The 71,280-nt window shown below is 41.1% G+C and overlaps 2 protein-coding genes and 1 long non-coding RNA gene across 3 annotated transcripts; 1 reads left to right on the top strand and 2 right to left on the bottom strand.

Moving 5' to 3' along the window:
- Positions 1-36,730: 36,730 nt before the first annotated feature.
- Positions 36,731-44,682, bottom strand: dhrs13b.2 (dehydrogenase/reductase (SDR family) member 13b.2). The gene is made up of 8 exons (XM_022215134.2): positions 44,163-44,682; positions 42,778-42,954; positions 42,430-42,705; positions 40,666-40,995; positions 37,970-38,317; positions 37,778-37,870; positions 37,654-37,673; positions 36,731-37,534 (listed from the first exon to the last, which is right to left on the bottom strand). The coding sequence occupies exons 1-8, from the start codon at positions 44,206-44,208 to the stop codon at positions 37,520-37,522; spliced, it is 1,305 nt and encodes a 434-aa protein (XP_022070826.2). The 5' UTR covers positions 44,209-44,682; the 3' UTR covers positions 36,731-37,519.
- LOC110965934 (uncharacterized) lies at positions 44,679-45,721 on the top strand. The gene is made up of 2 exons (XR_002596709.2): positions 44,679-44,885; positions 45,337-45,721. It is a non-coding gene; the product is annotated as an uncharacterized LOC110965934 (long non-coding RNA).
- Positions 45,722-46,453: 732 nt separating this feature from the next.
- Positions 46,454-69,774, bottom strand: LOC110965938 (NACHT, LRR and PYD domains-containing protein 12-like). The gene is made up of 15 exons (XM_051957952.1): positions 69,641-69,774; positions 68,835-69,043; positions 66,884-68,714; positions 61,220-61,393; positions 60,853-61,026; positions 60,060-60,233; positions 59,282-59,455; positions 58,612-58,652; positions 57,484-57,563; positions 55,092-55,147; positions 50,974-51,188; positions 50,433-50,692; positions 50,000-50,116; positions 49,741-49,882; positions 46,454-48,702 (listed from the first exon to the last, which is right to left on the bottom strand). The coding sequence occupies exons 1-15, from the start codon at positions 69,757-69,759 to the stop codon at positions 48,407-48,409; spliced, it is 4,062 nt and encodes a 1,353-aa protein (XP_051813912.1). The 5' UTR covers positions 69,760-69,774; the 3' UTR covers positions 46,454-48,406.
- Positions 69,775-71,280: the final 1,506 nt, after the last annotated feature.

Below are 71,280 nucleotides of genomic sequence, written 5' to 3'. Positions count from 1 at the left end.
GACCGTGGGAGGAAGCCGGAGCGCCCGGAGAAAACCCACGCATGCACAGGAAGAACATGCAAACTCCATGCAGAAAGATCCCAGGCCCACCACCGGGGATCTTCTTGCTGCAAGGCGAAAGTGCTAACCACTAGGCCACTGTGCAGCCCTTCAGTCCATCCATCCATCCTCTATACACCGCTTTATCCTCATTAGGGTCGCGGGGGGTGCTGGAGCCTATCCCAGCTGACTCGGGCGAAGGCAGGGGACACCCAGAACAGGTCGCCAGTCTGTCACAGGGCTACATACACAGACGAACAATCACACTCGCATTCACACCTACGGACAATTTAGAGTACTCAATGAACCTCAGCATATTTTTGGACCGTGGGAGGAAGCCGGAGCGCCCGGAGAAAACCCACGCATGCACAGGAAGAACATGCAAACTCCATGCAGAAAGATCCCAGGCCCACCACCGGGGATCTTCTTGCTGCAAGGCGAAAGTGCTAACCACTAGGCCACTGTGCAGCCCTTCAGTGAAATATGAAATATGTTATTCATAGAAATTAACCTTCCAGTCTCACTTCTGGAAATAGCAAGTGACTGCTTTCAATGACAAAGGTCTGATGAAGTCACGACACACAGTCTGTCCAGCAATAAAACACACAACACAGTCTCATTTCCAACCCTTCGGTGTCACATTTTGACACACTTAGTACCCCATTTATATAAATATTCAGCCTGCAGGGTTCTCCTGATGACTGTCACCCAGGAGACTGGAGAATGTGTCCTATCTGGGATCCATTTCCTTTAGAATTACTTTTGGACTTAGTTCTGTTTTCAGTCAGTATTTGAATAAGTTGAAGCAACATAGCTACGTGGTTTAGTTTAAAATGGACCCACTCTACATTTTAAAATGTAAACAAATCTTATCTGCAACAAGTTTCTCCTCTATTTTCTTATTTGCCATGGTGATGAATCCGGCAACAATTAATATAATATTTCTTGTCAAAAACTGAACAACAGTTGTAACTCACTGCATCTATTTCTGATGTTAAAGAAGTTCTGGGTGGCCCGGTGGCTCCACTGATTGAGTGGATCCTAGTCCGACCCGTGGCTATTTACTGCATGTCTTTCCCCCACTTTTCTCACCGTGTTTCCTGTCGTTCTCTCCACTGTCCTATATAATAAAGCCTAAAAACAAAACCAAAAAAGTAGTTCTACAGAAGTTGGATTACCCTGCATGTGAAAAAACATGTCGGACTAGCAGCTACGTTAAAATGTGATGTAGTGTCTATGATGACGTGGGTGTGAAACCACAAACTCATGAACTCCAAATGCACTTCATCAATTCCAAATAAATGAATGTTACCGCTAGCCTGTCGGTGTGTAATCATGTGCAGTCACATTAGCCACACATCTTAATGAGGCGCTGACGTCATTGTTGTTTTGTAGTTTGTAATGCAGCCCTTTAGTAGAAATAATGCCAATGTAGCTTTTAAGTGTCTTCTGATTTAGTTTGAAAATGTTGTGTTTCTCATTAAAAATTCAACACTGACGAGCTGTAGAACATCAGTCATGTTGATGGTGTCTCTTTTAGTCTAATAAGGTTTATTCTGCAATGATTTAGAAAAGTAGTGACACGGTTGGTTGTTGAGGTGAGCTAATAAATATTTCACTTCACACCCATCAACCATATCTGTTTATTTTTTTTTAAATGAACATGGCACATTTAGAAATAAAGAAAGACCCTTGACATGTTTGTATCCACAATTACATTTTTTCTCTGGCACATGTCAATAAAAATAAGCCACTGTCACCATAGTAACTGTCTGCTGTTACTTTTTCTTTCAAATGGCGGTAAAAGCCAGTTCTGTAACAGTAAGGTGTTATTATTATCATGACTACAGTCTAAATCATTATAGCAGACTGAATTGAAGCAAGTGGGTTTGTCTTCTGCTCCAATAAATCTTTTTTCTGTTTGTTTAGTTCAGTCCTATTGTAGTTTTGTGCCTGATGACACCATGAGACAGACGGAGGACCAACACCCTGCCCCTGTAACTAGAACCCAGCACAGCAAACATTCCACACCAGATAGACTACTGTGTGTGTGTGTGTGTGTGTGTGTGTGTGTGTGTGTGTGTGTGTGTGTGTGTGTGTGTGTGTGTGTGTGTGTGTGTGTGTGGGAGAGTTAAGACACAAGGAGGGGGCTTTTTACTGGAAGACTGTCTCCCCACGTTTCCTCCACCTCTCTCTCTTTGTCAAACAAACACATACTCTCCAACACCTTTTATCAGGTTTTTAGTCTGCTGGGGGCAGTACAGCACCCAGGTCAGAGGGATCAGCTGTATCGGTCATCTGAGGTTCTTAAAAATGGACGTGTGCTGTATCTCTTCAAGTGTTGTCACTAAGGGTCAAATCATGCTCTTGAAAGGGTATTCAAAGTAAAAAGTCACTTTCCTAATCAAGCTGCTTCTGTAATCAGTCTTTTTGTGCAAATGTCAGTGATCTTCCAAACATCTGATCACAGTTGTGAGTGCAGTAGACCATAAATCTCCGTTAGATTTGGTTTACTGACAGAACGAATGACTTGCAAATAAATGATCTTGAACTGGAAGATAACGGAGAAGGATCACTTTAGGAGTTTGAGATTCTTCCAGAAAACTGTGTTTCAGATGCTTCATTTCCTGCGCTCTGGTGGATTTTTATGCATCGGTTTGTGCCTTTTCTGCATCAATTTTTATTGGAAATGACATTATTTATATACAGGAAAACACAAAATTGAGACACTGGGTGACAACGGACTATAATGCAGCAAGACTCCCTGGCATCCTGGTTTGCTTTCGTCATTTGGGGAAGCAGCCTAAAAAGTAACCTGTGTAAGTAGCACCTTTTCAGATCTAAAGATGTCCATCATCCATTATTTATACACTGCTTAATCCTCATTAGTGTCTCTGGGGGATGGCGTCTGTCCCAGCTGATTTAGAATGAAGGCAGGGGACGCCTGGACAGGTCACCAGTCTATCACAGGGCTTTTGGACTGTGGGAGGAAGCCGGAGAACCCAGAGAAAACCCATGCATGCACAGGGAGAACCATCAAACTCCATACAGAAAGATCCCAGGCCCAGACCTGGACGTGAACCGGGGACCTTCTAGCTGCAAGGCGACGGTGCTACCCACTGACTCACTATGCAGCTCAAACTAAGATGTATTCATTTAAATTTAGTTTTATTTAACACTTAGCTTTAATTTTAGCTAATTAATAAAGTCCTGAAGGCTCATATTTCAGGGGCAAGATTTGAGCTCATATCTAAAACTTTCTGCATGTTCATTTTGAGGAGAAATTTTGGGAATCATCTCAACCTGAAACTAACAGCAGAGAGAATAAGAGCTTGTCAAAGCCTGATTATTCTTAGAAAGCTAAAACCTCAGGAACCCAAGATTAACTTGACACTCAAGCAATGCCAGGTGAAATCACAAGAAATCCCATCTTTCACATAAAGGAAGATCTTTATTAAACAACTCTTCTAAATGTAAACTGCAAAGACACATAATGATTTACCACTTAAGACTTTTTAAAGGGCTGCACAGTGGCGTAGTGGTTTTCACTTTCACCTTGCACCCGGGTTTGGGATCTTTCTGCATGGAGTTTGCATGTTCTCCCTGTGAATGTGTGGGTTTTCTCTGGGTTCTCCAGCTTCCTCACACAGTCCAATAACATGCTGAGGTTAATCAGTGATTCTAAACTGTCTGTAGCTGTGAATGTGAGCGTGATTGTTTGTCTGTATATGTAGTCCTGTGATAGACTGTTACCTGTCCAGGTGTTTCCTGCCTTCACCCCGAGTCAGCTGGGATAGACTCCAGGCCACCCGTGACCCTAATGAGGTTTCAGTGTATAGATAATGAATGGATGGATTTTTTAAGAAAAAATGCTGTTATGTGAGGCCTTCTCCTTCTTCTTCCTTCTGGTTCCTCCTAATCAACTTGTACACATTTCACCACTGCAGCTGCTGACTTCCAACAACACTGTGGTCCAGATATTGCTCATGCTGTGTGGACCTTATGATTATTATTATGATAATTATCAAGCTATTTCGGTGCCTCTAAGCACAGTGCAAGATGTGAGTGGTGGCAGCAGCACTTCTGGTATGTTTAATGCTTCATCTGATCTGCCAGATTTGAGATGCTGCGCTGCGCTGTCCCAGTTAATGGAAGCTATGGCATGCACATAGCAGCTGGGGCTTGTGTGGAGCGTTATGTCCATGTCAACACTGAATGTTCTGACTAACATTTGAAAAGATAAACAGTCTTAAAGCTACAGCGATCAATATTCATCTTTAAACAACTTGTGTGTGTGTAACATGAAAGAAATCGCTTGTAATGACAAACTCACAGAGATTTAGTGCCAACTCTGCAGGTCCCACTGACTCCACAGAAAATTTATTATTGTTGCAACATTTTAATGTTCTGTCTGAGTCTCACTATAGAAGCCATGTAACATTTATATGAGTAATTTGTCAGTGCTGCATTTGCAGACTGTTGGCCCCATAAAAATCCAGAAACTTCATGATTCATCATGTGACATCATTATGTGATCCATAAAACTATTAAAAAAAATCAAGTTTTATCGTAGTGAGAAGAAACCACTTCTCATTTGGCTCGGGGCACCTTGAAACCCCCGCAGCACCGCTTTGGGGTCCAGGACCCCACTCTGAAAACCACTACCTTCCAGTAACAGTGAGTCAGCAGGTAATGTGGTGTGATCCACATGAATCAGACTGTATGAAGTAAAAACTGCCTCCCCTGATTCAACGTGATCTTCTTCACTTTTTGATAATGGCCAAACATGTTTGACTGAATGCGCCTCCCTCAGAGCAGAGCAGAGGCTGAAAACTTCCAGTGTGATTACCGTAGAGAGGCACACTTTGATTTTCTTCTCATCTGGACCTCACCCAGTAAAAGTCTTTGGTGATATTGCAGAGACATTTGCAAGCGCACCTCCTCCTCGGTGCAGGGACACTACCTCAACTGATTAAGTGTGGATTAGGTCATATAGCAGACTGGAAGACATTTGGGGCTTGTGATAGATAGCACACTAATGGACTAACATATATTAGGGTTGTCAAGGGCCAAACATCTGCAAAAAGTAAAATGTAAAACCATGGAAAAGCCATTGTTACTTGCACACTGATGCATTTGTGCTTTTCGAAAATGACTTCAGCAAAAATCTGAATCCAGACGGGTACTGAAGTAGTAAATCACCAGATCCTTGGTGTGAGGCCTTTAAAGCGATAAAACTTACAACCAGTCTTACAGCTGCAATAATCAATACATTTTTATTAATTTTATACCATACATTTAGTTCATTTATTTATTTGACCTTTATTTTACCAGGTAAAAATGTCTGAGAACCGGTTCTCATTTACAAACATGAAGTGACCAAGAGGCACCAGCAGGAAGAAATACCCATGGAAACCACAGAGACAAATAGAGACACACTACTGTTTAAAGGTTTGGGGTCACTTAGAAGCACGAGATAGCAGCATCACTACAGCGTCAATGTAACCATGACAACAAGTGAACACTACGTCAACTGTCTGCTGACGATCACATGACTGAGATTCTACTACAAATCCACTGCTGTGCACTTATCAGAACTTATGTTTCGGAAGCAATACAAGGAACAACTGATTAAATTGTGGGGGTGTTTCTGAGTCCTATAAATTCCGCTTCATATTTAGGTGACATGATTTGGTATCCGGCTGCACAGTAGTGGTTAGCACTTTCTGCCTTGCAGCTAGAAGATCCCCGGTTCAAATCCCAGCTTGGGCCTGGGATCTTTCTGCATGGAGTTTGCATGTTCTCCCTGTGCATGTGTGGGTTTTCTCCGGGTACTCTGGCTTCCTCCCACAGTCCAAAAATATGCTGAGGTTAATTGATTACTCTAAATTGTCCGTAGGTGTGAATGTGAGTGTGATTGTTTGTCTGTATATGTAGCCCTGTGACAGACTGGTGACCTGTCCAGGGTGTCCCCTGCCTTCGCCTAAGTCAGCTGGGATAGACTCCAGCACCCTCGCAACCCTAGTGAGGATGAAGCGGTGTGTAGTGAATGGATGGATTCGGTATCCAAACATAACGTACACATGCATAGCACATGCCTGTACTCAGCGCAAGGTAAGAATTTATTTCATCAGTCAGAAATGATACAAAGACTGAGCAGCCTTGGCGGGCTCTCTGAGTTCCTTTCTTGTTGTATCTGCATTCTCCAAGATTGAACCAATTAGTTTTCAGACACAACAAAGTACCTACCATGGATGAGATAATATTTTTATTCTGCAAAAAACGATCCTGAAAGAAGTTCTACAGAAGCGGTTCTTGCAGTCAGAACAACACAAAGGTTCAGTCTGACCTAAAGCGACCCTCAAGTTTCAGCTGTGCAAAACAGACAAATGAGCTCACTTTAAAGCTTGGTAAACTAGCAGAGTAGACAGTTTTAAGTAAGTGAATGAGCACTTCTTGATCACATGGTCATTTGATTTAGTCATAAGTACATTTGGTGAATGCTTTGAATTTCAGATGTAATTCTGTGAATCTCTCTCACACGGTTGTTATGACAGATATCTCGTTGGCCCGTCTCTGCCTGTAGTCGAACGTTGCAAGAGGGAAACAAATCTGAGAGAACACAGATGGATTCAGTCCAAACACAGATCTCTGGTAGAGATAACAGTTTTCAGGTGCACGTCATGTTGCACAATAAGCCAAAACAGGGACAGACAAACACTCATCCAATGGATGACACATTCAGATGTGAAGACGGCTCCCACACTGCTCTCCTCGTGGTATTTACTGTCAGCATGATGACTGCGTGACAATACCATCTCTGCATCACCATTACACTCCGTAACACACACACTCTGTCTGCTGGATACGATGACTGCATGATACAGTTCATAAAATAGTATTCTCAGGAAACTGGTATCATCCATTTATCTATAATCTGATATTAATCACAACCTCCCCTTGGAAGTTACACAGTGTTACTCTTATGATTGCACTAGTGTTAAAGTGCATTCTGTTTATATTGAGACTTACAACAGGCTGCTTTGGGTGTCAGAAATAGAACTTTAATTTACATCCTGTCAGAAAACATGGAAATACAGGATGCAAATCTGTATTCAAATGTGGTTCTAACAAGAACTTGTTTCAAACATATCAACATGCCTACTTTCTCCTTGTGGCTTCTGCTTCCAGAAAGGTCACCAGCGGTTTTCATTTCGACACATTTCTTGGCTCATTTTACAGCTGGCAACAATTCACTGCTGTATTTAAATTACAAATGCTTGATATATGGTCATTAGGGAATCAGTTGTTTATAATTAAGTTGTTAATTATAGGTATGTTTGTACGAACACGGTCAAACTGTGCAGCTAAACATTGCCAAACTTAACCACGTTCTTCCACAGCCCCCTTTAATTTCTCCTCTGCTTTCATTCACATCCCCCTATATCTCCCTTAAATACACACACACACACACACACACACACACACACACACACACACACACACACACACACACACACACACACACACACACACACACACACACACACACACACACGTTTGTACTTCTATCTTAGTGAGGACATCCATAGGTGTAATGCATTTCCTAGAGCCTTACCCTAACCTTAACCATCACAACTGATTGCCTAACCCTAATCCTTACCCTAACCCTAACCAAACCTCAATTCATACCTGTTCTCTAAAAACAAGTCTTCACCCTCAAACATGGCTGTTTCAAAGTGAGGACCGGCCAAAATGTCCTCACTTTGTAAAAATGTCCTCACTTTGACAGTTAAATGCAGAAAATGGTACTCACCATGTAGCAAGTACAAGAACACACACACACACACACACACACACACACACACACACACACACACACACACACACACACACACACTCAAACAGTTACAATACCCTCTCTGCAGAACCGTTAGGCTCCCTCACATCATACACTCTGACTGCTGGTTACAGACTGTAAACATTAACAAGAGGCCTCTGAGTTCACCCACAGAGAACAGAGTACGTCACCCCCGCTTTAAACAGAACACAAATATGTCCACGCTCCCTCAAACTGCCATAAACACACACACGCACACACTTACAGTTGCAAACATTGCATGCAGAAAGCAGAGCTGTGTCAAAGCAAACTGCCAAACTTCTCTTTGTCTAAACATGAAACTGAGTCCGGCTGCATGCGGGTCAGCTTCAACAATACGGCTACTGATAATCACTGCACGTTACAGAAGCTGTTTCATTCTCAGCTCTGGCTCCTTCCTTCTGTTGAATAGACTTTCATGGTGTTCTGGAGGGATAGTGTGATATATTTTAGGCACTTGGTTGCTGTTTTATGTTATATTTCCGTGCCACTAAGTTTCAGAAGGTAGTATTCTGCCTGTTGCTTTTCCACAGGTAATTCCAAAGGACAATTTTCATCCAAAACCTATTTAAAATATAATGTTTATAAATGCACAACAGTAACTGTATTATCTCCATCACTTACAGTCAAGCAGCCACCTCCAGTCACAGGACAGTCACCTCAGCTCCAGTCTCACTCCACCTCTTTACTCATTTTTGGATTAGCCTGGAATTAGAATGAGTCAGGGACTGCCAGGACTGAGACACCTGGAGCTATCACACCGAGGTTTAAAGCTTATCTTTAGGAAACCTTTAGGTGACATCAGTGATGGCTCATCCATTTTTATACAGTCTGGAACTAAAACATTTAAAGGTTAAATATCTTCAAGAACCAGAACGGGAGGTCCAGCTGCTTTTTATTGAATCTATGATTAAGCTGGTCGTGTGGCAGAAAATGACTATGCTGCTGTTTGTATGTGTGAGATGAGATCAGAGACAGATCCTCTACCAGAGCGTACTGTAAGGTTAGACTTTAGAGTTTTTCATTGTGGTAAGAGAGATGTTGGCTGTTACAGCTTCTCTCATTTGGTTCAAACTAAAGCTAAACATTGTCTCTGGTTACCTGTTTAGATTAGAAATGTTTTAAAGACTTCACTACAGAGCGTAGAGCTGAAGAGAGACAAGCATCAGCCGAAAGGATTATTCCAACCAAACACAATAAATGTTTTTATTATTCACTAATAACTGATGTAACTGGGGCTGGAGTCTTAGGGTGAAGGCAGGGTTCACCTTGGACAGATCACCAGTCTATCACAGGACTACACATAGATAGAAACAATCACACTCACATTCACTCATGTGGACAGTTTAGAGAATCACCAATCAACTTCAAGCCAGAGCCCTCAGTGAGAACCCATACAGGCACAGGGAGAACATGCAAACTCCACACAGAAGGCCTCTGAACTCCAAGGATCTTCTAGATGGGAGGCGACAGCACTAACCACCCCATCTACAGCTTTCAGACAGTCTTCCATTGAGACATCAAGTCAGTAAACATTCTTACTGTGACCAGGTCTGATGACCCTCGACTGCAGCTCATAGACTTTGGATGTGTCCACTTGGTAAAGCAGACCACACTGCTGCAGCTCCTGTTCTTCATCCAGCTGTTGGTCAGAGAGATGACATTGCTTTAAATCTCAATCTGCTCCCTAATCTCTTTTCGTTTATTGTAAGAAGCCCTGTGTATGAATTAAGAGAGTTTGACACGTGGTCGGTCCTCCACAGTCTGACAGCTGAACACATTGCTGAACGTAAACCATTCACCAGCGCTGCTCCAAAGTGAGACCGGTTGAAGTTGATACAGGAAGAGAGTTTTGGTGTGAACTCCAAGCAGTTTTTTCCTTCCAACAGATCACTGCAGCTTCAGTCTGATCTATCTTCTCTCAGACTGACAGGACTCAGCGAAGGTGTGTTTGTATCTGAACCCTGAAGATTTGGTCGACCCGGAACAGAAGTAGCAGCACCTCTGATTCATGATGCTGCTCCATCCTTCACCGAAATACATGAACCTGGTCTTTCATAACTTTAAACGAGCTCCAGTATTTTGTTTTGATTAATTATTGAGAAATAAAAGTAATTCAAATAACTTCAGCTATATAGCTAGTGAGGTTAGCTTAGTACACAAACCTTAGTTCAGTCCAAAGGCAACACAGGAACATGACACAATTCAGTACATGAATAGGACAATAGTGAGCACAACAAACATTATGATCCCACAGACACGTGTTGGTCCAGAAATGAAAGGGAAATAAAGGTGTTTCAAATCCTGGCTAATGTTGCTTGCTATCTTTGGACCAGCTTGGGAAATATCTGATAAGAGCTGGGAGTTTCACAGTAAGCTGAACTGTATTTTCATGCTTACAATATGAAACGTGTCAATGTCAGCATGTTAGACGTCACTAAAGAGACACTGATGTCTGTAATCATTTGGCTGAGGTCCAACACAAACACAGATTCCTTTACAAAGCAACACAAAAGCAGTCAGTCTCCACAAGATGAATAATCTGGCCCTTGACCTGGCCTTTTGTAGTGTTTGTGTGTTGAACTGAAAGCAGCACTGAGCTCAGCAGGTTGTTGTTTCTTGTGGAGTTTATGGATCTGTAGCTGTTTACAGCCTAAACTCCATTTAAACCTGTAGTTATGCAATTTAGATCTCTGCAACAGTGGGACTGACTGTTTTATCATGAATACGCTGTACACATGTATATTTTATCATCACTGATGAGACTTATGTACGTGATGGGAATCTAAAATAATGTCATTAGTTTCATACATATTTTATACGTTTTGAAACTTTTCTGCAGCACACTAGAAGCTACATGAAAATCACTGCCCTATTGAACTATTATCTCAAACAGTACAAATGTAAACATAAATTAATTTCTGTTGATCTCAGCTTCCACAGATAATCCTCAGAAAGATCCTTCATATCTGTGGTACCAGGACGGCCCTTGATATGCTCTGAAGAGGATGAAAGACAGAGATTAGACTGTGATGCTGATGCCGTACTTCAGCTACTTTACTGTAAAACATCATGCAGGACTTTACAACAATAAACTCTTTTTTCCTGTAAACCATTACTTTTGTATTTTCAAACTGTTCTGCAGCTAGAGTTCTTCTAACCTGAATTGCTGCGTTGAGTGGATCCACTGCTAACACTTCATTAATGCAAAATTTTAACACATTAGCTTATTCTCCAGCATGCACTGTGGCAGTATCAGTCCTCTTATTAACCTCGATTAAAGGTTTCTTTGATTAAGAGAGTTCGGGGATATCATTTGTTCATTCTACTGTATTAAAAAACTTGTTGAACATGTATTTCATGTCAGTCCAGATCAACATTTGTGATAAATTGTACATTTTTGGTCTATTTATGGCCATTTCCCTCAGTGGGAGCACCTTCCCAGCAAAAGCTGCTCAGCCAGATCATTCCTCTCTACACTGTGTTTAACTCACACTGTAAATTCCCGATAACTTGGCTGTGATCTCCACCTGGACGCCAGCAGTGAGACAGTAACTCTCGTGTTGTACCGGGCGGTTTGCTGTGTGAGGCTCAGACTGACAGACATGCTACCTGCTGGCTTTGATCACATGCTGCTGACACACAGCGCTACTCCTGCCTCCCCATGTGTTAACAGACATCACATTTCACCCCAAAACAGGCTGAAAAACACCATCCACTCCCACTCCCCTCACCTTGACCCCCTCATGACATCAGAGTTTCCATGGGAACCTGTCACGTCTAAACAGGGCCGCGCAGACAGCAGCCAAGTCATGATGTCATTGACACTTCAAAGCACAACTTTAATGAAGGGCATGTGGAGCTTGGAGAGGGAGAGCGAAAGAGCAAGAAATACATTGTTTTTGAGGGTAATTAGTACAAATTTGCTATAACTGTGTCATGTTTATACTGAATCTTATGAAGTTACACAACTGAATCTTAGGAAGGTCCCTGGTTCCAAGAATGGAAAGGACTATCTGTCTCTGCACCACAATATCTGAACAATACTGCTCCTTTACTTGCATGTTTTCCAAAAGCGTCATACCAAGTATAATAACTGTCTGTCTGCTACATGTAGCATTAGCACCTGTTTTTCAGTATCATATCTATGTTTAGCCATCAAGCACATATTTAAGATGGATTGAGGTTTCAAAACAAATGAGATGGAAATTTGAACAAGTCAGCCGGAGATGCTTGACATGCATAACCTTCTCCACTCCAAATAATGGAAGATCACATCACCATCTGGGCCTCTTGGATCCCACCTCTGGAAGAACATCCTGCAAGATAGAGGAAAAGTGAGCTGTCCAGGAAGTGAAATGTGGGCACAGTTGGTCTTGCAGGAATGTGAGCTTTTAGGCATTATTATCTAGGGTAATGCAGAGAGACAGGAAAGTGGGGAGAAGAGTTGGGGGAGGACCTGCAGCAAAGGGCCATGGGCTGGACTCAAACCCATGACCACTGCATTGGGGACTATTGGCCTGATTATGGATCATCTGCTCAAACAGTTGAACTACAAGGATGCCCTGGATCCAGATTTTGTTTGTAGTCATTCTCCTGCCACCGGACACATCCCACATCCCGCAGCCTCTGGACATGAGTTTCTTTCCAACCTTGAAGACAGATTTCTCTTACAGGAGGTCCTCTGGCAGTAAGCCATAAATTATTAGGGTCTGGCATCTCTTAAAAGAAGATCAAAGATTGAAGAGTGGTGGTGGCTTGGTTTGGGAGATGTGGCATCTTCCTTGTGGATCCAGTCGTCTGACTGGTAAGGTGTCCATGCCATCTGGGCCTGAAGATCCCCTCACATGTGAAAACCTGCTTGGTAATAAAACAGATTCTGATTCCATGAGGCGTGAGCTCCAGCATTTCCGTTACATGTCCTTCAACCCATTTGCCTCCTCCTGTGCCTTCCACGGTGCCGACCACTGGACCACAACAGCACAATGTCTCCAACAAGTCTTCCTGATTACAAGCAGGACCAGCATTCTCCATCATCTCAAGATCACCAAGAGGACGGGAAAGCAATTATTTTACATTTGGGTACGTTAAACCATCAGCTATGTTTCTTGTTGTTAAGGACAGAGTATTATACCGGATGTGTTGTTTGGGGTAGACTTGGCTGACTCAGGAACAAGCTAATATTGGAGCATATGGCTATGCATTGGATCAAGTAACAGCATAAACTAAATTTGCATTGAAATATCAAACAAAGAAATAAATCTGCTGCTAATTTTTGGCAAGTACTAGTGAGAGGTTTAAGCCTTGACAGTGACCAGTCAATGGACTTCATAGAAATAAAAGCTCCATTATTAAGTAACCAGGTCGTAGGTAGATGTGAAAAGGGGAACGTTGTACTGGGAGAGTCTCAGAAAGAAAGGAGGAGGGTTGATCTAGAACAGATGAAGGGCGATGGAAGAATAATGATAGAAACACGAGATCTGAACCAATCCAGGCAGTGCACTGGGGAGGACAAGGTGTGCATGATATACATTTTGGGGATCAAGAGGGTGGGATTTGTGTGTATCAGGAATATCAAACAACGCACGGGGTCGTTTTCAGTGTCAGCGTTTAGTTTATTTTGACAGCTTTTTCCATCGTATTCATCAAAAGGACAAAGAAGCCACTGGTCTCTGCTGACGTCTGTTCCCCCGTTAATCAGCTTTCTGTCTCAACACAAGAGCTTTATTACTTTATTGTTTTAACAAGAAATGTGGATGATATTACTGGAAGTGAAATACGAAGCCTTTCCATGACCAGCAGAGTGTGTGTGGATTGGGCTGTACATGTAACTTCAGCCAGCATTAAAATGTTTTAAGTTACAAATGTCTCCACGGTTTCTTCTTATCAGAGCCATCCCTGAGTCAGGCTGTTAGTGGTGTCCACAGGTCACAGAGAAGAAGTCATGCAGGTGTGAACAGTGAAAGTGTGAAGAGGAAGGATGGAGGGAAGAGCCACATTTTGCAAACTCAGGCCAAACTCCTTATATCACCGGCCTCATAATTACAGCCCTCCAACACACTCAGATACACATTTTCCTGGACTTCTGAGAATGTTTTTTCCAATATCTTCTCAACTTATTCCTTGTTTTGAAACCTCTGTACTTAGACTTTTCCTGGGAGACACACCAGGGATGACTTTTAGGATCAGGCATGTGCAGATTAGCAGCTCAAATAAAAAACAGGACTGAAAGACAGTAAAGCATTCCATTGTTTAACATATATGCATTCGTGTTAACTGATATTGCCCATATCACTGGTTTGTATGTCTCTGGGGTGTAACTGTGGGCTGTTATGGGGTTAGAACATTCACAGCCTGACTCTGAGATCAGTCTCAATCTGCTGCACCTGATTGAGCTCGGCTGTGTGTTGTTGCCAATCAGCTGGGCAGGGATATAAGGAGGGATCTCCCAGCTGCTCAGTTGGTTGTAGGGAGGCAACCTGGAAGGTTTTACACCGTCAGTCAGCCATCTTCCCAGAAACCTAAGTGTCTTTGTGTCATTAATGCCCAGAACCCAGCGCTTCTTTCTTTTTGTTTTGGAGAATGTTTTTTTTCTTTTGAGGGATTTCAGTTTTTGTTATTTTTTCTACCACTTTTGGTAGATTTAGTGGGGGATAGTGGTATTTAACCACACCCTATCCCCTTTCAGAAAACCTTTGAGACCACAGACCCCATTTTCTGTTTGTTTGTGCAGTTTTTGCTCGTTTCACCCGTGAATAACCTTAGTTTATTTAATTTGTCTGAGACCTGGCGGGGGTGAAACGTAACGGGGCATATTGTCCTAAACCATTCAGTGCTGGACATCTGTTCAGGATGACAATGCTGTCCAGTCCGCCATATGATCCAGTAATTATCTCAGTCTATTTATGTCGATGCACTTGCACTCCAGGAACAGAAATTCACAAGTGTTCCTGCTGCGTTTTGGCAGCGCTCCAGTTTTTATCTGTCCACCACAGCATCCTGAAAGGTCAGTCCTGAGGGCTGAGCTGACCCTGTGATTCTTATTCATCTTTACTGATCAGAACCTGAAAACTCTTTGCTGTTCGGGTCAATTGGCCGGCCATCACGTGGAGCTCACACTGAATACTAAGATCCTGCTCTCTACCATCCTAATATTTACATTTGCTGTTGTAGTATCTGATCAGATGTGCTGTTAGACATATGATTCTTATGACTTGAGACAAGTGATGTTGGTGTTGCTAGGCATGTGCTATATGTCAAAATGGAGTGTATCTTCTTGTTGAAAGAACTTAGTGTTGTATTAGTAGTTCCTGTGTCTAGGGAATTATCCTATGGATTTTGCCACAGGGTTTATCAATGAGGTTCTTGTTTTTTGGTCTTCTGATACAAATCACATGTTGTGACAATGGTTCCACTTGTTTAAAACATATAAAAGTGACCTCCGTATACTGTTCGGAGAGATCCATTTGGCCGGATCCTCCCAGACAGTTTCTCTGTCTGATCGATGCTGTTCTTCCTTATAATAAACTTATTATTAAGCAAGTCAGTGTCACGGACATTTCTCCTTCACCTGCACATCACGGACATCAGAGAGAAACCACGACACTGTCACTATAAATACATTAAAAAGATACACCAGCCAGGATCCATCTTTGTAAAACCTTTCAGCGCATTTGAAAAGTCTACATGCTGCTGTTGTGTTTCAGCTGCTAGCCATGGATCTATCTCCATCTTCTGTTGATTCTGCTGACAGCGGTAGCACCGCTGTGCCTGTACTAACGCTGTTCTGAACATTGCTAGTCTAGTAGTTTACTTACTGAATGCCAAATCACTACACAGCAATTTAGAACAGCATGACCTGATTCCAGCAGAATTAATGGACGATTTTCATTTGTTCTGCTCAGTGATTTTAATCTAGTCCTGAGCAACATGAGTAACTTTCCCCACCTCCAAACTGATCATTTCTGCTCAACTAACCATCTGCATTTCAGTGAAGCTCCTTCTCCTGCAATTTAAATTCCATCCACTGTGATTCAGATGGAGTGGTTTGAGTTTATTTACTCAGGAAGATCTTCTTTCCTCCTCCAGCATTTTACCAGTTAATTATTAAGTTCATCAGACTGACAGGTAGATTTAAAAAAAAAAAAGGCTATCTGGTGAACACAATGCAGAAAAAAGCATTAACATCATCAGGAGGCATACAGCATGTAAGTGAATCAATCACACATTTTTCTTTCTTTCAACACCCTCCACATCCCATAACTTCATCCAGTTTCATATCTCATGCAGAATGGTGAGGTAAAGTAAAAGGAACCACAGAGAATAGTTTGTCGCCCAGCAGCAAGACACTACAAATACGGTGTTCACATTATTAAGTGTGCAGCATCTTGCTAGCATAGTTTTCTGGTCCTGTAAAAAGACCCAGATTTGGCAACTCCACTGGACCAATCGATGAGCCTCATTCAGATAAATGAAGATATGGATTTTGTAACCCAGGACTTGAGTCTTTTTAATCACATCCTCAGGCCAGCATTATGCTTTACTAAATCCATGGATATGCTAGGGCCCAAGTGACAGAAATTTCATCAATTACCCCTCTGCTTACATTTTTGTGAAGCTTGAAATTTGTGCGGGCGTCCAGATACCTCAGCTGTTTGAGAGGGCGATCCATAAACAGCAGTCATGGGCTTGAATCCAGCCCATGGCCATTTACTGCAGGTCATTCCCTCACTCTTCTACCCATGTTTCCTGTCTCTCTCTCTCTCCACTGTCCTATACATAATAAAAGTTAAAAGAAAAACTCAGAGCCAGTAGTGCAGATGCATAGAGCACAGAGGCACCAATCTGTGGACTAGAGGGTTGCATCATGAGAACACCTATATGAGCATGTCTACACCTTCAAGGACACATAATCAAAGCTTTACTTTGGGTAACCCACAGACCTCACTGTCAAATCATCCCTGGAACTACTTTCTACCAAAGAAATAGTTTCTACAGAAGCTGTTTGTTCTGTGGCTGATTGAAAAATCAAGATGTGCTGATGATTTTTTAATTTTTATTTTATTTTTTTGCTGTAATTTTTAGAGCCGTGTGTAGTCATTTTAGCTTCATTGTGTTGGCTACACTTTATCTCGTTCCCATTTCCTGGGAATTTCTTTCCCCAGCAAAAGGAGGAGACGCCAAATATCTGGTGATGTTTTGTTTAAAGCAGAGACTCTGGAAGCATCAGTGGACAAAGTTGCCCACTGCAGCTGTACAGTACTCAGAACTGAAGCAGTTTAAACGGAGAACAAACATCGTCTCTGTTTCTGTGACATTTAACAGGTGTTTCCCCACAGCTATTGTGGAAAATTTTAAGTCATTATCCTCAGTATTTTGGTTCTACAACAAAAATGAATCAAGCTTCCCCGAGCTTTATTTACTGGCATCTGAAACATGAATGTCAAACTTCCAAAAGAAGCTCTTAAGCTCATACTGGCTGGATGACAAACTCCCCAGAGAGAGAAGAATCGGAGTCAGAGAGCAGGCGGAGGGAGACGCCAGTGTCTGGATGGGGTGTCCTCTGTGGGATGGCGTCAGGATTAGATAGGTGTGGAAGTGGACGGGCCCCTAATGTCAACAGCAGAGAGGATACTGGCGGCTGCAGTGAGGATGTGACCTCAAGAACTGGATGGGACTTTGGGAATTTAAGTACATGTGGATAAACAAACATTACAACACACGCACACAAACACACAAACCACACACTTTGATGGAGGTTTTAATAAGACTAATGCTTCTTTGGACTGTTGTTTTTTTTTTATTTCATTGGAGGTTTAATATCAGAAAGAAAATGTTGAATTGGGTTTCGGTGCTGACAAAGCCAAGAAAAAATGAAAACATGTTGCGCATTTTTTCCCAGGAGCCAAACCGTCCAAGCAGCGAACACGCTCTGATAACCGATGACTGACTGTTGAGCAGGACTGTATATGTATGGGTAAGAGCAGGATGATGTCATGCACCCACACTGAGCCAAAATACATCCCAGTCATATCCATCAATTGTTCTTTCTCTGCAATCTGCACACACACGCTCGGCTGTATCAAAACTTCACAGAGTTACAACATCGGCCCTTCAGTTGCCAGCGAGGCCCTGATTCAGCATCACGTCACCCTTTCCTCATCCAGGCCCCGGAGCCCCACGTACTCAGTCTACCAGACACGCTCACGCACTGCAGGCACAGCCAATTAGCAGGACTATTAGAGGACATCCATCAAGCCGGGGCCATGTTTTCCTCAAAGCTTGAGTTTGGAAAGACAAGATCATTTGTTCCAGCCAGCAGCACAACAACATGTAATCTGTGAGCGCTTCTGGAAACCAGGAGCAGGTTTATTACAGCTGCTGAGTTCAAGCAGACATCAGGGGTGCAGCTCCACTGATGCTACATGTGACATGGGAAAATGATAAAAGCATGTAATGGAAACGGGTGAAAACAAAAACAGAAGTGAGTGAAATGTTGATTTTTAGCTCGTGAAGATTTCATGTCAGTCTTTACATTTAACTAATTAAATGGTCTCTTAGCCATAAAGTTGGTTTTATTTCACCATGACGCAGTTTCTGGAAGAGGGTCAAGCCACAAGCCTGAAATGGAAGTATATGAATATTGTATCATGTTCAGAGCGTCTTGGCTCATGTGGCCTCCTTTACTCTGTCGATTCACCTGTACAACATCAGGAAGATCAGACCCTTCCTGTCTGAACATGCAGCTCAGCTCCTGGTACAGGTTCTTGTAATATTATGCATCAGCTACTGCAACTCCTTCGTCTTAGGCCTCCCCGCATGCAGTCAAACCTCTGCAGATGATCCAGAGCACAGCAGCCCGTCTGTTTTTCAACCAGTCAAAAACAGCACATCATCCCTGCTGTTCACATCACTTTACTGGCTTCCAGTTGCTGCCTGCATATATTTCCAAACTCTGACACTTGCGTTCAAAACTATAATGAAAACAGCTTCTACCTACTTGAACTCTCTCATTCAGCTCTACACTCGTTCCTGCTCGCTACGCTCAGCCAACAACAGGCTCCTGATACAACCACCACAACAGGGCCGGTTCATAGCTGGACTCTTCTCCTCTGTGGTTTCCCGGTTGTGGAACGAGTTCCCAAACTCTGTTCAATCTGCAGAGTCTCTCTCAGTCTTTAAGAAAAGACTAAGCCCATCTCTTTACTGAAACCTTCGCACTTGACAGATTATAACTCTTGAACTTGTATTATGGCTCTTGTCCAGGTTGTTTTCTCCTGACTAGATCCTTGCTCGTGGTGTTCTCCTTTCAATCATACATCGCTTTGGATTAAAGATAAATGAAACTGTAGAATGGTAGAGCATTCATGCCTTCCAAAAGCTGAGTAAGATTGATGTTGTCGCTACTTTAGGCATTTGAATTTTAGATGAAAACACAATAAGACAAGAGTAAAGACTGACTTTGCTATATATGCAAATTATATATATATATATGTGTGTGTGTGTGTGTGTGTGTGTGTGTTTGCAAATTAACTCTTCCATTTCTGTGTCAGCTGCAAGTTTACCCTCCTACACCAAGATTTAGGTCCATTTCTGTGAATCCAGTGATGAAGTGATGCGTCCTGGGACCTGTACAATGAAGGAAGTTCAGCACATCCAGGATATATTTTTCTCATCTGGCTCCACTAAACCTAACAACCAAGAAATAGAAACAAGAGGAACAGACTACAACCCTTATTTAATAGGAACATTCAAAAACATAATACAGGCTAAGAAACAACAGTGCAGCTGCGGGAAACTAAGGGAAACAGTTTAGTTCAATAAAAAAAATGGATGTTACTGCCATCATCTGTTTTGCAAAATTTTCCAAAACATTTTTTTTTCCTGTACACAGTAGAACACCAAGATGTTTTATGATTTACACATCCAGAGCTCACTTTTGAGAAGTTTTTAAGATGGAAATAATGAATTCTCCCAGTTTTGTTTTCAGTATTCATCTGTTTTAGTGCAGTTTCTATAACATTTCTCAGAAATACATTAGCTAATATCAGTCTCATTCTTATCTGCTGCTGCTGCCCTTCAGCTTTCTCTCAGTCTGGACATTTTACTCCCATGTTCACATAAACTCCTCAGGCTTTGCTCAAGGTGGAAAACACAGAGTCTCTAAGAAACACTGTCCACTACCTTCTTATTATCCTGACAGATACGACATAAAAATGATGAGGGGACACTTCCTTCACCATGGGCACATGAACCTGCGGCTCTTAGCTTTAGCCACACTTCCTGCAGCATGTCTCTTTTGACATGCTATCCTTGCATCATGTGATGTTTTTTCATACACTTCTACAATCACACATGAACACATGGGCGGCATGGCTCAGTGGGTAGAGTGGCTGTCCTGTAACTGGAAGGTTGCTGGTTCGATCCTCGGCCCGTCGAGCTCATGTTGAGGTGTCCCTGAGCAAGACACTGAACCCCTAATTGATCCTGGTGGGTCGTGGTTAGCGCCCACAGCTTCCGCCATCAGTGTGTGAATGTGACGTATCATGTAAAGTGCTTTGGATGAAAGTGCTATATAAATACAACCATTTTACATGTGGTACCACTGCACTGCAGCATGATGTGTAACAAAATATCACAGAGCTACCTCCAGCTCTGTCAACTCACCCAAATGTGGTTTCAGAGTTGAACATTTAAGTCTGTGGGTGTTTTCATGAGCCAGTAAATCCAGCTGGATGCCACAGCCTCCCAGACAAGATAATAAGCGATGTTGCATCACAGCACTTTGTATGAGCAGAAATGTAATCCAGTGAGTCACGGTGGAACATGTAAACACTGTAGGCTGGAGAACATCTGGATCAAGCCCGGTCTGACCTCTGAAGGCTGCTGCTCTCTGATTTATACCTGCTCTTAATGAGGCCAAGGCAGTTATATAAGTGAAAACATATAAAAACGTTAAACAGATCAAGATTTACGTGATGTAATCTGTACATTATTCCACAGGGCCATTTGCTCTGTCTGCTGTTATTAGGACAAACGGAATACAATTAACTGTGAAGAGTCAACAAAATACTTCTTCGCATGGAAAGCTATGAGAGGATTTTACTACTCAGAAAAGTCACATGTAAGTATTAGATTGAGGAAACCTCTGGATCCAAAAGGTGTGGGACATATAACAAATGGAGCAGATTATCTACACACGAAGACTCCAAAAATCTATATTCACTGAGCGATGGAGTCCTGCCTTGCTCCTATTGATTCAGTGACACTTATCTCTTAAGGATACCCTCTATCTATTTCATGCCTACATATCATATACAGTCATCGTATGAAGACTATGTTGGTTTACTTATTATATTAACTATATAGAGTGGACAGTCTGGAGTGGAACGTGCTTATCTTGCTATCAAGCTTATCTTTTGTTCCTCCTCTGTACCATTTCGTCTTGCTTAATTTGATGTTGCTGTTCTGTCTGGCAACTGAAAAAAGAAGACAAAAGCAAAAACTTGTACTATGTATACTGTATGAAATGTGAATAAAGATTAAGTTTAAAAAAATAGTTATCTATCATATTCATGCCTATCTGGTGCAATGAATAAATTTGTGTTTTAAGTTTATGTGCAAAGATGTACATACATTTGATTGATCTGTGCAGCACTAAATAGTTGCCTAAAAGTAAACAATAGCAGTGACAGATCAAAAAGCACATTGTTGTTTTTGTATATTATAAGTGGGGTAGCACAAAGATGCTTATCTTAACCCCGGCTGTTACTACTTCAGGCTTCTGTCATCCATCTATCCATCTGGACAGAAGCCAAAGTAACATCCATCATCTGGATGGATGGATGTCTATCCCAGCTGAAATAGGGTGAAGACAGGAGACACACTGGACAGGTAACAGTCTATCACAGGACAACACATAGAGACACACAATCACCCTCACATTCACACCTACGGACAATTTAGAATCACCAATTAACCTCAGCATGTTATTGGACGGTGGGAGGAAGCTGGAGAAAAACCCACATATGCAAACTTCACACAGAAAGGTCCGAGGCCCAGGCCAGGACGAGAACCGAGCATCTTCTAGCTGCAAGGTGACAATGCTAACCACCTATCCACTGTGCAGCCCACAACCACAAACAGAGCCATGATAAATATTATTCCTGTGTAACATGTCATGAGGCCATAAATGGCCCAATACAGTTATTTTGGTCGCTAAAATCACTTGGTTTCTTAAGGGTTAAGATGATTTGACCGCCAACAGCATGATTTTCTCACTATGTAATTCTACTCCAGAAGGATTTACAGTTAATTGTGTTCATAACACCAATAGACCAGTTGCATTGTTTTGAACTTTTTTATAAGAGAAGTAAAACCTAATTTGCACCAGTTAACCTTCACTGCTGCCATGTGACATCAAAGCAGCTGATATTTCACAACATGAAGTTTAGAAGCATGTTAAGGTTTATTTGCTGTAATGTCTCACAGTGGTGTGTATGAAACTGCGGTTTTAATTCCAGAGGTGGCCTGGAATCGTAGTTACAGCATCTTTATTGAGCCCTCAGGAACAAGAACTGGGCCGAGCAGCACAGTGGCCAAACCAAGGTTCCTCATTCATCACAGGATGTGTTCTGGCCCAACAAGAACTTTTCCACGACGTTATAATTGTAAAAGGAGCAGTTGTTTAAAAGTGGTGAATAAGGAATTATAAAGCAACCCAGGAAGATTACCACATCTGTCAACAATTCTAAAAACACCTCAGTGCTCCCACTACCATCCTCCATCCTTCATTACAGTTGGCTCTAATGGTCGATCTAAGAACATCTTCACCCATAATGTTAATCCACTGCTTTCCATCTTGCATTAGTCCAGAGTGCAACTAAACCTCCACTGAGAGACGAGACAATCTTTGTCCGGTTATGGGTGCTACTGTCAGGAGCGCTATCACATATGTTGTCAGGACAGAAATTCACTGAGCTTTCTGCTGGAGAGCATTTTTTTCATGCACCTGCATACGAACACACACTGCAATGCAACATCATAAACACTACTGCTTATTAGGGTGTATTAAACTCAGTGCAGCACTCCATCAAGGCTGTTCATTCCTCCATATTCAGACAAAAATGCAGCTTCTTCTTTTTTTTATTAATGCAGTCTTTGTTTATTAATTAGAAATCACAGCAACTTAGAATGTGTTCATTTAATATAGGTGTACCTACAAACAAAATGACGTTGTGCCGAACACAGGTGTGAGTTATGCATGTGTACGTTATGTACGGATACCAAATCAACACTGAATGACCTAAATATGTAGCAGGAATTAATGAGACTCAGAAACACCCCCACAATTTAATTAACTGTTCATTGAATCATTTCTGATGGATAAGTCCTGATAAGTCCTCAGTGGTGGATTTGTAGTAGGATCACAATCATGCGATTATCAGCAGGCAGCTCATGTAGTGTTCACTTGTTGTCATGGTTACAGTGACACTATCTCGCAATGATCCAGAAATCTTTAACAAATCCGTGGATCCAGACTATAAGCTGCATCACTGCCAAAATCTGATCACTTGGTCCTTGTGTCTTTTCTGACCTTTCCTGAAATTTTCATCCAAATCTGTTAGTCTGTTTTTGAGTAATGTTGCTAACAGACAGATGGACAGACAAACATACGCTGATCGCCACATAACTCCGCCACGTTCCTAGACAGACTAATTAACAGTTTTTTTTTCACTCTGAATTTTGTTAATAAAGTCACATAACACCACTAGATGTGGCTGCAAGCAAGAACGTCACAAACTGAACAAGAGATGCTCTGTTCAGCTACAGCAGAAAGACAAGTTAACACATCAGCTTCACCTGACGGACATCGAACATGGAGAGGAGAGAACACACACTCACACACTGTCACATCAGTGTTACTGTCATTCTGTTTTTCTCTCTTTTTTTTGTCACTGGAAGGATAGATTTCATTCATCCTTTCATCAGGGCTTTAAAGAATGAAATCAGAGGTAGATACTGGTCCTCTGGCAACCTGTATAGTGAGCATATACACTTTCCTGGCTGAATGTAGCAAACACATCAAACAGGCCCCGTCAATGGGATATACCATGAATTCCTTTTTTCTTTTTTAGAAAAGTTGAAAATTCAAGAGATTTATGGGCAAATGTTGAAATGTGAGGACAGTGGCTGAGAAATTAAAAAAAAACGCGAACATCTCATTTCAGAAGAAATTCAGTGATCCACATCCATCCATCCATTGACTATACACCATTAATCCTCACAAGGGTCATGGGGGGCTAGAGTCTATCCTAGCTGATTGAGGGTGAAGGCAGGAGACACCTGGACGGGTCACCAGTCTATCACAGGACTACACATAGAGACAAACAATCACACTTACAGACAATTTAGAATCATCAATTAACCCCAACATGTTTTTAGACTGTGGGAGGAAGTTGGAGAACCTGGAGAAAACCCCACACATTAACAGGGCGAAGTGCAAACGCAGAGGCTGAAGCCAGGACGTGAACCAGGGAGCTTCTCGCTGCAAGGCGACAGTGCTAACCACCACAATACTGTGCAGCCCTGTGGTTCAGATCCACACCAGAATCTAGTGGGTTCCTTGCCCATGCTTCACATCTCCATCAGGTTTGGTAAAATTCAGCTTTGTGTATTTTGTGTAATTCTGTGAGAGACCAGCAAGCAAAGAGACAGACAGCCTTGGCTTTCACATTGGCAGGAAAATTATGTTACAATAGTTTGATTTAAACAAAAATACAACTTTCGTGTCTCCTATTATTCCAACAAATCCATATTATATGCCAGCTCTGCAATCCAGATAGGCCACAATCCAAATTATATGTGGTTATCTTGAGTTTAAATGCTCAAAAATATGTTAATGTGATCACTATCATCCCTGAAACTCATGCCAATGGATGCTCCGATTGCCAGATAGCCTATATGAAAAGGAGCAAATCATCAAATCTTTACATTAAACAGCCAAATCCAGTTTGACGAGCACAATCCAGAGTTGTTACAGATGTAATTAGTGTGCGTAAACAGTAACAATGTCAGCAAATTGCGCGGCTACTGAGAAAATCCTGCAGAAAGTGAATGGAAGAGAAACCACAAAAAGCAGCCGACATGAAGACAACGAACAACATAAACAGGAAGGAACAGAAGAGAGACAAACATGAGTGGAAGAGGAGGAACAAATATGTCAGCATCACTGATTTACTGCCTCATGACAATCCGTTGTCATGTGTAAAGAAACAAAACAAGAGTTGCAAAGAAAGAATGCTGCAGCTTTCCCGTTAAAATACACACAGACATGAACACAGTCAGTGTGTCTCTGGTCCATCATCCAGCAGCACGAATGAGCTCATTCAAGATGAGTTTTATCAGAGCCCTGGAGAGCTAATAAATCTGAAGTGTTTTGTCTTTACACTGAACCTATGTGTGTGTGTGGTGTGTGTGTCTACATGTGTGAGACAAATAATGTAACGGCAGTATTTCCCTGAATGTCCTTCTTGCTGTTTAACAGTCTGGGAATCCGTCCTGATGACCTTTCCCGTGTTACCCTGTTCGGGAGCTGCTCGGACGATGACACACACACACACACACACACACACACACACACACACACACACACACACACACACACACACACACACACACACACACACACACACACACACACACACATCTGGCCTCCTCATCACAAATTAAAACTCAGCCTAATCCCACTTTCAGCAGGGCTCACAGTGCGGTTAGTATCTGTTGTCTCCTCCTGCTCTGATCCTCCTCCTTCCCTCCAGTTATTTCAATCATCTCTCAGCACAGGTCCATGCTGAATACCACCTCCTCATAAAATCAGCTATGGATTCCACTTAAGTAGCAGTTGGACGTCTGCTTTTAAATTATAGTGGGGAGTTGCTGTTTGGAAAAGAGAAGACCATCTTTCAAGCTTGTCTCAGAATCTTTTTTCAGCCTTCCTGCTGACGAGGCTTCTTTGATAGTTTAATCAGGGAGACGTTGGGTTTAGGGAGGTTTCCATGTAAGTCACGGAAAATGTATACTGTAGATATCTTTGTGTGAGAGCTCAGCTATCCACATACAGAGAGGCGGCATAACCTTGGATAAGTGATGAAGGAGAAGGTTTCTGTGACCATAATTAGAAGAGGCCTGAGATGTAGTGGAAGTCTGTCAGCTGGACAGGAGACAGCTCCAAATAACTTGGAAAAAATGTTAAAAACTCCAGGGTCTGTTATTCTTTATTGCAGAAATATGCTTTAAGTAGCAAAATAAGAGCAAGTTAACTTTTCAGCATCAGTCCATGTGGTTGAATTATGGGATGAAGGACAGAGGCAGTTTTAAGGACGATACTGTGGTAAGAGTGGGTGTGCGTTGGAGTTATCTATTATACAGCTTTGAATATCCAATGGACAGTGTGGTTAGTAAAAATGACTTTTTGAACAACACAATTCATATTTTGACAAGTAAAAATGCAATTTTGGATACCTACATTTATAGTTTTGATGAGTAACAGTGCAATTACAATTATTCACGGTTGTATTACAGGCATCTAGACAGGTAGATGGATCTTAAAATAACAGCAGTCCACTACTACACACGGTTATATTTAGGACGTCCTTAACAGCATTTATCAGAGTAAAAATGATATTCTTACTAGTCAGAATTCTACCTAAACATGTTAACAACCTGACTTGAACTGGAAGTACCTTAAACCTGCATTCTTCCTATCAGCCAGCAGTGGGCGACTCCTCTGGCTGCAAAAAGGAATCAGGTTGTCTAAAAGTCTACGACCAAATGACCCTGCATTTCACTTGATTTGTTACCTCAGTAAACATTGTCTTGATTAATTTAAGGTGTCAAACACTAGTTTCAGGTCTCCTTCAATACAACATGATGTTCATTTTGGAAAATCACGGTCCCATTTAGAAAAAAAAGACAATAAAGCAGGCACATTTTAAGGTGGGACTACCATGTGAAAACAGATAGATAGATAGATACTTTTTTATGAATCCCAACGACTTAATTTGTGTACATAGTATCCCCAAGTATTCAGTCAGATCCACTACTACTGTCATTTCTGGCTACAAAAAAAGTCCACACCATTACAGCCAAACTACCAACTTAAGGCTTTGGAAGAATCCTCCTCAAACGGTGCTACGTCCATCTTTTATTTCCAGCTTAAAAGGGCTAACAATTGGATGTAAGTCAATACGATGTTGCAAGTAAATGAAAGTACTTGTGCGTTCTCTCAAATAAGGTGAAACACATTCTTCTAGTTGAGAATATGTTCACAAACACTTTGTGCATACATGCCTATCAGGTTTTTATTATTACAGTTGATCAAGTTACAAAAACAAAAAGAGAGACCACAGTCTGTGCAGACATTTTAAGGTGGACAAACATGGATGGCGAAACCACCGCAGAGGTGACATTCAGTTGAGCCACACAAGAAAATTATGTCCATGTTCTGCCTGAGCACATCTTTACACAGTTTTAGCTGATGAATGGGAAATTGTTGAAGCAAACGACTCAAGAGAATGTAGGAAGATGAAGGAGAATTCAGTATGCCCTCATAATGTAATTGAAACTTCAGCAGAACTTCTACAGCCTCACTTTGAACTTGAAGTACTTCTCTTTTTTCGAGGAACACATATACACAAACACACAAAATTACACTTGACATCTGAAAGATCTAGTGTCTCCTCAGGGTGTCAGAGCTGCACTGAGAGCCAGCTGGCACAACAGGAGGCTCAGAGTTCAGCTTTCAGGTGATGAAGGCCAGCGTGAGTGCAGCCCTGTTACTGTGATGACCACACACCACAACAAACACAACACTTTACTAAGCAGAGTGCCGTAACCATGGATCCTCTTTACCATCTGACTTTCTGCTTTTTCCCTCGTTGGATGCCAGCTCCTTCGACCCATCCATGAAACCCAACCCTTCCCTCACACTGTGCAAGTGTTTGTGAGTGTGTGAGTGTGCGACGCTACACACTCACCCTCACAGCTGGACCAAACCACTACACAGGTATGGCAAAGGCATTTAAAACTCATACAGAAGAGGCATCAGATGGCGTAAACAAGCACACACATCGTCACGCTCTAGTCTCTGAGGGTCACTATCATTTACAGTTTTTCCCCTTTGGTTTCCATGAAATCACACAGGGGGAAACACAAGGTAAAAATACACAGTGTTAGTAATCTCCAAGAAATTCTCTGTCAATCACGTCCCAATTTATTGCCCAGGAAAGTGTTCTATTGTCTCGACGTTGTCACCACATAAAGCTGATTGTTGTGTTCTTCTGATAAGTGCTACACAATCTTTTTTGGCTACAGTTTCTCAAAAACACAACCAGGAATCCCCCAGAGAACTGAGCCGGCTATTTTCTTCGAACATTTTCATGACGCTGACTGCATAGCTATGCAATGACACATTCTGGTTTTACGATCAGACTTAAATGTTGGTTTGCAGCATGCCATATGAATTATGTTTCACTCTCGCTCTCTTGTGCAAACTCTGATGTTTCAACTTGAAAACCCAGAGCGTCCGTAGCTGCTGGCTGATGGGAGCGTGCTGTCAGCCAGGCCAGACTCTGTGAGCATGAGCTCATGGCCTCCAAGCTGCTGCATGTAGAGTCTTTTTATATTATTTTATTATGTGCTCAGACTTCATGCAACCTGACCTGAGAAACTGGCAGGGCAGAGAGCTGAGTTTGAACATAAACTGTATGAGTCAAGGTCTGTCAGCGAGAACACTGATGGCAATTAGCTGCTTTGCTTTTCCAAACACCCTTTGTGTTAGAAATCATCTGGTGTTGTTCCAGATCTGTCACAACAGCTCAGGAGAGCAGAGCCAGGCGGTCGCACCACCGTTAGACCTGTTTATTATTCAACCGTCATAGGAGAGCTGCGCTTTCAGCCCTGATCTCAACTCCAGAGGCAGAAGAAAGAACAGGGAAGAAGAAACCTCAGTATTTGTGGGGAGAAGGAAAGAGGCCACAGACAGACTAAAGCTCAAACACAAAAACCAACACACACGTGCTCTGAAAACACACTCGGACGGTGAATTTTCCACTTGCTTTACATGGATCTTCATTATGCATGCAGTAGTTAAGTATGTGGGAAGTGGTTTGGTCACAGGGTCTAGTCACACACACGCACACACACACGCACACACACACACTGAGGACCCCCCTCGCTCTCGACATGAATTTTCCACTGAGGTTAAGTTACCAGTTGATCTGTGGACATGCAGATCAGAGGGTCAGACATAGCCGGCCACAAGTAAGTGTTCTTCATATGAACTATGGTGCACCGGTGAGTGAACTAACATGCGATGAGAAGGAGGCAAGCACTCATACAGAAGCAGGAGAAGATCTCTACTGCTTATGCCTATTTTATAATTCTAACTTGTCCTCAAATTCAGAGATGAAATTAAAGCCATTAAAGTCTGAGTAAAGTAGTAATATCACCCCACAGAAAACTGCTGTTAACCAGTCAACCAATGTTGAATGTGGAAAATATTTTTAAAAAAAATCATTGTTCAGAAATAGGTTTCAAAATTGTTATCCAATAAGCAGTAGAGTCTTCACTGAAACCATTTCCAGGCACAGGAAAGGTTGCAGAGACTCTTAAATGTTAGATAAGACCTGATAAATGGATGCATCATTTAGCACCTTTATCAGTCTTCTCCAGCCACAGATGTTTTAGTCACCTAGTCAGAAACCCAGCTGGAATCAAAGAAAACTGACCTAACTAAGAATCATGGAATACTTTCAGTAATTTGTGGCTGGTGGACTTTGTATGGCAGCTCTGCAACCAGTGGTGTGTGTGAAGGGGAAATTAGACTCACACTGTCTAGTATTATGTAGAACCTAGCTAAGGTTAAAAGGGCTGTACACGTGAGGAACATTCATGATTTACAAATGTGTCTGGAAGGTTTGGTAATTCTAACATCGCAGTAAACAAAAACATCCTCCACATTTAGATGGTGTCTGGTTCTCCTGCACATTCATAGCATGTGTTAAACACCAGTTTTACAAACACACCAGTGAATGTGACCAGTTTAGGTCTACAGAGTTGTTAAAGCTGTAAATCCCAGGGCACGTGTGTGTTACAGCAGTACGTGCAATTTCTTATTACATGAATCATATAGCTGCTGTCATTACAACATCTTCAAAAATAAAGGAACAGTCACAGAAATCTTTGTCAGCCAACACCAAAAACACAATCCAGCACAAGAAAATGCGATACGCAACAGTAAAATACACAAAAGAAACAACAACAATAACAGTAATCAATTAAAATGCAATAAGATACAGAGATAAAGATAAAACCCAACAAAAGTTAAAATGACCACAAGCAAAGTGCATTATAAAGGTGTTAAAAACCGTTCATTATTAAGAAAGTCAATGGCCAATGGGTCCCATGATTTTTTGAATCTGTCTGTTCTACATCTAGATGGAAGCACCCTGAATTCTGAAGCAAGAGGGTGGCTAGGGTCAAACAGGACGAATTTTGCTTTGGACCATTAGTGCTGCTGTGTTGGTATTTTTAATCTGTTATGACAGATTATCTTCCTCAGCACTGTGATGTTTTGAACAAATGGTCATACACTACGTTCTGTTAATAATCCCATAATGCAGTGCTTTATATGCTGAGTAGTGTCTGAAATCTTGACTGCTCACTGTTGAGTGTTTTCTTTGAGTGTTTTCTTCAAAGTCTTATTAAGTTTTCAAACAGTTTATTACAATAAAACTGTATATTTTTAAGCTTGTGTTCATGACAGGGCACATGTTTTGAGAATGCATGCTTCATGTAAACTTCCATAGCAGTCTGTGACAGTTCTACGTCATGTTCTCCTGTGAGCACTATACAGGTCATAAATGGTTAACATTTGGAGACAGATTTTGAAATTATAGCAAGACAAATATTTACGTTCTGGTCATAAATAAAAGACGTATAACTCTACTTGTCTGCTTCACACAGACGCGTCCTTTCTTTGCTGGTTGCCTGTGACAGCAGGCCTGGAGACATAAGATCATAGATAAGGATCCAGCTACAAACAGAAAGGAGGATAGATCAGCATTAAATCATCTACAGCCTCCTGGAGTACGCTGAGCTAATTAATTCTCAGTTCTGTTACAACATCCAGGGATCAGAGAGTGTGTGGTTCGGTGTATCTGCAGTGACATCAGCCCACCTCCAGCACCGGCCCTTGCTTGTCTCCTGTCCTTCACACAGGCTTATAGTCTTAAGATCTGTGACTGGATAAAGCTGCTGTAATTACACAGAACTGATGCATATCATACTGATGTCATATTCATGCATTTGTCTGGAAGAATACATCAGTTGTAACCAACAGATCCTGTTTTTAGTCTGTTGTTGGCATTGTTTCACCTGAAGTTACGCAAACAGCACGTTATATTTCTTTGTGTAGCAAATAGACTTTTCCTAGAAGATCTCTCTGTAACTACAGACCACAGCCCTGCTATGACTGATACCAGTATAGATTCATTTTCTAAAGAACCTAAAGTTTTTTTCCTTCCTTTCCCCCCCCCCAATTGGACAATTTCAAATATAGTTTATACAGTTTCCCTGCTGTTTTGGGCTTGTCAGCATGGAAAACCCTTCTGAAACTCCATGTACGAAGAATGAAGTTCAGTGTGGGTCAAACCCTTCTTTCAAAGGATTCCTATTTATTGAGAAGCATCCATTTATAGCTCCATTCTGTAGTCAAGCTGACAGCCTCAGTCTCTGCACGGTACTGTTCCAATGAATGATGTGATATTTTACTCCTTTCAAGGTGTTGCACAATGCAGTAACATCTAACTGTTTGTTTGCCATTAATCCAAAGACACTACAGTCATATTGTAAAAAAAAATGTTACTGTTGTTTAGCCGTTATTGCCTGTAACGTCACCAATAGATGTCTAAAGCAACACTAATGCCCTTCTACTGCTTACCAGGTAAAAAGGGAAGGACGCCTGGTTGCATCTTTGAATTCATAGTTGCGGTTTTACTCCTTACTCTTGTTTTGGTTCAGCTTCACAGTTTCCATTGCCAGCTGTTAAAAGGAAAATATTGAGAAACCAGCTGCATAATACCCATTCAGCAGCACTACAAACACAGTTAACAGCTACCTGGGTTGATCTAGAAGTCCACAGATTGTTCCTTGTGCATGTGCACAAAGTACACTTTGGGGTCATCCAGGCAATTTCATGTTTTCTATGAAAACTCACACTTTTATTCATGTGCTAACATAACTGCACAAGGGTTTTCTAATCATCAATGAGCCTTTCAACACCATTAGCTAACACAATGTAGCATTAGAACACAGGAGTGATGGTTGCTGGAAATGTCCCTCTGTACCCCTATGGAGATATTCCATTAAAGATCAGCCGTTTCCAGCTAGAATAGTCATTTATCACATTAACTATGTCTACACTGGATTTATCAGGTGCCACCAAACTATCAACATCAGGACCTCTATCATCGACGCTTTTGTCACCGGGGGTCAGTAAGTCTTTGCAGCTTCTCCATGGACCTCAAACTAGAACAGAGAAGAAAACATCATAAACATTTTCTTTGATGATCACACAGAGGACCATCACCGGTGATGATAGATGGGTCTGAGAAGAAACAGCAACTTTCACAGTGGAAGAGCCTGCAGTTTTCAGAACTAGAATAGGAACATCAGGTCAGCAGTGCACCGAGACCATATTTGTTTCCTTCAATATTCTCACGTTTTTGCACCAAGAATTAGTTGCACAGATTCAGACTGCCAAGGCAGAGTTCTGCTGGAACTCTGGTGTGTTCATACCATCATCACACCACAGCTCCTTAACTGTGGCCAAGACACAGCACTGGAAGAAGTGTTACCCTGTGATTGGTGATTGACATGTTTACTTGGCAGGACTCCCCCCCCCACAAACATTACAAGAGCACTGTATCACTGCACAAGGAGAATATTTGGACAAGGATGGAACCTAAATTTAAATCAAGAACGCCTTTTAATTTTCACAGATGCCATCTCTGAACTTTTTGATCTACATTAAAGCAGGTCAATACAGTCCATCAGATAAAATCATAGATACTGGTCTCTGGCGTTGGTAAGTATATTGAATATTTGACTTTGTTCATCAAGTGAACAGAAACAGAACACAAATATGCAAATTATCAGCCATCTGCAAATGTCATGTCAAGACTGTGTTTACAGTTTGGTGGTTAGTTGCACTTCCTCTTCCTGCCATATTAACAATTTATATTTAACCGTATTTTGAGCTTTGCAATGACTTTGGATTGTTTAACGGCACAGGAACATACAGCAGTATTTGCATATATGCAGTTATTGTTTAGGTCAAGTGTTTAAAATTTGTATTTCAATGCAATAAAGACTGTGAACAAAAATTTCATGAATTGTGAAAATAGTGTCTTTTTAATTTAGGATATGTTGAATAGCTGGCGGGCTGCACAATGACTCAGTGGTGAGCACTGTCACCTTGCAGCTAGAAGATCCCCGGTTCGTGTTATCGCCTTCCTGGGATCTTTCTGCATGGAGTTTGCATGTTCTCCCTGTACATGTGTGGGTTTTCTCCAGGTTCTCCAGCTTCCTCCCACAGTCCAAAAACATGCTGAGGTTAATTGGTGATTCTAAATTGTCTGTAGGTGTGAATGTGAGTGTGATTGATTGTCTCTATATGTAGTCCTGTGGTGTATAAATGATGGATGGATGGATGGATGGATGGATGGATGGATGAGTGGATGGATGGATGGATGGATGGATGGATGGATGGATGGATGAATATCTGTCAGTGTGCTGCAGAAACCGACTGGCATCCACAGAGATTCTAGTGTTTCTCACAGCGAAAAGCTGACTTAAAAATCTCTTCCCATCGTTTGATAATCTGTGACCAGACAAAATGCATGTACCCACGCAGAGATGGCTGATAACATCCTCCTCAATGTAGGCAGTGGTAGGATTTAACTTAAATCAGGTTTAACTTTGAGAAATGCTGCTGCACTGATAATGTGTATTTTCAAACTGTGCTGTGAGAACATATTTGTGGAAACTTGCACTTTATCTCAAATGTTGATGCTATGTGTTCAGGAAACCACCACTGATCTGGGGACTGATTATTAGTCTTTGTCTCTTCAAGAATATGCGAACTTTAAAGCAGTTTCATTGTTCTTTTCTTATCTGTTTAGTCCTGGCATTTCTCCAAAGAACATGAAAAGCTGAATCTGATATTTTAATGAATGTTCCTTTCTTCTTCTCTCCTTTCTTGGCCTCTGTACCTCTCAGTCTGATTTAACGCTGCTTTACTCTGTCTTACCTGAAAGTTTGTGATCAAACCAGGACCACACACACACACACACACACACACACACATCTGGTATCAGTCTCTGTAAAGCTGTTTATCCTGTAAACGGACTCAGACTGACCAGCTCTCTGTGGACATCGTAGTTTTCCTCCTCATCCGTCCACATCAAAGCTGACGGCTGACAGGTACGAGCAGTGAGGGTCGCTGTGTTTTATAAGCATGTTGAATGCATGTTTCTACTGAGAGAGCCAAAGACAGAGCATAAAAGGAGAACATAAACTGAAAGCAGAACAAGCTTTACAAGAAGCTGTGATTTTACCTTAGCTTCAGAGGTGAGTGTGGATGTAAAATATAGGAGGCAAAGTTCTAAGAATTACACCTAAAGAGGCCTGCAGGCGTGTTCAGAGATGAATGAAAGTGCTCTGCTTTGGAAAATCATTTGTGTGCCACATCTACACCTCCTCCCCAGGGATTCAGATTTGAACACAAACATTTTTCATGTGAAGAGCTGATGCCTCCTGCTAGCCTAGCCGCGCTAGACCCATGTTCTGAAGACGCAAGGGTCTACGCTCCACAGGCAGGGAGGCGGGCTAAAAGGTTGTCTATCAAATCACTCTGCAGCAATTGGGTAGGTATACAACCAATCAGCGCAACGAATAGTCTGACGTAGTTCCGAGAGCGCCGGATTGTGGCTAAGTCCCATTAGCTTCCCAACCAGCGGAGCCAACTGGTATATTAAGGATTTGCCATATCCCGTCGGCATAAGTCCAAATACGTCTTTCTTCTCAATGAAACACTTCAGTGCCGTCCAGGCGTAAACTAACCGTGACGTCACCCGTTGGTTTCAACGCCGAGAAAATGAAGCCCAGATTTTGCTACTTCCTGGTCGCCGTTTTGGATTTTTTGGAGCCAGTGATGTAAAAAGCGTCATCAAACAGACTGGACCGGAGAGCAGCTAGGGGCTGAGCACTTTCTTATCCCGCCCACATTTTACCGCAGAGGCTTCTGTTGCTGTCTATCAAGTATAGCCACGCCCCCTGGCTCCGCCAACTTTAACGATTTATTTAAAATTCAGTATTGATTTATTTTAAGATCGGCCACCTGATCTCTCATTTTGATCATGAAAACTAACGGGAAAAAAATCCTGAGCCGTAGAAAATCAGTCTATCAAATTTTATTTTTTCCAAAAATGAACTGGGGTCTATGGAGCAAAAGCTTTTTGGAGCCAACCCTAGCGGACGGCGGGATATTGCAAGTTTTTGACACTTCCGGGTTGGCTTCAATTCTGGAGCCAGATGCTACATCCACTATATATACAGTCTATGGTGCCGTCCTTTGTTTATCTTTCAAGTTGAATTTTAGCTTCAAATCTTTAAGGGCTGTGGCCAAAGCCGAGTCAAAAGATAACTGTTTATTGTGCGCCGGTTGTTTCTGTCAGAATCGTCGCGCTTCTGTCGTCACTTAGTTACGCCTGCCTTCTGACTCTACACTTCACGGTGATTCGTCCGGCCAGTTTTAGGAGCATCCAGCCTCGAGCCTTATGGAGGGTAACTAGACCCACCCTGGCAGAGAATTAAATTCGTTGCCGTGTGTTGTCTAGCGCCGCTAGGCTAGCCTCCTGCATCATCAGCCGTCTGTTCTCATGTAGGTACAATGCAGGTTTCAGGTTTCCACATCACACTGGTACAAGTTTCCTCTTGAACCTGAAACTAATAAAAAGTTAATGTGATGTCACAAATCCTGCTCACAGGTACACACCTTAAACTCTGATTCATGACGGTTCACAGAAGTCTTCCACTTCTGGTGCCAAAGTTCTAACTGTGGGGGAGAAAGCGAAGCATGAGAGGATTGTTTCTGCAGAGCTCACATGTATTCATTTTATTTCATTTTTTACACCAAAGGTTGTCTCAGTATTGTCATGTGTTATGATGAATTGTATGATTTCATCTCAGTGTTTTTTTTTTTAGTAGCATTCAATATATAAAATCAGAAATATAAGGACAAGGAGGAAGGAAAAAGTTCTGTGGAGGAGGGACACGTTCACAATCAGCTGACTTTCATATCACATTATGTGCACACATTGAGCAACAGCTGGATTCTTGTTTTTACCCCTCATGGGTTTAAGTTTTGGTTAAAAAAGTTGCTGTTTAGACCGAAAGACTTCATGTCTTTGTCAGCCACAGTGCCAAAGGTTTTGGCTTGACTGGCTGCATGTTTGCTCCACCCTGGTACACCTGCATGTTCATGTTTGGTAGGAACTTTCATTGTCAGCATGAGTCATGTATCGCTGCTGTTACTGGTGACATCTCATAGATTTCTAATATGCGAATTTCTGCTGCAGTCAACCTAAGGGATTTATGTCCAGAAATTCACTTAATGGTTTGTTTATGTGCTCAGATCTGTCAGGAAATGAGGAGTTTATAAAATATATTTCAGACAATAAATAAGACATGTTAAAATCCAAATAACCCTTTTATTATTCACTCATAGGCAGCCAAAAGTCTAACAATCACCAGAAATTAAATAACCTCCAAAATCATTCATATTACGACAATAATTGCTTTTTATTCCAGTATACTGTTCTCATTTTACTGTTCAACAAACACTGAGCAGCTTTAGTGACATTATAGATTTGCTGCACCCATATTTCAATAAAGATGTCCTGTGGAGTTTTCTTTTAAGTAAATAATGCTGTAGTTGAATCACACTCAGATATAAACACATTCTGTATGTCTGGTCGCACAAGCTTGCCGAATGTGTTAACGAGGAAAAAAACAACAAAAAACAGACAAAGCCTATTTAAAAAACCATTTTAATTCCTCATTTGCAACCAACAGTTTTTCTCTTCACTATTTCACAGAGAACTGCTTTGGTTCTCCGTACAGTACGACCACCTGTAGACCAGGATTGAGTGTCATGTTGCTCTCTCTGTGTGTACCAGAGCACTACTAGTGGTCAGAACCCCACAAAGGACCTTTAAACTGTGATTGTAGCATTATCACCAGTTTTCTCTTTTTTCCAGTAACACCAATCATTTACTATAACATCAAGCTACTGCAAAGCATACAATTAAATAAAATTAGTGCAACATACAAACAGATCTTCAGTTTCACAGAAACCCATATTCACCAGAAAATCTAAATCAAACACCTGCAGCATCCTGAGATAGCAATGAATGAGGAGAGGAGTGATGGAGATGGTCTGTCTTCACTGTGATGTTCTTCTCAGACCACAGAGGCTCCTCAGTATGGTTTCTCCTGCTCAGGACAGACACACAGAAACACATGCAGATGTAAACAGCAGGGATGAAATACTAGTTTGAACTGAAGCTAACTGCAAAATCAAAACTAAACAGTTTATTTTCATATTTCCTTACCCGCAATGACCGTTTTCTTGCTGTGGAGACAATAAATGCTTATTAGTGTCTTGGACATAATATCTCAGTAATATTAATGCAGCAGAGCACATGTTTTTATGTCATGCAGGGCCTCTACACTCACCTGAGTACAGGTAACGCAGCATCACACACAGAATGACCAACAGCGTGATCACAGTGAAGCCAACCATGAGGTTAAAGCTCCAGCTGCCCGGCTCTGTGCAGAAACAGACAGGAGAGAGATGTTACACATGTAGCTCTGCTGCCACCATGTGGTAGCTCCCAGTACTACAGTTAAATCCCCATTTTCTCTCACCTTCAACATGGAGGATGAAACTCTTCTTGATGGGCACTCTCAGGGACTTGTGTGAAACGCTGCATGTAAACTGTTTCCCTGAGTCTCTGAGAGAAGCCTGGAGGTAGAAGAAGGCTGAGACTGAGTAGGTGTCGTCCTTGTTGAGTTTGTGACTGGACAGCAGGATGTTCTGCAGCACTTTGGGCAGAGGAGCTCCGACTCTCTGACCCGACGCTGCAGGGTCCTGCTCGTACCAAACTATCTCCACATCCAGAGGGTAGTAGCCTCCTGCCTCACAAACTATCTTCTGCTCTTCCCCCTCCTGCAGGGACACAGTGGGTTCAACGTTGAGGGAGACTTTGGGAGGCTCTGAGGAGAGGAGGAGGATAAAAGAAATAAAAGTTTAAAGTAGTGATTTCAATCCCTAGGATGGTATTTATACAGGAGCAACATTTTGGTTACAAATGTGTCAAAGTTCTATTTTGGAATTGAGAATTGATGACATTCATGATTGTGTGTTAGTGCAGAAATGTGCTCTCATCTTCCACAGTGTTCAATAAAGCTCCTGCTCTCTATAACATCAGTTAGAAATAACCCACACAGGCATGTTTTAGCTTCTTAAGAAAATACAAAATCATAAATTGACACAAGAGCAATAACCACACCAACTGTACAGCAATGAAAGCAGAATGAAAACAATCAGATGTCACATTAATGGGCATCTACATGAGATACAGACAAGAATTATATCGATGAAGTGTAAATACATGGATTCTGTTGAGTTCAAAAGACAATAAAAAAACAACACGGAAATATTTTGAACATATTAATGTGCTGCTTTTGCGTTCTAAATGATGGAGAAACTGAAACAATTACCAATGAGTTTCATTAACGTAAGACATATAAATAGCGTTCTCCTAAAGTCTTGTGTAACCTGAAAGATTTACTATTTTATTTATATTAAAGGGGTTCTGTTTTCTTACATTAATCAATACAATAAAGCATATAAAACCTACAGTTATTATTATGAGACTCATGCTGCATTCCAGACAACTCAAAGAACCTCAGACCAGCAGACATGCTCAGTGGGAGGAGGTATTCTGGGCTCCAGAAGTCAAAATCCCCTCCACCAACTGCAAAGGGACTTCATCATCAAGGGAAATTTACATTATGAGCTTTTGTGGCAGTTTGTAAGTGAAACTATCAAACACTTTTCTTATTGTTTTCATTCTATGTTCTTTGCCTTACATATCACTACTGATTCAAGCTGACCCTCAGAGGAGATGGATCAGAAAAAATGTGATATTTCTGAAACATGCAGCCATATAATATATTATAATTACTGGTTTATCATATACAGTGAGAGGGAAGTGGCGTAGCTTGGATGGAATAATGAAAGAGGAACTCTGACAACTGTGGCCCAACCACACTGAACTATGATAATATATTGAACTGTGTGAAATCAAGGTTTCCCTCAGAAATGTATTTATTCAGTCATACACTCTACAGCAGAGGTGTCAAACTCATCTTAGTTCAGCGGCCATACTCGGCTCTATTTGAGCTGAAGTGGACTGGACCAGTTAAATAATAACATAAAAACCTATAAACAACCACAACTCCGACATTTTCACCTTTGTTTTAGAGCAAAAAAGTGGATTCTGAAAATGTTCCCATTGAATGAATTATTTAAAAGAAAAATAAGTGCAATTTCAATAATATTATACCCTGTTTATCATTTACACATTACAACTTACAGATCACAGTTTATGTACAAAGGAACAAAACATTTAGTCTCAGGTATCTGGAACTGAACATTATGGCATTATATTTTACGACTGAAACAACTTGCCAGCATGTAGAAATCATTTTAAATTTACATTCTTTTTCACATCTGTGTTGTAATCCGGACCTCCTGAACTGACAAACTATTAAGAAGGAATGTTCAATTGTCCCCCTGCCTCGTAAATGTATTAAAATTACACATAAAGATATATAAAAGTTGTCTCAGTGCATAAACAACAAAGTTCTACCAAACCAAACTCTTTTGTGCAGAAGCTGCTCATTGACATTATAGGTTCAATGTCTGAATATTTTCACAGTAAGTATTCATTTTCACCTTTGTAATTTTTATACTTGGCAAAGACATCTTGCAGGCCAGTTCTGGCCATATGTTTGACACCTCCACTACTACTGTGGCCACTAACAGCTGTCATTTAGCAGTGGTTAAACAGTAAAACTACCAGCACTGCCTCTACTGATGCTACAAAATGCATGTATATTCACTGCTGACAGTTTGAATTTTGAACATTCTGAAACTTTAAAAAAAAAGTTGAAGTAAAATAAGTTCAAGAAGTCGTTCAGGAGTTGAAGATTTTGGCAACACTAACCATAGTTGAAATGCCAGCTGGGCTGGAAGTGTCAGCTAAGCGGCCCTGTAAGGAACTGGTGCCAGTTCAAGTGTTTAAACTGAAAGTGAAAGTGTGGTCTGAGCTGTAAGGGCTGAAAAGAGAGTGTCACCTAGACTAGAGCACATGAAATAAAGTTCATTCTTGTTTAAAGTTTCACAAAAAAGATCTTGACTCTGTTCATAAGGACAACTTAAACCCCATCCACCGATTAAAACAATAAGATACCAACAAAAAGCCAGTGAGTACATTTCAAATCATGATGACACTATTAACAGGACAAAATATCAGTATCTCTGAATATTTTCTCACCTTCAATGTGCAGGTTTATATCCAGACTTGCAAACAGGGGATTCACTGACACCGAACAAATGTAGGTCGCTTCGCTGTTCATCTTTGTGAATTCGAGTTTGTAGGAGGCATCTCCACCTGCCAGATCCTTCAGCGCAACACCAGTCCCCTCGGTCCGCCCTGAGCGACTGGTATGGCTGAACAGTTTGAGCTTTTCTCCACGATGCTGCCGATGCCACTCCACAGTAACATTTGGTCCTTTGTGGTCGATGGCAAACTGGCAGTGGAGCTTTTTATGGGACCCCAGTCCTGCTTTCACTGATGGAGATTGCGTTTTGATGACCATGGCAACTATGGAAACATTTAAGAATACGTTAGATCCAACTTTACTGTCATGTCACAGAGCACAAGTGCGAGGACAACTGCAGTTTAGCATACAACCAGAGAGAAATGACAGTACGTCTGTGCTCTGGTTTATATAGTATGATACAGTATCTTCGCTCAGTAAGGATGAAAAGTATAAACAGAGTGGTAGCTACACATTAGCATAGACTGTACAGGAACCTGTTTGTCCGGTTTTTGTGCTGTTCAACATGAAATCGTTGTGAATTAAATTTTTTTGGCAAAAATTTCCAAAAAAAAACACTTTCATCTCAAAGTTAAAACATTTTTAATTTCAAATAAGTAAAAATTCAAATCTAACAGAAGTGATTGCATAATTATTCACCCCCTTCAGATGAGTATTTAGTAGAAGCACCTTTGGCACAATTACAGCATCGATCCTGTGTGGATATATCTCAGTCAGCTTTGTACAGCCGTACACTGCAATTTTACACTGTTTGCTTTTGCAGAACTGCTTAAGCTCTGATAGGTCACACAGGCATCATCATAAGTCTTGGCTCTGACTCGGCCACTTCAGAAAATTCACCTTGTTTGCTTTGACAATTTGATGCACAACACGAATCAATAGATACCCATTTTCCATTGAATATGGGTCACTTTTGACCCATTTTGTGCACCAGAGGGTTAAAGCAAACAAGGTGAATTTTGATGTGTAGCTCCGGCTGTATGCTTCAGGTGGTTGATTTGTTGGAACTTAAAGTCACAGTTCTCTTGCAGACTGCATCAGTTTGTCCTCCAGGATTTCTCTTCACTGTGCTGCATTTAATTTTACCCTCCATCTTTACAAGTCATTTAGGGCCTGCTGCTGGAAAGCATCCCTACATTATGATGCTGCCACCTCCATGTTTCTCAGTAGGGATGGTGTGTCTGTTGTGATGTGCAGTGTTTGGAGTCCACCAAACAATGTGTCTAATCTGATGGTCAAAAAGCCATCGGACAAAAGAACCTTCTTTCAGTAGACTTCAGAGTCTCCCACATGCCTTTGAGCAAACTCTAAATGAGCTTTTGTCAGCAGTAGCTTTCCCTTTACCACTCTTCCATAACACTTTCATTAGTGAAGAATAGGCAAGAGTCATTGTGTGTAATTGTAAAAACCTGTTTGACACTTTGATCTAAACGAGTCTTTTCTTGTGAATTCTTGTCAAGACAAAGTAGAAATAAATTGACTGTGATTCAATGTTGAAAAGCAACAAAAGAAGAAAACTTCAAACAGGGTGAATACTTTTAAAACAGTAGTGGATATGGAATAAGCTGCAGGTTATTTAAGTGTTTAAGACACTTGGACATATTCAGTTCTTAGTCATGACTCATGAGGATGTGGGACTGACATTAATTGCGAGGAAACTTGAGCTGCTGCTATTGAGGACACTGTGGTGAGTTTACCTGTTGTAGTAAGTGTCTCCCCATCTTCGATTGCCGGCCAGCGTCGGTAATCCTGCTGTCCTGGTGGAGGCTGGTCTGATGACTGTCTGAGGAAGCCGGTGACAGTGAAAAGGTCCTGACTGTGTTTGATGGTGCAGCTGAACCAGCGGTTGTAGCCCTGAGCCCCCTGGACAGGCCAGCGGACATGGATTCCCTCTGTACTGTATCTACGCAGCTCACACTCCACCTGTTCTGCCTCCACCCCCTCCATGTACCTCCGCAGGTCCAGCTTGGATCCTACAGCAGAATAAAATACAAATCAGGACAACAGTTTTCAGTGTTCTCTGTCTGTCGGCTGCAGTAGTTTACCTGTGACCAGGAAGGTGACGGCTCGTGGATTAACAGGAGAATCTCCTGCTTGACCAAACTGCAGCATGGCCTCTCTGTAGATGAGCTGAGTGTCAACATGACTCTCATTATTTAGAGTCACATGTTCATCAATGAACTGACAGGACAGCCATGCTATCTGATGGACGCTCTGCACACCTGAAAGACAAACATACACACACTGGATCAGTACGGTCAACAAACACTCAATGCTTTCTACTCCACTACTCTCATCTGACAGCTCTGGTTACTTTAAAGATGAGGAATTTACACAATAGATCATATAACACACTTTATAAATATTACACATTACTAAATATTGAACCAGTGGTTTAGTACTTATATTAAACTGCTGGCTCAAATTTTATGAACATTTTAGATGCATGTGTTGTTAACAGCTCCACTGACATGTTTCAATGTCAATAAACGTTATGGCTCAGTGGGTAGAGTCTTGCAACTGAAGGGTTGCTGGTTCGATCCTCGGACCATTGTGCTCATGTCGAGGGGTCCTTGAGCAAGACACCGAACCCCTAATTGCTCCTGGTGGGTCGTGGTTAGCTGCCTTGCATGGCAGCTTCCGCTATCAGTGTGTGAATGGGTGAATGTAATGCATCATGTAAAGCGCTTTGGGTACCTTGCAGGTAAAGCGCTATATAAATACAGACCATTTACCATAAAATGATCCAACAATCTCAGAAAAAAATCAAAGATTAGACGTCAATAAAAAACTGATTTGGTTATCCGAACTTAGTTTTTTCCTCTTCAATTTCTTATGCAAGGAGCCTTCAGATCAGAACATCTGTGCATAAAATTGGACATAAACTAAACCTGCAGCAGCTTCAACAGTAACCCGCTGCTGATACGACTGTAAATAGTGTAATCATGGCAGATGTAATAATATACCAGTCGGTGGGACTACAGCAGTACTTTGACCTACTCTAATACTGTAAAAACATTTTGTCGCTGTCTACTTTTATTTGAGCAGGATTTACTTGTAATGGAGTATGTTAACGTTGCTATATTGGTACATTTATTTTAGTAGAATCTGAGTAGTTCTTCCATCACTAATAGTATATAGACACATACTTCACTGACAGTAGTGTAATCATGACAGCTGTAACAATGAATCAGCAGAGGGATGAAAGCAGTAGTCTAATATTTTCACATTCTGCTGATGTCTGCTTTTGCTCAAGCAGAAATTATCTGTAATGAGGTATTTTAACGTTGTTGTACAGGTACTTTTACTTTAGCAAAGGACATGAGTACTTCTTCCACCACTGATAGTATCTCTATGAGTTTTACACTTATTCACCACACAGACTCCAAAAACGTCACAATCACTACCTAAGTTATTAGAAATAACTTACCTGCAGACAGATAGACGTAAATAAGCATCTTCAAGATTAAAGCCATGACTATTCATTAGTGAACCGAGCCTTGATTCTTCGTGTTGCTCCAGCAGCAGCACAACGAGTCACTCAGGATACTTTCACTTTCATTTAAGCAGAAAATAAACTTGCTTTGCTTTCAGCTCACATCACGTGATGAGCAGATCCAGCGACTATAGTCTATGATACAAGATCACATAAAAAATATGACAAAATACGTCAAAGTGTGTGAAATATGTTGCGTAACTGCAATATTATAACGACGATACGACGTGTCTACGTCCTGAATACTGTTCCGTTACTGATTCAAAGGCAACTAATGATGGTACACAACAAATCAGGAATCTGGCATGTGTTTCCTGACTGCACCTCCACAGACACTTCTCATCTAATCCATCAGACTGATCAGTGTGTCCAGTAGGCTGCAGTACTGGTGGTGTCCTGAGGAGGCGCTGTGAACAGCAGCAGCTCTTCTGTGTCAGTGACGCGGCGGGAGTGTATCATAGCAGCTTGTTGAATGTTGCTAAGTCCTCTTATTATAAGTGATTTTGAGCTTGTTTTTTCTGTAAATCGCTAGCGAATCTCTTCAGTCGAAGGTTTTTGATCTTGCTTTCTAAAGTGTAGTCGCTTATTTGGGCTGCTGTGCTGCCTCGAAGAACAACTCCAGATCCTCTCCTTGTTACTCACAATAAGGCGAAACACGTTAGTTTGTCCTTTTCCAGGACCCGTCCACTTCAACGGCTCTGACGTATATATATATAGATATGGAGGCTCTGTGTTTTGCTATTATATGAGTGTGATTGCCGTAGAAACATGCCTTGTGCTTTGTTTTTTTCTTGTCTGTGAGGGCTAAACAACGCTGTGATTGGCGTGAAAACGTTCCTAGGACAGAGATTTTATTGTCTGCTAACAGTAAAAGCCATAACATAACACATATTGTCTCATCAGTGATCACACTGTACATGCAAAAAAAAAAAAACCCTTTGTTGTGAAGCTGATAACCTATACAGTCTGCAGAGGCTACATTGTTGTTAGCTGTAAAGCTTCATTAGTTTTGCTATTGTTTATAGGATCTGATAAGAGTAAATGCCCAGAGCTAAAACCACAGTACTTGTGTACATTGATGTTAATGTGTTTTTGTTGTTTATCTAAGGGGACTGGAATAACAATCCATCGGCAGGACATTTCCAGGCTGTTTTCCATCGCCTCATGGTCAACTGTGGTGTGTCTCCTATCTGGAAATGTGGCAGCAGTGAATGACACTGTCTCCCTGATCTGTCCTCAGCTCCAGCAGCAGATGAATCTGAAGACCTCCCATCCCCGTTCGCTAGCGTCCCTGTTCTCGTGGGTGATGACAGTTAGTTGCCCAAATGTTTGGTGGCCTTGTGGACAATGCTCTGCCATATATATCAGGGTTTGTTGGTTGTTGTTAAAAAATTTTTACTTAGGCCTATTTGTTTTATTTTACTGTGTTAAGCACCTTGTGCACCTTTTGGCTGTTGGAAAGCGCAATAAAAATAAAAATTGATTTGATTTGAGACGCATTTTAAGGATGCTGTCTGGTGGTGTGTGCTGTGGTAGCCTGGTGACAGATGCTGCAACTGCATATTCTGATCAGAGCTACCACTGGCTGACCCTCAGGAATAGGGGAGGGCTCATGATTCCTTCTGAGGGGACAGTGAGAACACTAAAAGTCCAAATTGGCAATTCACGGAAGAGGCTGTGTAAGACAGTCCTGTTCCAAGGTTTCTAAGTTGGTAAGTTGGTGAAATAAAGCAGCCTCAAAATCAGTTTGAGCGGTTGCTGTCATCCATTTATAAATATGTAAATATATGTAGCAACAAATATGTAAATATAATGAATAATAGATATCTAAGATAATAAATACATATAAGACTGATGATGAACAAAGGTAACAACCACTTTATGAACACTTCTAGATTCTTTATGGACAACATGTCTTTTTTTTTAAATTGACCACCTTACAGGTAATGTTGGATTTACAAAAAAGACTTCAGTATATTGTTTTGAATTTAGAAAGCTCTGCATTTAGTGCCATCAGCCAAACAAAACCTCGTTTCAAGAAGTGTCACTTGAAATAAAGAGTTCATGCTGTTCTGTTTATGTTGGTGAAAGAAGATTGTATGAATAATTACAAAAATTTTAAAAAGGCTGACTCATTTTCTTGGACTTCCATCCCATCATTAGCTACTGATTTATTGTTCGTGTCTCATTGATTTCTGTTCGTATCTAAACTCTAGCTGCTGAAAAAGTTTTCCCTCGTGAGACAACAGAGATACTTTTGAACCTCGGAGTGAACAAAAAAAGACAAGTTGTTCAGCAGCTGGAACTTGGTAATTGAGGAGCATTTTTAGGTCTAAGGGAAAACGATAAATAACTTTCAGTGAAGGATTTTTGTTTTTCACTTTAAGTCCAAAATGTCCCTAAACATTTTGCTTGTGGACCCAGATATATCAGGACACCAAAAGATAATAAATGAGACAGTTTTCTTATCCCAAGAATCCTTTTATTATTTACAAAAACAGTGGAAAAAGAAACAAGAATACAAGAACTTTTTAAGAAGTTACACCTTCTTTCCACGTCTTCTTTTATTGTTGGACAATAACTGAGCGGGTTTTGTAACATTTTACATGAATTCAGCAAAATTTCATCAAAGGTGACGTGTGGAGTTTTCTTGTAAATAAAGTTACATTCAGGATTTCTGACCAAAACACATCCTGTGTGGCTGTGAGGTCTAACACCTTTGTTTAATATTAAAACACATAAAAACCATCAAAGCTAATCTTTAAAAACATTTTCATTCCTCCAGTTTTTACACCCATGTTTGGTACCCAGCAGTTCTTTTGGAGAACTGCTTTGATTCTCTGATCAGTTCCTGATCTACCACTTGTAGCTACAGGGTGCACCATGGCACTACTGGTGGTAAAAAAAAAATTAAAAAAAAACTGCAAGTGTCCGACTAACACCAGTTTTGTAAAGGATTGTCTTTGTCACAGTTACTTTACTTCAACATCAAGCTACTGCAATGCATACAATTAAATACAATCAGTGCAACATACAAACAAATCTTCAGTTTCACAGGAACCCAATTTCACCAAAAAATCTAAATCAAACACCTGCAGCACCTGAGATAGCAATGAATGAGGAGAGGAATGATGGGGCGTGAAATACAGCATGCAGTCTATCTTGTCACTGGAAGTAGTTTGCACTGTTCAAACAAAAAAATGTTACCTTACTGTAGGTATTTGTTTCAAAAAGCTTTATGTTATGAAAAACTGAGATTCGGAAATTTGTGTTTCTTGTGCCTTAAAGGCATTACGGAGGATGTTTTTTTTGTTTAATTTGTCTGATTCACATAAAATGAATATACTGACCTTTAGTGGACTTGTATATATGGTCTCTAAAAGAATAAAAAAACAAAAACAAAACTGTGGACTTGGCAGGACCGGAAAAACATCAGCCAATCAATGCGCTCGGACCGAGGCGTTTGGTTTGCTCCCTTTCCTGTCAATCAAAAATCTTCCGGCTCAGGCCTAGTTACGTAGATTACGTACGCCTTGGACTTACGCGTTTTCTGTATGTGTTGCTTTGGTATAGCTTCGTAGTTAGCTGGCTGCTTGTTTTGATCATCTTTCTTTACATAATGGCAGATAAAGATCCAGGGGGACCCAGCCATAAAAGACAACTTCACGAGTGCTACGCAAGTTTCTGGAGGGGGGCGTTTCTTCGTAAATGTTAAGAGGGGGGAGGTTAGAGGGGGGTGAGGGAGAGGTTGTATGTGTGCATGCGCATGCTACGTTCAAAGTCGTAGGAAATTAAATCTCCTCTAATGCCTTTAACTTGTCATTTTGTAAAGATGTTATTTATTTTTTAATTTTATTATTTGGAAATACCAGAATTTGCACATTATCTTACATTTTTGTCTGTCTGATCACATCATTTCTGAAAAATAAATCGGGCTTTTTTGGATGATTACTTTTTACTTCTAATTGAGTGATCTTATTTTGAAGTAAAGTTACTCTTACTTGAGTACAATTTTTGGCTACTCTGCCCACCTCTGATGTTTAGTTGGATTACACAGACAAAATCAGTTTCATCGTCAAAGACTTCAAATAGCAGAGCTCGTCATTTAAAGGTAATGAGAGTGACCAAAGGCCAGCTCTTACAGGAGGTAAACATCTCAACCCCACACTTTCTTGTTCTTACGTCAGGTTCAGGTTTCTGAAAAGGAATGGATCGACCTCACTAAGAGCAGTTTTCAGACATGAAACAGCATCAGGTCCCTTTCTATGAATCCGGTCGATGAGCTGCCGTGCTTTATCTGCTCCGGTCTGTGCTCTGATGACGTCCTTCTCTTCTTCGCTGGTAACGTTCTGGTCATAGAGTCTGTCCAGGAGCTGGTTGACAGTAACGTCTGACAATCCGTTAATCAGCCGTCTCCGAACTGATAACAGCCAGTCCTGTAGTAGGGCTCTCTGCTCGGTGTCTCTTTCTGGTTCTGGAATAAAAAGGAAGAAAACATGTTTAACCACAAATTAGCATTTCTAAAGCAACATCATACTGCTTCAGTTTGCTGCAGCATCCAGATGTGTTCCGTCCTGTTCCCTGTTCTTCTTTTACCACAGCATCAAGCACAAGTTCTGCTTTGGCTACATGATAGCTCACCCTACCTCTGCACTCATTTGTGTCCATCTACACAGCTGAGGATCACGTTTGGATCCTGCTGCTTCAAACAGTGAAGTCAGTGTTGTAAAGGCAGAATGGGTGGAGCCATAGACTGAACAGACCAGTTTATAGGGACACGCCCCTCCTGCTGCTGTCAATCAAACTAGGGCCCAGAATTTATGACTACACTGCAGTAGTGCACATGCTCAAAATAGGTAGATAACCAACTGTGCACGTCTCGAACAGAGTCCCACAGCGACTCCAGCTGACTATGAGGTACAATAGCACCAACCATCCATGTGCAATGTCTGCAGCTGACTGTGTAAACATCAGCAAAAGAGTGAAATCAAGGCTTTTGAACCCTGGTGTTGTCCTTACCAAAATATGTTATTGCCTTGTCTGAAAAAAAGTCCAAAAAGTCAGAAAAAAATTTCCCCAAATTTATAAAAATTTGCAAAATGTTCAGAAAGAAAATTCCTAAAAAGTTCCCTTCAAAAGTTTTATTTTTTAAATAAAAAAATCCCCAAATTTGACAGAGAAATTCATTGGATTTTGGTTGATTTGTATATTTGTTTTTTTCCACCAAAAAATGTTCAAAAATTTCCTAAAATGTTTTTGAAAATGTGGAAGTTTTCACTGTGAAAATATATATATATATTTTCCCCACATTTTTAAAAATTTAAAACGGGTCAATTTGACCAGCAGGACAACAGGAGGGTTAAAACAAAACTATTCACAATACACTGAAACAGACTGACAAGAAATTTGACTGGAGAGGATGGGAATAAAGGTGACATTAGTTGACCTTCAATAAAATATCCCCGTAGTAGAAGAAGTCATTTCTGCTGCTGCAGGAGGGTGAAGCCTTTACCTTTCAGATAAACATCACGTTTCCAGACGTCTGTCTCCTCTTGGTCTTGGACCATCAAAGTCACTAAATCTGGATTTGTAGTCAGGAAAACCTCAAATGTTGGGTGGAAATTGGGTCCAAAATGTGAACAAAAGTTTGCATGCTGAAAAGTAACACAAACACATTACTATGAGAGCAGAAATAAAGGTTTATCCACTCCTCCCTGACTGAATCAACTTTTTATATAACTTTCTCTATAATCATGTGAGATTCCCCTTACCATGGGCTGTATTTTCAAGCCCTCCTGTTCACAGCGGACGCTGTAACTCTGACCAAAGCTGAACAAACAGTCAGCTGAGATCTCGATGTATTCTGCATTTCCTCGTTGGGCAGCAACCTTCAAGAGAAGAATACATGTATCTTTATGTGAGTGATCAAGCAGTCAACTCTATTTATTTATAGAGGTATTTAGAACCTTGGATGCTGTCCAAAGTTCTTGAGATGAGAATTACAGAATATGTCCGATCATCCTGGGATCCTACCAGGGAGAGTGGAAAAGAGAAAGAGAGTGGAAGTAGTAGTAGGTCATTGGTAACCAGTTAGGAGAGACCAGGACACCAGAACAGAGGGAATGGCAACTGGTAGCCAGTAAAGATAGACTAGGCTGACGGGGTTGATAGTTCAGTTGGGTTCTGATTATCTGTTCACTTTACCTGTGACACAGGGACGTTCTTCTGCAGCAGAAACACATCAAGCGTCCGAGGCCCTCTCATCGGAGGCCGGAGGAACAGCACCACTTGGCCGTTTACTGGTAGTGAGAGCCACCTTTTAACAGGATCCAAGATGAGGCCGAAGAGAGAGAGGTGAGCGACCTCCACGACCACATGAGTGTCAGTGATCTGAAGTGGCTTCAAGATGCTTATTCCATCATCGGTGAAGTGGACAACAGACAGCAGACCGTCAATACTCAGCGCTGTAGGAGCACAGAAATGTTCAATTTCAGGCTGCTTATTCTCTGCCTTATTATTTTTAGTCCAGATGAATCTACCGATATTCATTTCAGAATATGCTAAGGATCTCTAGTTCACCCCTATCCTGTCATTCATCTATCTGGATGTGTGCATTTGGTACAAAAGCTAAACTCCATGACAATCTTGTTTTACTGCTTTTTGATAAATGCAGCAAATTTAACAATATACCAAAAATAATACAGCTCTATATCTGTAATCTAATAACACAGAGCACACTGCTTACCATCCTTTGTTTCACAGTGCGGGAAGTGGAGCCGACGGACTGCATCCTCAGAACACTGGATGTCAAACAGCGGTCCTGCAGCTTCCTTGCCAGTCGGTTTGAGACGGTTCTCGTCCCATTGAACAATCCTGTACCGTAGTTCCGCCTCTTGAGACATATCAAACACCACTCCAGTCTCAGAACACTGGAACACACTTGGGCCAGTACACCTGAACCTGCAGGACAAAGAAAGGCTGAAAAGCTCCAGCAAGCCTGTGGAACCCTGAAATGGAAAAGCTTTATTACCACTGTTAAACAGTGATTCTCAATCAGACTCCACTTAATGTTGAAAGATGAGAGAAAAAGGAACAATAACTGTAGAAATACAACAGAAACTACTGGATAGTTTAGTTTTGAAATCAAATTTGCTGCATACTGCAGTACACACTATGTCAGTAGATGCTACAATTGTGCTGTTGTACTGTAGTTAAGACTATTTGTCCTGAATTTTGGTTAAGATATGTCATTTTATTATCACAAGTCGTCCTTATTTGATACTGTGTGATGCTCCTTCTACCACCTAGCACCTTAACTTACATCAAACAAGCGTCTGACGCAGGAGAGCCGTCTGCTGACTCATGTCACTGGGCACTAAAGGCTATAAAAGGCAGTCCATTGCAGTCTCAATAAATGTGGGCATCTTGGTCAGATGCGTTCTTTGAACTGGAACAGTACTCGGTCTCTGACTGATGGTGTTTCACGAGTACACGACGAGAGAACACAACTACGGGCAAGAACGCATGTTGAGAAACGACCCAAGTCTACTGCAGGTGCGTGTATGTGTGTGTGTGTGTGTGTGTGTGTGTGGGGGGGGGGGGGGGGGGGGGGGGGGGGGGGGGTTCCCGTGACCACGACCAAGATGGCTGCTTAGTGAACTCCACCAAAGTTTGTACAAATTTAACTACAACTCCCTAAATATACTGCTAACTTTTAATATTTAATATTGGTGGTGGAATGTCTAACCCTCAAGCAACCAAACAGCAAGACATTTTCACTTGGATGCGCAAGACAACCTCCAAAACAACTTTACTGAACTTGCCGAGTGATCACTAAACTAAGCTGAGGGGCAAACTTCACTCCTTGACTTCATTAACGACATGTTATCACAATGGTTGTGACACCCCGACACATCATTCACACTAGAACGGGAGCACCGCACACTGGCATCTGGAAAGCCCAACCAAACCAACCAGCCCAGCCCTCATTAATTTCCTCAAGCTTCAGGAGAAAGAGTTTGTCTATCTGGAATCAAGACGCCATGACATCTCACACAGTGGCATCAAGATTATATTTGTACATTTGTACAGGATCTCTGTGCAGAGACGGTCCGGATTAGCCGCAAATTAAATTCTGTCACTAAGTTGTTTGCCAACACAAAGGCCTTTCATGGATTCCAACACAACCCCTGCTGTCTCAGAGTGCTACATAATGGGAAGATCCCCCTCTTCTCTACACCACAAGAGGCTGAAGAATTCCACAACAGCATCCAGCCACTTGCGTAAACTCAAAAGCTATGTGTGTGCCAGTGATCTGAACGCCACACCGCTGCAGACATCGTCACTGCCATGATACACTGAACTTCGACGGAGAAATAACTGATTGGTTACATCGCTCCACAATGTTCAGTATAATTTAAAAAGCAGTTATAACTCAACTCAACTCAACTTTATTTATATAGCCAAAACAGCCACAGCAAAAACGGGTCATTGTAGTAGGTCATTGGTAACCAGTTAGGAGAGACCAGGACACCAGAACAGAGGGAATAGAAACCGGTTATGTTGGTTAAAACAAAGTGCTGTACATCAAAAAACAAATCAACACAGGGATGTAAAATAAATAACAGGAAATAAATACTGAAATAATTGTTCATTGTTTTTAAAACAATTTAAAAACAATAAAACAATAAATAAAACAAACCATAAAACACTACAACATAAGCAGAGTCTCATGTGGAGTTGAAAGCCAAGGAATAAAAATGGGTTTTTAGAGGAGTTTTAAAAATGGATAGTGAGGAGGCTTGTCTAATGTGGAGGGGTGACTCGTTCCAGAATTTAGGAGCAGCAACGGAAAAAGCTCTGTCCCCTCTGAGCTTCCGTTTGGACCTCTGCACCTCCAAAAGCAGCAGATCTGTTGACCCGAGGCACTGAGCAGGAGTGTAGGGGTGAAGAAGCTCAGAGAGGTAAGGTGGGGCCAGATCATTTAAAGATTTAAAAACTAATGAAAGAATATTCAAATGGACTCTAAAATACACAGGTAGCCAATGGAGGGAGGCCAGGATGGGAGTTATGTACACCCTCTTACGTATTCCAGTTAACAGGCGTGCAGCTGCGTTTTGCACCAACTGGAGATGTGTGAGGGAGGACTGGCTGACTCCAAAATAAAGTGCATTACAGTAATCCAGCCAAGATGTAATAAAGGCATGGATTACTATTTCAAAGTGCTGTTGTGCAAGGAAAGGTTTCACCTTAGCCAGCTGTCTAATTTGGAAAAAGCTGGACTTCACTACAGAGCTGATTTGTCGATCCAATTTAAAATCACTGTCCATCCTAAAACCCAAGTTTGAGACTGTTGGCTTTAAAAAATCTGCCAAAGGGCCCAAGTCAACAGGGGGAGGTTTACAAAGGCCATTGGGACCAAGCACCATCACTTCTGTTTTTCTTTGATGTCCTCAAGACATGTAAGAAGTGGTGTGAGTGAGGAGGCATTTTTCTTTTTTAACGGCACATATAACTGACTATTGTCAGCATAAAAGTTGAAAGAGATGCCATGCTTTCTCAGGATGGATCCCAGGGGCAGTAGATACAAAGAAAAAAGCAGGGGCCCTAAAATTGACCACTGTGGAACCCCATACGGCAGTGGAGCAGAGCTGGATTCTGAGTTTCCAAGGCTTACACTCATGCTTCTGTCAGCCAGATAAGATTTGAACCACTCCGGTGCGGCACCACAGATGCCCACTAGATGGCGTAACCGAGCCACTAGGGTATTGTGGTCCACGGTATCAAAAGCCGCTGTTAGGTCCAACAAAACAAGAATTAGATTGTCACCAGAGTCGTATGCCAGGAGAATGTCATTAAAAACTCTTACTAAAGCTGACTCGGTGCTATGCAGAGTTTTAAAGCCTGATTGAAAGATCTCTAGGACATTATGCTCATCTAATAAGTGGGCTGTTTTTCTTTGTTTGTTTTTTGTTTACATGTTCAGTAATGTTCACCTTACAAAAAATAGCTAGTGTCATAGTATTTGGGCTAGACTGTAAAATACTATAGACTCAAAGGGAGAAGCACTTACAGAGCTATAATTGCACAGGTTATTTTGGTGTGAATTTAGGTCAAATCATGTGGACTAGTTGTTCCTCAAGAGTTGTGGACCAACTTTCCACAGGGAATAAACCATGGGAAAAGACCATGTATTTCAGATGGAGAAATGCTGAGGCCAGGTTCTGTTTGTCTTCCTATTTTTGTTTTGTTTATTTTTGTCTCTTGTGATACCTCACAATACCACAACATTACTTGACATTGCATAGTCAATTAACGGATAAAAGTCATATGGAAGTTATAGTGTGAAGTTGGAATGTCAGGGGAATAAAAAAGCTGTCCAAACTGAAACAAGTAATGAAAAGAATAAAATATCTTAGATCTACGATAGTCTTTTTACAAGAATCCCACTTAGTAGCCTCAGAAATATATTTCACCAAAAGATGGCCTCGTCAGGTGCATCATGCTTCATGTAAAACTCATGCATAGTAGGTTATAATTCTCATACATAGATCTATATCGTTTCAAGTTACAAAAACTATTCAAGAGCCAATTGGGAGGTATATTATTGTAACTAGGAAGATTACATCACAAAAAATAAATCTCATAGATGTGAACGGCTCAAATGAGGACAATCCATTTTTTTGTGGAAAGACTATTTTGTACTGTATCTATCTTGGAGGGACTCAACATTATAAGAGAAGCCTTGAACTGTGTCCTCGACCCAGGGTCCGTACAAACAGATACAACTTACATGCGAACCAGAAAAACATTAATTACATGAGTAGCTGAAACAATTCAAAGTCATTTCAAAATGTTTATTACCTGTATGAGATTTGTCCAGACTCTGTTTGCATTTCAGGTGTGAAGATAGATGAAATCTGGAATTCAGAAGTAAACAATATGAGGTGTTTTATGACAAATAACCAAGGTGTGTAAAGCCAACACATATTCCTGTCTGTCCAGACTTTACTGAGGTAATGGATCGAATATACAATATATGACTACAAATCTACAAAACTGGGAGTGAGACAGTGTTGAAAAAATAAACATGGAGTGTAAAACTGAAGTTTGATGCAGCTTGATATCAACCTGTCCACCTCAGTGGAACCACATTATATCATCAATGAAATGTAAATCTATTGAAGACTGATGAGTCCTTCACACTGTTTCTTTTTTGCGTTTAGTATAGCATTTATCTCCCGTTTCAGTTTCTTTGCTGTTAAAGGACTTTCAGTGATGTCTTTCATAATAATAATAATAATAATAATTTTTATCATCAGTGTCTTTGTTCAGTGTACAATTTCAGCATATATACTGACACATTCAGTACATAAACAGGTAAATACGTTTCATATGTCAATAATTATCAACATGAAGACAACATGAAAACAAGCTGTGACTTTGCACAAACAACAACAATATATAGACCCTGAAGCACACCAGATCTGGTGGTCCTACACATAACACTCATGAACCATTTTGGATTGTTGAAAACGCAAAAAACTGGAATCTTGGCCTGCCATACATACTTCAACTACTGATTTTACCGCCCTCAACACCGACCTTGTTAGAAAATTCTTTACTTTTTTCTTTTTCCAAAGGTTAGTAGAGGATTTGGACCTCTTGGAATTCATGTTATTTGTTTCCTAACCAAATGTCATGGCTGTGGGAATTACATTGCTGGATAACTGAACCTTTAAAATGGCTTCATATGGGAGGTGTTTATTTTTTTTGAGGGTGAAAAGAGAAAAATGCCCCGGTGTGAAAACATACAAAGTCTTAAAAATTCAGAAAAAAAAATTTTTGGTCAGTTGTCAGTCCCAAATAACAAATACATAAACTCTAAAATTTAGAAAATTTGAGACGGCGGAGCAACATTGCTATCTGAAATGACACAGAGTGAACCATCAAGCCACAACCGATATTTCCACAGAAGTTGAGATACTGTGTAAAATGAAAATAAAAACAAATCGCAAAGATTTAATTGGTCTGTTTAGCTGACAACAGCACAAAAATGGCCTAAAGGAAAGAGAGGAATTTTACAGTTTTTTAAAAAAAAAACACATTTGTTCCTTCTGAGTCTGTTGTCACCAACAGTTTGTTTGGACAGGAGCAACAAAACATGGATTTCCTCAGAGGACATGGTACGGCTGAAAAAAATCCTTCTCAAGTGTACGTAGGGATGGGTATCGTTTGAATTTTATCATTACTCAATATCATTACTGCTTATTGATACTGGTACTTAATCGATACTCTTATTGATACTCCCCTCTATAAGTTGGTGCAGAAAATAAAGACAGGACAAGAAAAACTTTGAAAAAAAAATAGGTTATTTTTGCCACAAACTGGGCAATTCAATGTCTTGTCTTACTTCCTATTGACATTAGCCATTCAAAATTCTTTGACAAATATTTCCACAAACTGACAGTCTCTCCTGTGTGACTTATCATACAGATATTTCTTAGAAAGAGGTGCATAAACTAAGTGGACTGTATCGTTTGGTAACAGAACAGAAGTACTTATCCTTGAGATTCTCTGAAGCAAGCAGAAGTGGTTAACAAAGGAGAAGTAACCAGAACAATGGAAAGTAGAACTTAAGACTTTCTCTCCTGTAGTATTTGTCCCATCCATCAACAGTTTATGTTCAAGAATTGTTCCCCTGCTGTGGAGAAAACTCTGATGTTGTTGATGAGGCCTGAACACAACTTCATTTACTTAGCATACCTAAACACAGCTGTTTAACATACTTAAACTCATCTGACTCCACTGCAGTGAATGGGTTCTAAGTCTTTCATAATAAATTTCTCATCACAACAACGATGCAGCGTCATTCCTCATCACCTGACCCTGGTAGCTTCGTCATTATTAGGGCACAGTTGCGGTCTAAATTAGTATGAAGTAATGTTGTACAATACATGTCACAAATACCAATAACTGCATCATTTGTCCAGGAGCCTAACGGTACTGAATTACAGACCCAATCCCATAGTTGTAACAATTAATATCAGAACTCAGAACCAATCCATAATGGAGACACATTGATGGACAGAAACCATCAATGTTTGTCTGTAATCTGGAAGCACTGCAAACTGGAAATGGCTGATCCCACCAGAACAACTTCTACACGACTATTTGAGCTTGTTATCTGTTACCTGCTGTGTGTTGAGCCCTGAAAACTGTCTGAAATCTCAGTTTACAGTCATTTTTCTCTCACCTTCATCAGCTCTGGGTCATCCTCAGAAAGGTCCGGCTGTGTGTCGGCTGTGTTTGGCTCCAGTTTAGCGTCAGACACACCTGGTGGAAGAACACAAACAGCATCAGAAACCTCATATCTCATGATGAGTTATCTTAAACCATCATATTTATTTGATTGAGCATTAGGATACATTAGATTCAAAGCTAAAACGGTGTGGTTGCAGTCTCCCTCTGTTCTTTAAGACCAAACTCTGTCCTTGATGGGGCCACACAGTGTGCCTGTAGGTCTTCTACCTGATTGGGCAGGTAGGGGTCTGTGGTAAGTTTTTGTCTGGGGTCCATGCTCATGATAGTCCATGCTTCAGGCCTGTTCTTTTCCCAACATCCTCCACCCCTCCACCAGATGACCTCAGACCCTCCCATCTGACACCCACATCCATCCACTCTTCTGCATGTTCCCATGACATCTTCAGCTGCCGACACAATGAGCCGACTCATGATCTCATCAGTGCTACAGATGTTCCTGCTGTTATTCCAGTCACATAATGTCATGGCCCCTCCCTCTCCTGCTCTGCGCTCCAGCTGATTGCCAGCGGTGGTGACGGAGCGCAGCTGCTCTCAATTCACAATCAGTGGCTGATAAAAGCCTGGCTCTGCCACAACTCTGACACTGGGTGCAGTACTCCGTCTTGCACACATCGCTGTCTGGACTCTGTCACCCGGTGGATTTTCTGATTCTCCGTCATCTCCACCACCGGCTTCCTCAGCTCTGCCTCTGCTCCGTCTCCTGACTTCCAGACATTTTGTGAGTCACCTCTTCCCGTTTTTGAGTTTAGTTAGCCCCCACCACGGCCCCGCGCCGTCGCCCTTAGTTTAGTTCCCGTTCAGTCCCTGTTCTGTTTATTTTTAATATAAAACATATTATTGCATACTGAAATTATGTCTTTGTGTGAGCCTCTGCACAATTTAATAATAAGATAAATCAATCAGGAATAATTCAATGCTCATTAGAAATTGATTTAAGATGAATTAAAAGTTTTTTAGCACGTGCAAATGCCCAAGAAACAGTCTATTATTTATTATAGAAGTATTATTGTGATGAAACCAGCACATCAGCACTTAGTTTTATTGATGACTTTGTACTCACAGGCTTTTTTTCTGGAAGTTTCAAACAGTCTGTCATCGATTCTGCAGTGACAAGCACATAAACAGAAAAAGTGAGAAGAAAATCTGAGTTTGAGTTAACTTTATTGAACCGAACAGTGACAATTCCAGACAATCTGTCTCATCATGCTGAACATCAACTAATTCTGTTTCAGTAGACCTGTTTAATGGGTTAGTCTGCCAAGTCTGGGGATCAGCACAGGAACCAGCAATAAACGGGTTAGTTTCAAAATGTATTAAAGGAAAAGACAGACGGATGGATGGATAGCCACTATCGTGGCTCCAGTCTGTCAGCCTTATACTACTAATAACCCACCTAGTTCCCCAACCTGTGCTGTTTTAAGCAAGCCTCCATCATCCATTACACTAACCCTCTGGCTACGTTCATCACTTCTACCCCATGTCCTATCCTCTGTCAGATCACCACAATCTGCTCCTCTCCAGCCAACCTTGTCCTCTTTGAAATCTCTTTCAAGCAACCTTCCTCGCACAGCTTAACATCTATGAACTGTGTGAGAAAGATGCACCAACACGCTTCATCTGAATGGAGGTGATGCGTGAACTGTCAGTTTTGGGGGTTTTTTTTGTTTGTTTTTTTTAATCTGTAGCTGAAATTAGTCTCATGTGTTAGAATGTAAAAGATAATGTCTGACCTTAGAGTCTTCAGGCTGCAGTCTGGACTCTCAACAAGATTTAACAGATGTTTCACTCCTGAATCCTGCAGGTTGTTATCACTCAGGTCCAGATGTTCCAGATGGGAGGGGTTGGACTTCAGAGCTGAGACCAGAGAATCACAGCTGATCTCTGACAACCTGCAGTCCACTAGTCTGAATAAAGAATACAAATGGAGATGGCATCATTGACGATCCATCAGATGTGTTCAGGTTCTGAATGTAAAGCTCAACATTACTTTGTCCTCATCAATCAGCTTTTCTCTAAAAGCAGCAGAATGACTTTGTCCTTCTCTTATTGTGGATCATCATGTCAGCCTTCTACACACATCATCCACATGTCAGCACAATATTCATCCACCTATTCATGTCCACACATCAATAACATGCTGCATCATCAACAGGATCAGTCAAATAAAACTCAGCTCAAACCAAAGAAATGTTTCGGCTTCACTCACTTAATTTTGTCACTTCAAACTGATCTGAGTTCAGAGGATCTTTTGGATTCAGATGTGACTCTTCAGCACAAATTACAAACATTCATTTACTTTAACAACTAACATTAAACATTTTATACAGTTTCTGCTACAAACACTCAACTTTTGCCACAATCAACTGAATTTAGGAAAAAAAAAAGAGAAAATATGAACCAGAGCAGATTTACAGCTTCATGGATGGAAGTTCTGTTGAACATAAATGAGCTTCAGTTGTCATTGAAAACATCAGATCTACAACAGTAACAGACAGTCAATGAACTGACTCCAGAGTCTTCAGGATGCAGTTTGGATTCCCCAGAAAACCACTCAGATATTTCACTCCTGAATCCTTCAGGTTGTTGCTGCTCAGGTCCAGATGTTCCAGATGAGAGGGGTTGGACTTCAGAGCTGAGACCAGAGAATCACAGCTGATCTCTGACAACCTGCAGTCCTCCAATCTGAATAAAGAATAAAAGATGTGAGTTGAGGAGACAAAGTTCCTGCTTGAAATCTTTCAAAGTTTCATCATGAGTTCTGAGCTGCAGAAATCTGGATTTCTATGCATCAAGTCAACATTAAATCTCCTTCAAATGTTCTTTTCATTCATGCAGCTTCATGAATGAAATCTGTTCATTTGTTCTACCAGAGAAGAAGCTGCTGGACCACAGAGGACAAATACATTTGCTTCCAGGACATAAAGGTGAAAATCATCTAAAGGTTGAGCAGCAGATAAAGCCACTGACTTTTCTTCAGTCATCTCACAGATCCAAATGCTGGAAAGGATGAAGAGATTTTGTGCCACTGGTGAGCTTCCACTTAAAGTGTTACAGTGATGAGACACACAACAGGTGCTGACAGGTGAGGAGAGTTCTTCTACTCACTGACTTCTATCAGCTCAGCACAGGGAACTTTAAGGACACTTTAGCTTTGACTCTGGACTGAATGTAGACTTTGACTCCCTACTATATTTAAAAAGAAAAACTCTTTGGATGATTCACACCAGTCATTAAAACTGATGAGAAAAAAGAAACATTCACCCAAAGATGAGAACTTTGAATCACTGAAAACATGTCTGACCTCAGAGTCTTCAGGATGCAGTCTGGATTCTCCAGAAAACCACTCAGATGTTTCACTCCTGAATCCTTCAGGTCATTCAGACTGAGGTCCAGATGTTCCAGATGGGAGGGGTTGGACCTCAGAGCTGAGACCAGAGAATCACAGCTGATCTCTGACAACCTGCAGTCCCACCATCTGAATAAAGCATAAAAGATGTAGATAAAATCATTGGTGATCCATCAGATGTGTTCAGGTTCTGAATGTGCAGCTCAACATTACTTTGTCCTCATCAATCAGCTTTTCTCTAAAAGCAGCAGAGTGATTTTGTCCTTCTGTTGTTGTGGATCATCATTATGTCATATTGATAAACCATCAACAGTGAACTGACCTGAGAGTCTCCAGTTTACAGTTTGGACTCTGCAGTCCATCACAAAGATGTTTCACGAGTGAATCTTTGAGGTCGTTTCCACTCAGGTCCAGATCTCTCAGCTGGGAGGGGTTGGACTTCAGAGCTGAAGCCACAATTTCACAGTGACTCTCTGAGAGTCCACAGTCAGAAAGTCTGTAATGAGACATAAATGAGAAAATGTGTTGTTATGAAAGAGGACACTTTATGCACTGCCTGTCCAAAAAAAGTCTCCAACTGGGTTTAACTCAGCAAATAAGTCAGACCATCATCAGGTTTTGCTATTTTGCACTCTGGAATTTATATCTACCATTATATATTCTTAAATCTACCTCACTGCTCCTACTTTTCATTTGCATTTGCACTAGTACAACATATTTGCACTGGTATGTTACCAAGTTGTGTTTTTTGTCTTTCTTGTTTTCTTTTTATTCTTATATTACATTGCTCTAGATCTGTATATATATATATATATATATATATGTATACACACACACACACACACACACACACACATATATGAAGAGTTCATTTGCAAAAACAGACAACTCCGTTTTGATAAATTGTCAGAAAACCTTATACTTTATTGTTTACTTGAGACTCAGTAGAAAAATACATGACAAAATATAGAATAAATAAATTATTAGTGTTATTATTATTATTATTATCTAAAGTAAACAATAAAAAATGAGTTTTCTGAAAATTTATAAAACAGACTTACCTGTTTTTGCAAATGAACTCTTCATATTCATCCCTATTTCTTTATTATGTCATTGTTGCACTGCCTGCTGTACGTGCCTTTTTAATTTAATTTCCCACCTGGGGACAAATAACGTTTTCTGAATCTGAATCTGATCCTTCCATTGGATAATTCCTGCAGTGATGAAACAACTTCTTTAACCCTAGCTGATGCAGTGAGGAGCTTTCATTTCTAAACAACAATGTTGGAAGACACATCCTGTAGTCATGGAAAGGATGTTCATCAGGTTCAGAAAGGACAAATAATTGGTCTGCATCAAGCAAAACAGAACATCTAAGGAGATGGATGAAATGACAAAGATCAGGTTAAGAAGCGTGTAACCCTTTCACCACAGGGTGGTAATAAGAGGAATGCTTTATGACTAAACTGATAAAGTAATTACCCTTTTAAGTGGACACAACTAAATCAATGGAGAAAGAGACATCTCCATGGATAGGAACTGTCTAGGGTCACATATGATTTTTACTTACTAAACAATAGATTGAATTAGAGGCTACCAGGGTAAACCTTAGAAGAAGAATATTCAGATTCTGTTAACACATAACCCAGTGTGTATGTATAGTTGAAGATAGAAATAATCTCACAAACACAATGAACAAAATCCAACTTTGTATTAAACACAAAGACACAACAAACTGGTTCAATCAATTAAATGAATGAATGTTTTTATTATGGACCTGTGAGAAAACTTGAAAAGCCACAAAAACAAATCAAAAATATTCAAAATATCAACAAAACAAACAAACAAAACAAAGCAACAAAAAATAACTCAATATATCTGAAAAGGCGTAGGACGAAGCATGAGCTTATTTCCTCCTAACCCTTCTCTATCTCAGGACCCCATTCCATGCACCAAAGTAAGAATAGAGATAATGCAACAGGATTCAAGCAATCCAATCATAGTTCAAACTGCCCCAAAGTTGGCAATTGGAGGGAGGTGGATCCCATCAGTGGCAACAGAGCAGGCAAAGGCAGCACTCAGACATAGGGACATTGTAGGCCAAGTGCGGCAGGGTGGTCTTGGCCTTGGGGCCAGCACCCGTCTGGAACAAGGCCACTCCATCCCAAATTCTTTATTTCTTTACAGATTTCAACTGTTATACATTCTAATATTGAATATCACTTAGGTAGCACTTTATAATAACTATACACTATTAAGCATTAGTTAAGCATTGGTTAAGCATAATTTCAGCATTAGTTAATCCTTAAATCCTCATGAACTCATCATGAATTCACCATTAGTAATGCATTACAAAGCATTAGTAAAGACAGTTTTAAATGTTCAACCAACACATTATTCAGCATTAGTTGAACATTAGTAAAGTGCTTAATTCATCGTTAACTCATCATTTGTAACTAATTAGTTATACGTGCTTAATTAATCATGAATTCATGATCTGTATGGCATTTATTATGCATTACTAAGCACTTAATAAATCCGGTTAAAAATGTTTTGTTGCTCATTGATAATCTCAGTTGTTACTACTTTATAAAGGGTTAGCAACTGTGTTAGTATATGATTTACAAACACATATTCATACTCAATGAATAACTTATTAATGCGGTTACTACTCATTAGTTAAGTATATTCCGTGAGCCCATCTAAAGTGAGGACTATCTATGCTTTATAAAGCATTTATAAATGACACAGAAGCAGAGACATACAAAGTGTCAGTTTTATTGGTCCCAAACAATACAAGCTCTTTTAAATACTCACTTTAAACAAATACAATCTATAAAATTTCAAGTAAACTTGACAAATATCTTCAAATAACAACAGTCTGTGATCGTATAAAATAGAAAAATAAAATACAAGCTCTTTTAAATACACACTTTGCAATCCTTAACATTTCAAGTAAACTGGTGAACTATCTCTTCAGGGCACACACACCAGAGGTAAGTGGCTGCCTGATTCTGGGATTCCGCCAGTGCATTTCAATGGTGTGCCCTTGAAGTGCACAAAGTGCTTTACAGTAAAACAAATATACCGTTTTCAAATATTGCAAGATAACACTAGATAATTTCTGCAACCTGTTTGCCTCTACGATCAGCTGCCATCTCCCCAGCGTGATATGGCTCTCTCTCCGACTTCCGCATTTCAGAAAAATTAAAAAAACCCGCGCGGTCTCGCTCTCCAGAACAATTTCCAATTGTTGGAATTTATTGATAATATTATATCCCTTGTTGATTTGTTGAGTACTTAAACTGGTGTTGTCAAAAAATATTAGTTATGTTCTGTAATAGACATCAAAACAGACATAGTAAGTCATGCTGTGTCCGAACTTATGGCCATGGCTGTAAGGCCACTCCTCCTCCACTCTTGTTCTTTCTGTTTATACATTTAAATTCATATCCATCCATTTCAAAGTCCATTCCTTAATCAGCATTAATCCATGTTTCTGATCATTATTTTTGAACGGTTCTGTGAATTTACTTAAATATTCTTTGATATTATTGTAGTTTGCATTTGGGCTTCTACAATTGAAAAAAACTCTTGACCATCTGTTCTCCGTTTTTAGGTTCTGGTTGTATTGTTCATCTGTACAGTAGCAGCAGGTGTCATTGATATTAGACAAAAAAATGATTGTCCAGGTCTATGTCACTTTCCAAGTCCAGTAAATTATGATCCGTGCAAAGAAATGTTTTCAGCTGTAGATGATGATGATCTGTGATTCTTTGGATGATTTCATGGCTGTCTCCAGATGGAGATGAGACGTCTCCTTCAGACTGTGTCATGATTGTTGTGAATTGAGTCATCTAAGCAGACCGTACAGTCGGGGTGGTGATGATCACTGCTATTTTTCCAGCTCTTCGATGTTTCTGATGGTTAAAACTTTGACTTGCTCCGACGTTCTGTTCAGTTTAATGAATATTTTGCAGCTTGTGGTCCATGTGTTTTGAATTTTTCCCATTTTTTTTTTCAGATATTGTGCTTTTCTGGTAATGTGGGCATTTTGTTTTGTCAGATGTTCATTCATGAAGACATTTGTTCCTTTCAACTTCCTTTCTTGTTTTAACAGTCCAGCTTTGTGTTTTCCGTTGACAAACCTCATGATGATGGCCGGTGTGTCGCTGTCATTTCTCTGGGGCAGTGGGTGACATGCCTCCATGATATTACAGTTAACCTCAATCCCCTTGGATTCAAGCAAGGCAGCCACTTGCTGCTCTGTGGAGGTTACATCCTGCTCACTGGGCGAACCCTACATTGTCAGCGGTCACAGGCCGAGTATGACTGGGGTTTGATGTGGAGACCTGTCGCAATCACATGGTGAGTACTGCTCCGACCCAGAAACTCTGCTCTCCAGATATGACAGTCCTTCTCAGTGTTCTGGATCCATAGAACCTTCACCTCCCCCACCAAGTCCAGGATGGCTTTCTGCTGCAGTTTGACAGCAGAAATTTCCTCCATCCCCTTCCTCTGCTGTGAGCAGTTTCTTTAGGTTCATATTGCTAGCGACGCTAATGTAGAATGAGCTACTGTTAGCCAGACGAGAAGCTAAGCTAGCTTAAGCTGTTCACAGCTTGAAAATAACATCCGACTGACATTTACAGATTAAAATGTATCAAGGACAGGAAGGAAAATGTTAACCACTGAGTCAACTTTTGTCCTCAATGTTCTTTAGTGAGATTCTGAAAAACTTGATGAGCACAAACACAAAGAACAAACCAGTAAAGTTGAATTATTTCCACCATGATGTCTCACAAACATGTTATCAGGGTTTGCAGCATTAAAGACACAACTCTGAACTTTGTATCCATCACATCTCTGGAAACAGTCGGACGTCTAGCATTCTGCTCTAATATATTCACACCTCTGAGCATTTCCTGATTCCACTCTTCTCTGCAACAACAAGACACAAAACACTAGAGTTTCTTTCTGAGGAACTGAATAACAGGAAATATGTCAAATCTGGACTCTGGAACTCTCTCTTTAAAACCAACAGCTGACTTCAGATAAATAAAATTCTTCATGACTCAGTCCAACACACTTTGCAGCATCAGTCTTTGTATGATCAGTAGTTTACGGAGCCTCATGTCCAAGTTAACAAGCTTTAGATACAAACTGTTGGACAAGTGACTCAGTCACTTCACTCATCTCAGTATTGTTCTCTACCTGAGAAACCAAATCACTGTTACGGCATCAATATCATCTCATCATTGTCACGTGTGGCCACAGCAGCTGCTTTAGCTCAACGTAGAAACTAATTTTAAATCATCACATTCATTTTTCTATCCAGCACGTTTCAAAAACAACTTCTAAGTCCTATAAATACAGAAAAACTCAACGGACACAGAAAGACAGAGTCAGCAAAGAAATACAGGAAAAATGATGAATTAAAAAGAAAGAATTCATTAAATACCATTCTAAACAGCGACAGCAATACATCCATCAAATTCATTGGAAATGATCCAGATCTTATTTTAAACTCTAAAGAGAGAAATCAGGTCAAATGTGTTTGTCTGATTAGATCAGACTGATTTCAGAACCTCCTCATGTGATAAGAAATATACTGCTTCACTGAAAACGGGAAAATGCTTCCACATAAAGAACCTCTACGGTTCTTCATGTGTTTTAGCAGATCTGCATGTTTCCTCCATCAGCCAAAGGAAGAACCTCAGAAGAACAAACTGATGGAACAATTATTAGAATGAAACACAAACACTGTCTTCATTCATTTATCAGCTTCAAACACAAGAACATGAAAAATCCACATTTTCACAGCGTTTGAAGCAGCTGAAAAACATCTGAGACTAAACACAGCTGACGTGATGCTTGAAATAAACAAGTGGAACATTGAGAATAATGAGATGTTGTAGTGAGAACATGTGAAGAACTGAACTACTGATCTACTCTGACTGATCATGTTCATCACATCTGGACTCACCGAGCCTTTCTGCAGTTCCTCACAGCTGGAATCAGTCTCAGTCGTCCCTCTTTTGATGTGTTGTAACGGTCCAGGTCCAACTCATCCAGAACCTCCTCTGACATCTGCAGCATGTAGGCCAGAGCTGAGCAGTGGATCTCAGAGAGTTCCTTCTCTGATCTGTTCTCTGACTGCAGGAACTCTTGGATCTCCTGATGTACTGAGAGATCCTTCATCTCCATCAGACAGTGGAAGATGTTGATGCTTCTGTCTGGAGACATTTCATCACTCTTCATCTTCTTCAGGTTGTTGATGACTTTCTGGATCATTTCTGGACGGATCTCTGTCTGAGCCAGCAGACCTCCAAAGAGCCTCTGAATCATTGGATGGGTCTCTGTTGGACCCAGCAGACCTCCTAAGAGTCTCTGGTTGGACTCCAGACAGAGGCCATGAAGGAAGCGAACAAACAGGTCCAGGTGACCATTTTTACTTCTGAAGGATTTATACATGACTCTGATCAGGAACACATCCAGAGTGTTGATACTGTGTCCTATGAAGTTCTCCAAAACCTTCTGGTTCCTGTTGGTGTAACAGTGGAACACGTAGACTGCAGCCAGAAACTCCTGAACGCTCAGATGAACAAAGCAGTAGACTGGTTTCTGGAACATCACACACTCTCTTCTAAAGATCTGGGTACAAACTCCTGAGAACACTGAGGCCTCTGTCACATCCAGACCACACTGCTCCAGGTCTTCTTGGTAGAACATGATGTTTCCTTTCTCCAGATGTTCAAAGGCCAGCCTCCCCAGCTTCAGAAGAACTTCCCTGTCAGCCCTCGTCAACTTCTGTGGACTCGTCTCAGGTCCCTCATGATACTTGTTCTTCTTCCTCTGTGTCTGAACCAGCAGGAAGTGTGAGAACATCTCAGTCATGCTCTGGGGCAGCTCTCCTCTCTGCTCTGTGGTCAACATGTGCTCCAGAACTGCAGCAGTGATCCAGCAGAACACTGGGAGTCGACACATGATGTGGAGGTTCCTGGATGTCTTCATGTGGGAGATGATTGTGTTGGAGTGCTCTTCATCACTGATCCTCCTCCTGAAGTACTCCTCCTTCTGGCCGTCGGTGAAGCCTCGTACTTCTGTTAACCTGTCCACATGTTTAGGAGGGATCTGATTGGCTGCCGCAGGACGGGAAGTGATCCAGACCAGAGCCGAGGGAAGCAGATTCCCCTCGATGAGATTCACCAGCAGAATGTCCAGCGATGACTTCTGGCTGATGTCAGACACAACCTTCCTGTTGGTGAAATCCAGTGAAAGTCTGCTTTCATCCAGACCGTCAAAGATGAACAAAAGTTTACAGACAGACAGCTGCTCTGCCGTCACCTTCTGTAATGTTGGATGGAAAACATGGAGCAGCGTGAGAAGACTGTGCTGCTCATCTCTTATCAAGTTCAGCTCCCTGAACGGAAGCACCACCACCACACTGACGTCTTGATTTTCTCGGCCCTCTGCCCAGTCCAGAGTGAACTTCCGCACTGAGAAGGTTTTTCCCACGCCAGCCACGCCATTGGTTAGGACCACTCTGATGGCTCTCTGCTGCTCAGGTAAGGCTTTGAAGATGTCCTGGCACCTGATGGGAGTGTCATGGAGGCTCTTCTTGGAAGCTGTCTCCAACTGCTCCACCTCATGTTGGACATCAGCCTCTCCACTGTGTCCCTCTGTGATGTAGAGCTCAGTGTAGATCCTGTTCAGGAGGGTTCCACCTCCTGCTTCATCACTTCCTTCAGTCACACGTTCACATCTCCTCCTCAGACTCATCTTATGTTCCTGCAGAACCTCCTGCAGACCAACACCTGCTCACAGACCAAACAATCAGAATCAACAAACACAAACATTTTTCATGTATGGACAACCCAACAGAACAACAAGCTCCGTTTCTACACATCAGTCCACCAGCAGATGTTCAGTCTTACTTTTTCCACAGCTGCTGGTTCTGGATCTTTCTCCACACTGGGGACAGGAGGAGTGTCCTGATGGAGCAGACTGGTCCCAGTATGAGCTGATGCACTGTCTGCAGAACCAGTGTCCACAGCTGGTAGAGACTGGATCCTTCAGGACGTCCTGACACCGAGCACAGCAGGACGGCTGCTCCTCCACAGAAACTCCGCTTCTCTTCATCACTCTGTCAACACATTTATTCATCACATCTCACATCATCTGGAGAAAAACATCCACATCTGACTCCACAGAGCAGAAGAGAACAGTAAAAGTGAGGCTACTGTTCTGTCTGAGTTCAGCTGTTAATAAAAAGCTGCTTCCTTTTATTATTAACTCCACTCACTTCTTTTCCCATCAGCTGTCTAAATAAACTCTGACTCATCTGCCTGCAGTTTGCTGTTAATACAAACTCAACACTTTGTGCAGCAGCTTCATAGCAACAGCTTTCCATCAAAGACAGCTGCTTCTTCTTCTGCTTTATGCTCACTTTGGCCAGCTCAGCTCGGCTCACTTCACTTTCACTCAGAGAAAAAATCATGGAGAAACTGTGACAGAGCAGCAGCCTCAGACTCACAGCGTTCAGCTTTCATTTCAAACATCTGGATCATCACAACCAGGAACCAATGAAGACCAACCACAACATCAACTACACATCTGGGAAACATTCTTTCACTCTGAAAATATCAGCATATAAAGCTGATAATATTATATAGAACTTGTTCCTTCATGCTAAAACCTTCATCTTCCATCAGGTCAGTTTGCAGCAGAAACACTTTCTTACTTTGTGTCTGAGGATTCAGGTTCTTTATTGAAGCCTGGAGGATCATCTTTGGACAAATCACTCTTCATGGACAGACAACTGGAGGCTGCAGACTCTGCTCTCTGTCTGCTGAAACACATGTTTGCTCTCTCATCAATCACTGATCAATTCTCTGATCATATACGTAGTTTAAATGTACAAACTGCAGATGATTCTACATTTCTACAGTGTCATTTAGCAGAAGCTTTTATCCAAAGAGACATCCATCTGAGAGTAGAAACAACACAAGATGGTGAGATGCTTCATGTTTGCAGTCGTCCTCTTTGATTAGATTACAGCTTTTCTACTAAAGATGCTGAGAGGAATTCTATTTGTGTCAAAAAACATTTTAATCTACCCACTGAAATCAACAACATAGAACTCACAGATGGAATCATAAAAGAGACACATGAATAAGTTAGAGGCAGCTTTCTGACTTTGTGTCTGAGGGTTCAGGTTCTTCACTGAAGTCTGGATTATAATCGCTGGACCAGTTGCTCTTCATTGACAGATAGCTGGAGGCTGGAAACCCCTCCTCCTCAGAAGCACTCATCTTGTGGACTTCAGTCAGTCTGAGAGGAAAACCAGCAACACTGACTGAGAGCTCAGGAAATAATAAAAGGCAAAGGAACACACAAGTTCAGATTCTGTTATGATCCTGCTCTAGCCCCTGCCCTTCTTCCCCCTTTTTATCTTCCTTGGCTCCTGATCTGTTCCTGTTTTGACCTGCCCCGTTGGCTCCCTCTGTCTGTCATCTCTCTCCCTCTTGTCTCTTTCATCCCTGTGTCTTGCTCTCTCTGCTTCACCTGCCTGCACTCAGCTGATTATTGCAAGTAACTCATTGCAGTAATTAGCTCACCTGCCCTCAGTATCACTGCTCACTATTTAAACTCTGCTCAGTCACTCATTTCCCTTTGGACCATAAATTACTGGATACTTGCTTCCCTCCAAACTCGGATTCCCATAAAGACTCACGTTCTGTCATGGACTCTGTATTCTCTTTTGGACTCTGCTTCCCCCACTCTTGGACTCAGTTTTCCCCCCTGGATTTCCCCCACCTGGACTCTGTTCTTCCCTGGATTCTTACCTGCCTTGCTTCAGTCTCCAGCCTGTTGTCCCTGTCTCGTCTTTGTCTGCCCCTGGATTCCTGCAGCCTGTCTTTCCCCTTCATAGCAGTTCCCGGTCCCCGTGAGTACCCCTTCTGGTAGTTTAGTTAATGCTAGGTTAGCTTGTAGGTTTTTCCCGTCTTTTGTTATCTGAGAATATTTGTGGTGAGTTTAGTTTTGGTTTTCCCACTTTTCCAGTTTCCCTTGTTGTGTAGTTACTCTCGTTCTGTTTAAAGTCTTCCTAATATTCCTCCTGTATTTTCCATTTCTGTGTCTGGGTTGTCTCAACTCCCCGTAACGGATTTGTCTTCATTCAGGGTCTTTGTCCTCAGAGGTTCTCCTCTGATAATAAATCTGAATGTTGTTGCTCTAACCACATCTACACTTGATCTCTGACACATCAAATTCTTTTATATTGGAAAACTGCCATACAAAGTATTGGAAATACTTTCATATCCCACTTTATCAAGGAGAACCCAAACACTGTTTCCTTCTTCTGGACCTGGTTCTCTGCTG

The sequence above is a fragment of the Acanthochromis polyacanthus genome, chromosome 13, assembly GCF_021347895.1.
Source record: "Acanthochromis polyacanthus isolate Apoly-LR-REF ecotype Palm Island chromosome 13, KAUST_Apoly_ChrSc, whole genome shotgun sequence".
In the NCBI taxonomy this organism is placed as follows: Eukaryota; Metazoa; Chordata; class Actinopteri; family Pomacentridae; genus Acanthochromis; species Acanthochromis polyacanthus.
The sequence above is the reverse complement of the archived record's forward strand: the minus strand, read 5'-3'. Positions and strand labels throughout refer to the sequence as shown.

Excerpts from the sequence above, each read along its gene's own strand:
- dhrs13b.2 (XM_022215134.2), bottom strand. The coding sequence starts at position 44,208 with ATGGCTTTAATCTTGAAGATGCTTATTTACGTCTATCTGTCTGCAG. Across the intron at positions 42,955-44,162 it reads TTACGTCTATCTGTCTGCAG|GTGTGCAGAGCGTCCATCAG; the intron begins GTAAGTTATTTC and ends TTTGTCTTTCAG. Across the intron at positions 42,706-42,777 it reads CGTCACCTTCCTGGTCACAG|GATCCAAGCTGGACCTGCGG; the intron begins GTAAACTACTGC and ends ATTCTGCTGTAG.
- LOC110965938 (XM_051957952.1), bottom strand. The coding sequence starts at position 69,759 with ATGTGTTTCAGCAGACAGAGAGCAGAGTCTGCAGCCTCCAGTTGTCTG. Across the intron at positions 61,027-61,219 it reads TGTAAACTGGAGACTCTCAG|ATGGTGGGACTGCAGGTTGT; the intron begins GTCAGTTCACTG and ends TGCTTTATTCAG. Across the intron at positions 60,234-60,852 it reads TGCATCCTGAAGACTCTGAG|ATTGGAGGACTGCAGGTTGT; the intron begins GTCAGACATGTT and ends TTCTTTATTCAG.